The 63304-nt window shown below is 38.0% G+C and overlaps 8 protein-coding genes across 13 annotated transcripts; 5 read left to right on the top strand and 3 right to left on the bottom strand.

Moving 5' to 3' along the window:
• The first annotated feature begins 3653 nt into the window (after positions 1 to 3653).
• Positions 3654 to 17213, top strand: LOC146459916 (uncharacterized). Of its 4 annotated transcripts, none has more exons than XM_085088799.1 (3): positions 3654 to 4256; positions 13123 to 13268; positions 15712 to 17213. In XM_085088799.1, exons 2-3 carry the CDS (start codon positions 13173 to 13175, stop codon positions 16378 to 16380), a joined length of 765 nt encoding a protein of 254 aa, XP_084944925.1. In that variant the 5' UTR covers positions 3654 to 4256; positions 13123 to 13172; the 3' UTR covers positions 16381 to 17213. The 4 variants fall into 4 exon arrangements, with proteins under 4 accessions (XP_084944925.1, XP_084944926.1, XP_084944927.1 ...); XM_085088800.1 differs by lacking the exon at positions 13123 to 13268 and having other exon boundaries at positions 3658 to 3982; positions 4131 to 4256; XM_085088801.1 differs by lacking the exons at positions 3654 to 4256; positions 13123 to 13268 and adding an exon at positions 12867 to 13005.
• Positions 4260 to 9855, bottom strand: LOC146459917 (uncharacterized). Its single transcript, XM_085088804.1, has 6 exons — positions 9445 to 9855; positions 8514 to 8636; positions 6454 to 6546; positions 5810 to 6132; positions 5121 to 5197; positions 4260 to 4618 (listed from the first exon to the last, which is right to left on the bottom strand). The coding sequence occupies exons 2-5, from the start codon at positions 8589 to 8591 to the stop codon at positions 5122 to 5124; spliced, it is 570 nt and encodes a 189-aa protein (XP_084944930.1). The 5' UTR covers positions 8592 to 8636; positions 9445 to 9855; the 3' UTR covers positions 4260 to 4618; position 5121.
• A 1432-nt stretch (positions 17214 to 18645) lies between the features above and the next one.
• LOC146459918 (somatostatin receptor type 5-like) lies at positions 18646 to 20014 on the bottom strand. Its single transcript, XM_085088768.1, has one exon. It carries the CDS (start codon positions 20012 to 20014, stop codon positions 19103 to 19105), a length of 912 nt encoding a protein of 303 aa, XP_084944894.1. The 3' UTR covers positions 18646 to 19102.
• A 9617-nt stretch (positions 20015 to 29631) lies between these two features.
• LOC146459919 (pyroglutamylated RF-amide peptide receptor-like) lies at positions 29632 to 30791 on the top strand. Its single transcript, XM_085088769.1, has one exon. The coding sequence runs from the start codon at positions 29632 to 29634 to the stop codon at positions 30508 to 30510; it is 879 nt and encodes a 292-aa protein (XP_084944895.1). The 3' UTR covers positions 30511 to 30791.
• Positions 30792 to 38788: 7997 nt separating this feature from the next.
• Positions 38789 to 46243, top strand: LOC146459920 (C-type lectin domain family 4 member M-like). 3 transcript variants are annotated; one of them, XM_085088733.1, is made up of 4 exons: positions 38789 to 38911; positions 43097 to 43191; positions 43415 to 43486; positions 45606 to 46243. In XM_085088733.1, the coding sequence occupies exons 2-4, from the start codon at positions 43104 to 43106 to the stop codon at positions 46043 to 46045; spliced, it is 600 nt and encodes a 199-aa protein (XP_084944859.1). In that variant the 5' UTR covers positions 38789 to 38911; positions 43097 to 43103; the 3' UTR covers positions 46046 to 46243. The 3 variants fall into 3 exon arrangements, with proteins under 3 accessions (XP_084944859.1, XP_084944858.1, XP_084944857.1); XM_085088732.1 differs by lacking the exon at positions 38789 to 38911 and adding an exon at positions 41160 to 41241; XM_085088731.1 differs by lacking the exon at positions 38789 to 38911 and adding an exon at positions 41340 to 41398.
• A 4138-nt stretch (positions 46244 to 50381) lies between these two features.
• LOC146459921 (galanin receptor 2a-like) lies at positions 50382 to 51275 on the bottom strand. The gene has a single exon (XM_085088771.1). It carries the CDS (start codon positions 51273 to 51275, stop codon positions 50382 to 50384), a length of 894 nt encoding a protein of 297 aa, XP_084944897.1.
• Positions 51276 to 56767: 5492 nt separating this feature from the next.
• LOC146459922 (somatostatin receptor type 3-like) lies at positions 56768 to 57493 on the top strand. Its single transcript, XM_085088772.1, has one exon. The coding sequence runs from the start codon at positions 56768 to 56770 to the stop codon at positions 57491 to 57493; it is 726 nt and encodes a 241-aa protein (XP_084944898.1).
• Positions 57494 to 58996: 1503 nt separating this feature from the next.
• LOC146459923 (somatostatin receptor type 5-like) lies at positions 58997 to 60115 on the top strand. Its single transcript, XM_085088861.1, has one exon. It carries the CDS (start codon positions 59043 to 59045, stop codon positions 59931 to 59933), a length of 891 nt encoding a protein of 296 aa, XP_084944987.1. The 5' UTR covers positions 58997 to 59042; the 3' UTR covers positions 59934 to 60115.
• The last annotated feature ends 3189 nt before the right edge of the window (positions 60116 to 63304 follow it).

A 63304-nucleotide genomic window follows, 5' to 3' on the forward strand; every position in this document is an offset into this window, starting at 1 on the left:
AGGGGGTCCGTTATTCAAGCGAAGTTCAGACAGGGTTCGAGTAGAATGCGGTCTAAACCGATCTCAATCTGGATAAAGAGGGTTAGATATACTAAACAAACTGTGATGCTGCGTCCTTTGGGGAATGAAAACTTGTGTATATTTTTATCTACTGTGTTTTTAAGGCAAATTGGTCGTCGTAAAGAGATTTTAAAATAGCTGACGCATCGGGTGTCAGCCCTTTGTCAAACCAAATCAAGAAATTTTGGGCTGTGTGTGTTTTATAATATAAGGCAGCGCTTACTTTCAAATGAACTTTGGATTTATGATTCATGTGCGAAGTCCATCGACCAACACAATGTGCTCCGCTCCACTTTTTGATTATAATCCTAGAAAACGCATGACAACACCTGCCATCTTTTAACCTTGTTTTGGTTTAACCGAAATAATCAGGTGAGCGACAAAATGATTTTGCTTGCCTGTTGGTTAATATTATAAACGAAACTGAAATCATTTAAATTATCTAAATCCTTAGTGTACCGTGACAAAATGCAAATATATGAAATATCTACCCTGAAGAAACCGTTCGTTGTGAGTCTGTGTGGTAGTTAAAATGACCAGAGAGGAAATTGCATTAATAGACATTGCGCAGCAAAAAACAATAAATAAAAGGCCTTGAACGTAAAGTGTATCTTAGTAGCTGTAGCAACATAACCAGTCCAAATGCAAGGCGAGTTGACGGATGGAGTCGTATTCAGAACGCTGTTTACTTTTAACATTGTCGACTTTTCTTGTTGCGCAATAATTTGCCATGCTACGTAAAACAAACTTAGTTGACGAGCTAAGCATTTACACATAGACTTTATAATATTGTCAATACATCATGACAAACGGTATAGAAAATAAGGAAAGAAGCAAAACAGCACTCGCTATGAGTCTTGGTTGTCGCTAAAATGACGAGAGAGAAATTGCCTTAGAGATTGGGCAGTGGGAACACTAAAAAGAAGGCATTAAACGGACAAAGAGTGATGACTTGGCAACTAGTCGTGTTTGAGGAGTTGAATAAAGATGAAAATGGTCTGACATACAGCTTACACTGATGGGCGTCAGCACAAAACGGAAGAACTTAAAAATTGTGTTCGTTGCCCAATGAAACTCGAAAGGGACGTCATAGGGTTACTTCATTGATGTCATTTCGTCTTTTTAATCTTCTCGCGACTGACAAATAGCAAGAGGAAGTGATCTTTGTCTATTTACTTAACTGCTTTGAAATGATGTGTTATCACCAACTAAGGAGCAACAGACAGATGCAGTTGTGTAAAATTGCTCCATGTAAATTATAAACATTTGTGAAGCCAGATGATCCAATCGATCAGCCTTCAAACTTTATCCATCGATTGACTTATTGTCTTGCAAACCCTATGGCTGAAGCAGAACTAATCCTTAGTTTGACCACCATTCCATTTCTTGTCGTTGGGTTTATTGGAAATGTGTTGGTTATTCGAATCGTGCACAAAACACGAGACATGCACACGCCGACAAACTACTTGTTAGCAAACATGGCTGTTAGCGATGTCATCACCATCTTTTTGGTTCCAGCATCCAAATTTGCTAATCATCTTGAATATCAAAGTGATGGATTTAGAACTTTCATCTGCAAGACATTTGGGCTTATTGCAATCTGTGTTACAGTTTCTTCCATTACTCTTACTGTGCTGGCAGTAGAAAGATATCACGCGTTACTGAAACCTTTCCGAACAGGCTTGCGACTGAAAGAAGACAACATTACATACGCCATTGTCTTCATTTGGATCTCAAGTGTTATCATAGGTTTCCCAGCGTTTATTTTTAAAGACTGGAGTGAGAGATATTCCACATGTGTTGGTCCATGGACTTTACACATGAATCAGGCGGACAAAGTTTATCTGTTAATAATAGCCACATTTATTTATATCAAGCTCGTGGCGGTGTCTTTTTGTTACGGAGCCTTAATCAGGGGAATTTATTTTACCAAAACAGTTTGCGCAGGAAGAGCTGGAGAAAGGAATGAGGAAAGAACGCAACTTGTTGTCACATTTATTCTAGCGACTGTTGGATTTTTTATTGGTAATGCACCAGTTGTAGTTTTCTTTACAATTTTAGCCTCGCAAAGTGATGAACTCTTGGACTCGAAGTTGAACTCTGTTCTTCTTTCCGTGTTTGTTGTGGTGCTTCATTGTAGTTTATGCTTCAACCCGATTTTGTACGCTTTTCGTAGTACAAACTTTAAGGTAGGTTTCAAACGCATGTTACCGTGTCGTGAGCCGATGCCATCAAATGAGATTGAATTGAGGTAATTATTCATTTTTATTTCTGTTTTAAGTTCATTTGGCTCACGGTTGTTCCAAGAATGTTTATTCTAAAACAAGGTTGGACACCTTACAATGTTTACACAATGCTAAGTTTGAAAAAAAGATTTTTCTGTTGTGTAAACATAATAAGGTGTCCAACCTTTAGCTCACGCAGACATTGTTGACTCCGCCGAATATCCAATATCCACGCTTTATGTAGGCCCCAATGATTTGCGCCTTTAATCTTCTGAGAGAATTAGCTGTTAGCGGCGAGTTATAAGTTGATAATATTGGCTAAATGTTCGAATTAGAGGGTAGGGTGAATTTATGCCGGATAGCCTGGAAAATTAGGAGACGCAAAGAGGAAGGCAAATAAGTCATCATCAGTCACAATAACGAGGTGGTTAGTTTAGCGATTAGTTTTAAATAACAAAATTGTTCGGGCGATAAACAAAAACAAAAACAAAGCAAAAAAATCGCCAGAACAAGAATGAAAATGTAATGCGGGCTACACTTTATGAATCGAGTTTTCGTTACGGATTACCGTACATGGCTATACATCGTTAATCTTTATTGATAACGCATTGTAATGCATGGACTAGATGTCAGCCTTTAAATTTGTCCTGAATAATAATCTCTTTTTTTTTCTCAATAAAATTCCCAATCTAAACGCTCAAAGTGATTGTGAAAGAAGGATAAATTCATGATGTTTCATTAATTATTAACAGGATACTCGAAATTCAGCACTAATCCCTTGTGAGTTCAAGTTAACGGGCTTCTTCTGTATTTCGACGGAACCGGAATCCTAATATGACTAATTCAAAAAGATCACATCCGGTTGTACTGCTACGTAACATAACGACATGACCTATTTTAGACAGGTTAAACTTGTTATGATGTAATTTTCGTCTCCGGACGATTTCATCGTATGGTTGTACAAAAATGAATAAAATAGATACCAGGTAACTGCAGGGCTTCCACTTCTTGCAACAAATTTGTATGTGGGTCATTTTTCCGCGTTCGGTTTTTCGGCTCCTCTTCGTGTAAAAAGCAGACCAGATAAAACACGCGCTGCGAGTTTTTTGAAAGGCTTTAAAAACTGATTTCCTGGAAAAGCGCGTGTCAAGAGAAATCATAACAATGATGCTTTTGTGAGCTTTGGAAATTAGCATACGAGAAAAACATTAAACACCGCATACTGTTAAAGAGGGGGAGGTTTTCTCGGGTTTCAAAACCACTGCACGAGATGTTTTATCGACCATTCGATAGATCAATGTGTTTATGAATTATTAATGAGTTTTTGAAAGTAACATAAAACGAAGAAAAATAAAAAGTATAAACTCCTGTAAAACAATAGTGTGCGGGACAACAAAAGATAAAAACAAAGGAAAATATCACCGACTGAGGAATTTTATCCGGCGAACAAGACTTCTAACACATTTTAGTGTTAATGACCTGTTAAAAGGGCTTTTTAATTTAGATAATGTACATTTGTTTTTCTGCCAAGTTTCTAAGTAACGCATTTCTTCTCGTAGAATTCTATTCTTCAATCATTGCAATAGAATTGCAAAGCAGCTGTTATTTCATACAATTCAGTGAAAACACTGAGTAATATTTTACAATTATAGACAAAAACAGGGAAAAAAGAGCATGGATAGTGTAAAATATTCAAGGTTGGTGTAGCAATGAACGTTACAAATGCAAACGCATCACAATTTTCTTTTCGACAAAAACAGATATAATGTTTCGGCTAATTATTGTGAGTTGGGTTTGTTGTCATGCTCTTCAGTTGATTAATATTTCTCATTCATTATTCTTGAGGTCGTCTTTGTAGACGATAGGCATGGATTACAAGAATAGCTTTGTTGGCGTCTTATAAATCAAAGTATCGGTAAGCTCATGGCGACGGAATTGAAGCAGCGACGGAGGACACAGCGAAGAGTCAAGGTATAAAAGCATTTATAATTTTTATTCACAATGCCTTTATAATTTTAGTGAAATCCTTTAAGCAGATTACAACTGTGAAATTATCCATTTCCAGAACGCAGTCAATTCCTCCGCTATAAAGACTTTTATGATTTAACAATGCCTCATCTCAATTGACACAATGATTTAAAAAATCAGGTAGAGAAAAACGGCGTGATATCAAGTGAAGGCAACCTCCACTGAAAACGTTTCCCGTTTAATCAATTTTAGGTTTGTTCTTTATTCATCCACTGCGGCTGCTGAATGTACTTCATGCCTCTTTTAATGCGTGTCCTAGTATGCGCAGGCTACGAAGAGAACTTGATGAGTCCCTTAATTTACACCTGCCAAGAAAAGAGTTTTATTATAATTTTAACATGCAACTGACAATGTAGACTGAATGCTCAAAACGATGTAGTGATATAAATTGAATGCTGATCGTGGTCAATAAAAAGCTTCACATCAAAAATATAATACATTTTTGACATTGAGAACTTCTGCCAATAGATTAGTTTTGAACTAGACCCAGATGCTTACAAACTAGAGGACGGAGTTGAGGCTTAAAGGTTATTAAACCAAACGAATATGTTATTGCAGTACTTTCTCTCAGCTTTTCCTCTGTCTGTTTGTTTTCTGGCCATCATGGGGCTCTGTCATTAGAATCTAATTTAAAGTGTGGAAAATCGAATAGGACGAGAAACATTTCTTATCATCAAATAAAATAGTGTTGATTTCGTCTGCAAATAATATAATCTATGTATGAGACCATTTTTGTAGCTAGTTGATGTTTCTAAGTATGCGTAGTATAAGATGCATTATGTGGACAAGGTAAATAAAGAGAGCTACCTCATAAGCTTCCAATGCTTCCGTAATCATAGGCCGGGCTGGCAGGACATTTTAACCACGTCTCAAATCCTTTTGATCTTAGAAAAGAGAATTATATTAGTTAAAGCTGATCTAAGTGCAACTTTAAGCCATAGTGATTCATTAATCGATTAAACACAGGCCTGGCGTTTTGCGAGGATGTTTCATGTGATTTGAGAGGGCTTGTGTGTCTGCCATTTGCAATCAACAGCTGGCGGCATATGTGCATGTGTTTTGCGAAAATCCTACTAAGAAATACTTGGAGCTGTGCTGTTCTGTGAGTCATCGCAAGTCTTAATTCGACCTTATATATTGTTTCAACGGGATGGAAGTCCATTGGCTTAAAATTGAAAACTGTGGAGGTATTCTGACCCTTAAAGGCAGTGAAGGTAAAGTCGCAAAAGAGCCACAAATAGCACACACGGCTGAAGATTAACCCGGTTTCGGTAACATGCAGCAACTTGGTGAATTTGTTTCAACCTCAGCTGGATGGGATGCTGGTCGATCCCAGGGTTAACCCCAGCAGTATGTTGACAACGCCCCTAGTCTCACTGTAGGGGGTTTTTTACGTTTCGGTCGTCAATGGAACTCTAATGTCATTTTAAGACAACCATTGAACATCTGCTGTACAGTGTACTGGCTGGGTGTGTGGAATCTAGACAATAACCTACCTTCCGCTTGAGTCGTTAAAGTTCTTACAAATCGTTCTACAGTCTTGAATGTCCTGTCGCACGTGCTCTAGTAAAGCCTCGTGTTGTTTGTTCAACTTCTGAAAGAACGTTAATCTCTTCTTTATTCTGTTTGTTGTGTCCTCGTTGATGCAGTTTCTGAAGGCGTCCAGCCGGAGTTTTTCTTTTTCTATCAACATGTCTTGTTGTCTCTGTGCCTCGCGAAACTTGCTGAGCAAGCCAAGAATTCTTTCGCGGCATTCCGTTCCCTCGTCGCCAGTTTTGGCCACCTTTTTCCAGTTATGTACCTCTGTTCTGATTTGCACCTGAAAAGATTTCATTTCAATGAGTATTTTTAAAAACTTGTTAAACTTTGCTGAACAAAAGTGAGCAAATCTAAGAAGTTTCGGAGGTGGAGGCATCAGTTGTTTTACAATTAGACTGAGAGGTCGGTCGAATCAAGCTTTCTTCTCTCGACGCCAATTCTCGGGGAGAATTACCACGGGTGAATAAGAGCTCTACTCTAAAACTACAAAGAGACTAAATATATACGGAAGAAAGTGCTGGTGAGTTCATCAAATTAAGAGCAAGGATATTTAACGGAGGGGGAAACGTGTGTTGGTAAATGTTGAGCAATAATTTGTAACCTGTAAGATCTTCTTCTGTTCTTGATAATGCTGGCAGAGTTTAGTAAAGTGTTCAAACTTGTAGTCTGGAGGAGACTGAAGGGTTACTTCTACCTGTTAATAAAAGCAACATCACAAAACTTGAAGCTAAACGAGAAGGATGGAAATTTCGCCTCTTCCGTTTCATTTTCTTAGTAGATCCTTTGAACTGGTTCTTTGATATTGCTGTCTCTCATGCTTAACATAAGATATCAATACTAAGATGTACAAACTCGCATGGAATCACCTTTCTTGCGCTGTACACTTCAGTCAAGCCACATGGTAAGCGACTCTTTCGTTACCAAGAATTATGTTTTATTCAGTCTCATGTTTAGAGAAAAGTGGACTGCAAGCAACATGGGCACAATATCATCGTTGGATCTGACCCAGTTCTTATATAAGAACAAGCAATCTATTGGTACGTTTACAATATTCAAATTCTACTGGGTATTCGTGATGAGCTATGCCAAGACATAATGACTAACTTACCTTCAAGAGCGTTATTTAATTACAATGAAACCAACAAAAACATTACGACACACTTGTTGTAAATGTCCACATGACAGTGCTGTCTTCTACCTGTCAAGTTGTCTTTGGACAGTCAGTCAGTAACAGAAAATACACAAACATGTCTGAAACACACAACGTCAATACAGACGGTAAATACATTGAACACGGGCATTAAAGACATAAAGAACTAACAAGATACATCAATGCAAAGACAAAGAATGTTCAAAAATTCTATTTTAAAGGTGACTCACGTCAAGTTTGTTCAAAGTGGACTGAAAGGAAACGGTACAAATGATAAAATTGGTCTGTAATGATTGCGTAAGGGGACGACAAAATATAAGAGCAAACCAGCAAGGCATGTATCAAGGCATGAAAAGAAATTAAACATAAAAAATGCACCACGAAACGCTAAAAAAACGTGCTGCGCAAATACTGAGAAACAGGAAATGCACATAATTGCTAACGTGTATAGCAATGAAATATAATACATTTTGTTTTCTTGGAAGTATATAAAAAAAAAATAAATAAATAAATAAATAAATAAATAAATAATAATAATAATAATAATAATAATAATAATAATAATAATAATAATAATAATAATTATAATAATAAATACAGCAAGACTACCACCCCGTCCACACTAATGCATTTCGTTTGAAAACGCACACTTTTTGATAGTTCTTTTTTTACTTTTGAAAACGGTGACGCAAATAGCGTCACACGACATTGGTTCCAGTCCACATGCTAAAACATGCGTAACCCCAGGTCCCAGTCGTTTACATCTTTTTCGGGCGTTCTGGCGTGGACAGATGAGAACAACACGTGTGGCCGAAAACATTTTGGTGCATTTTCAGACTTTTAAAAACGCATTAGTGTGAACGGGGCCCGGTGTTGAGTTCATAGAAACGTTCAGTTTATATGACAAATTTCGTAAGTGCTTATTATACAAAAGTAAAATAAAGGCGTTCTTTACTGCTTAACAGATAATTAAAAGTAAAATAAAATAAAATAAAAGTTAAATGGAGCTATCAATTTGTAACGGGTGGGAATTAAATTAACATTTTACCGATATAACAAAGTCACCTGATGAATAAAAATATCGTTTTTTAATCTCACAGTTTAAACCATGAGTTCTCAACAGTTTTATTTCAAATGAGTCTTTCAATGCTCAGTTGTCAAAAAAAGCTTTTACGACTTTCTGTGCTAACGTGAAAGAAGGCCTTATTGCTTTTCAATTTGCATGACCCTGAAATACCTTTATTAGGCCATATTCCCGTCGTGTCAGATAAATTCAACTTACAAATAAGAATCGGAACTACACGTCGTTCGAGTTTTTGGTAGTTAAGCTCTCAAGGCATACGATACCACTTGTTTTTAGTGTGGGTTTTACTTTGATAGACGGCGATTATTTCAAGTTTTCTTTGTAATGGGCTATGATAAAAACATCGGACTTGTCTGACGTACGACGTGTATTCTCTTCGCTTTCCTTTTAAAAAGGAATACGTTTATGAAGTTGAAAACATACAAACCGTGTTGTTGTTTTGTTTGGCAGGTGGTAGTGCGGGTGGTTTATTGGCCAAGCCCATGGAGCTCATTGTTGTTCCCATGACAACTGGGCTTGGTGTAAGAAAAGCAATTTCCACGAATTAATTCTGGAAAAGAAAAGGAGAAAAAAAATAGAAATTTTGTGCACAATAATTTTCCAGCAAAGCATATCTTTGCAGTCTTAGATAATACACTGAATTTATTTTCGTTAGAGATTCCAGCTATCTGAAATGTGCCAATAAAGCCAAGAAGATACCTGCGTTCGAATCAATAGATTGTTAATGCTTGCTTGTTAATTCCAAGGATTATTGACTATCTCGTATATCTTGTTTGATGAAAATCCTTAATCTGTTTTCCTATTGGTGTTAAAATTTCTGCCTTTTTCCACTCAAGAAAAATATGTTAAGACCTGTTTGAAACACCGGTAGTTATCATTAGCCTCTAGCCAAAATACGGAATTCAAGATATTTCCGAATTCTTGCGGCCAAAGAGTCCAGATTATAGGAATCATTTAGGGATTTCTCATGTGCTTATTATTCTTCTCGTCACGGAATGTAAATCGGTTGGAGTTTGCAAGATCCATAAAAAAATCCCATTCCTCGGAATTAGAAGATTAAAAATGTAGCTGAATGTCATTTTATATTTGCTTGAAGCAAAACAGGAACAGCTGTTAAGAGTTCGCTTCTATGAATTCGAGTAATGTTTGTTTGTTTTGAGCGTACGCTTGCTATGACATTTGCAAATGTGCAAATTGCTGTAGCTAAATCTTTAGCTGAAAGTACCGCGATGGGTGCAAAACTGGGAGTTATGTTTTCTACTAAGAAGCACTTAAGAGTCTGAATTTGAAAATGCAAGCTATACATATAGCTCAGCCCTACCTGAGCGCGGCTTGGACTAGATTAGATAACGTCTTACCTTGTGATAATGTTTATCGTTGAGGTTATATCTCACTACAAACTCTCTGTGAGCAAAACACCAGAAGTTAGAACTTGAAAGTTGAAGTGAGGGAAGTTGTGCGATGCTAATTGACCAGCAAAATATTTCCTCTGCCCGTCCGGTTTGCGACTAAGTGTGCACTTATTTACCGATGGATTTCAGTTGAGTAACTGTTTTGGTGCGAGGCTTGGAACTGAATTGTATCGACTTGTTAAAGGCCTGATGATGTGAAGTCATCGTGTTCAACGTGCGTGGTGTTGACTGCACGTTTAATACGCCTTACAGTACCAGCCCTATGACACCACATGGGCACAAGTAAATGATGCTCTTTAAGCGCTGAAGTTTATTTGGAAGGGCGCGTCCTCAGTTGTCAGCGGCAACACTTCCTAAGGGTGTGGTTTTTGGCGATCATTCAGCAGTTGTTTCTACTGTGTTTCGTTTAAAAGAAAAAAATTATTGTAAGATTCACACGAAAAGCTTGCATTTGTCGAATCTTTTAAGGTTTTATTTGCATTGCATATCCCTCAACATGCTATCAGGTTCTGACAAACTCCAGCTAAAAGAATTTTCCTCCCATAAGTTAAAACACCCTGCAAAATTCTACTGGGATCAACTTGTAATTTCTCCTTACTTTTTTAATATTAATGTTTTATAAGTAAAAATATTCAGATTAATAAACATACACCGTATGAAGAATGAAGACTTTGATCTTAAAAATGCAGTGAAAGGCTTTAACTTGATTCCTTATAAAATTATTTTGCATGGTATCTTTCCTTTTATCAATGTTAGAAAGTAGTGGTACCTAAGTTCTTGGCAGCTCGAAATGTTGAACAAAATGCAAATATTGCCACCTGTTGACAAGGTACTCTGATGCAAGTCGTCAGAGAAAATCAAAAGGAAAACAGACTTAACGGTGTGGGACGTAATTATGCCAGTCCAATTATTTTAAAGGAATACCTATGTTGCTGTAGAGGTCTTGGTTAATTATTCCAAATATTCGAAATAAACAACATGGCGGTTGAATAAAGGTGGCCGTTAGGGTTTAGGTTCCGTCATGCATATCCGAAGCAACAGTAGATGTGTATCTTTTCTAAACCTCCTCACCCTCACTCCAATGAGCTCTCCGACTCACATTATTGCAAGTTTATGAGTCAATAGACTGTTTGCGCCTAGACTTTCGTGTACATGTTATCATGATAGCCGCATCGTCTTCAATTTTACTGGAGAGGAAACGATGATATAGGAGTTAAAATAAATCTCAGCATTTAACAATTTTTAAATTACTTACAAACAACAAAACTAGTTTTTAGGAATTCTTTTGCGCGTCTTGCACCATTAGTTGAGACCATCTCTCTCACCCATAGCCTGTCTTGTACGCAACCTAAACATCTGACGCAAAACCATAATCTTTCCTGCGCTATAGGGAGGATACAAAATAGGCCATTTCCGAGTTGCTGTGAACCTCACTATGAAAGCGAGGCTAAGTGCGAAACTTCTCAAATGAAAATTAGTTTTGTTTGCATATGAATGAAAACTAATTTTCATAACAAAAACTTTGCACTTAGCCTCGCTTTCATAATGAGGTTCAAAGCAACTCGGAAATGGTCTATTGATCTTTTCGCCGGACTGGAGATACATTGGGAACCCAGTGCGTTTTTATGCATGCTGTTTGTTTGTTTGGGTCAGCTATCACCAGTTCATAAGCGTTTTGGCGCGAAAGGAGTACTGGAAAGACATTTTTAACAGTCAAGTATACACGTTATCTGTTCTCAGCAATCAGCACTACCCTCCCTCCTCACCCAAGAAACACCAAGGATGCGTTTTTTGGGACATATTCCGGAAAAACATATTCGAAAATCAGAACATCTCGAAAAATGTAACATATTTTTTATCTAAAACATTAATGAGAATTCCATTATTTTACTTTGGCTATTCGAATGTTTTTCGTTACTCGGGCAACAGATACAGCATAGATTTTTTCGTGTATTCCTTCTTCAGAATACACAGAATGTTTCCCCTAAAAAACGCGCCCCTAGCCACTAACCTGTGTTAAAAATAACTGGTGGAAACATTTGCGTAAGGAGGCCCGTGAGGATTGTGGCATGATTGTAGTTTTTTTGAAATAAACACAGACTGGACTGAAGAGTCTGTTCACGAATGTGAGGAGACTATAAATATCGTTACAACTCTGGTTTGGGACATTACTTTGAGGCTAATTCTGACGTGATTGCTGTGCAACATCTCAACGAAACTAAAATAACCTCAAAGTTTCATTTTTGGACTATCTGAAAAATTAAGATTGTGATCTACCATTTTTCCAGAATTATTACATAAATTTATCCAGTAGATCTTACCCTCTATCAAATTTGTTGTTGTTGTTTACAGAAATTTTTACTGGATGACTTTCCCCCAAACTTTTCTGCAGACCAAATGTTGCGTTTACACATGCAAAAAGAAAAAAAAATCAGCATGGATTCGAAAAAGTTTCCAAATTGCAGCATTACTGTTTCCTGCAGGAAAATTCGAATGATTTCACTTAGACTTAGTATCTAGCCGCGTGCATCTCCATGCATCCAGGCTGTCCCACCTCATGGCTTGGCGCATGCGCTGGTCTCTTTTTCCACGACTTAATTACAATTATAATGTTAGAAATTGTTAAAAATTGTTAGCGCAGAAAATAAAACCATCATTTGCATACGTAGTTAGACAAAAGACGTTTCTATTTTCTGTGTTTTGATTGTACTGTGTTAAAATCCAAACTAGTCTGTATGAAACAACATTAACCACTTGTCTTTTCTTGGTTATAATGCTCAATTCCAAACTTTTTAAGAGCAAACAAACAAACACCTTTCGATTAAAACTTGCCTGTCCACCATCTTTGGGACTCTTTGAATATAAATATTTATGGTTTTCCGGCAAATTAATACACCAAAATTTCACCGGCTCGTTTCTGATTGGTCAACGCATAACCGCTATTATTATTTTTGGTTAATAAAAGAGAACGTTTTTAGCATTTTGAAAAGTAAATTGAGCAAGTTTTTGAAAATAATTTAAATTTTAAACCTTTGTTAAATTTTAATTTTGTTATGTTTTAGTATTTTATGCAGTTTTAAAATAGCATATATTGATATTATTTTTTCTAGTTCATGCACGGAAAACTCCAGGAGATTCCTTTAACGTTTTTACATAATTAAAACTTGTTGTTGTTATTGAAAGCTCACGCACACTGTTCTTCTCTTGCGTTTGATGTTTGTCGGTCGAATTCACGCTCACTATAAAAAATTCGGGAATCTAATTTCTGTCTTCACATTTGGTTTCACTCTCGGATCCAGTTCACCCTGTTCGATCTCCAAGACGGTAGTGCTCGCTACCCTCCCCTCCCTCTAAAAAAGGGCATTTCACACTGTGAAGCGAATATTGCTTCGCTATGCCTAAACAACGGTTAATCTCATCTTTGTCACCAGAATGAAGTGTAAAAAGGAGCTTATGAAATCAGGATTAGCAATGTGATATATTCTGTATCCGATTCAAAAAAGCATGGTAGGTGAATGGTAGTTTAATATGACTTAGATAATGCGCAGAACTATTTAAAAGCCTTATGCTTTATCAGCTGCGCCGAATGGACGTCAAACTACATTTTCGTTTCCGATCATTCAGGTCCTTTGAGTTGACAAGTTTTGATTGCGGATATTAGAATCAGTTATAAGATGGGAATAGCTCTTTCAGTTCTCCGGAGACTGTCTATACTTGCTCTTTCAACGGAAGTACAATCAGATTCCCTACCGGAGCCAACTGATTCAAAGGTGACAACAAATTTTTGAATCATTGATAACTGAAGGGTATATAATTTCCTCGCACTTACTGGCTTTACCGAGAAAGTTTGATTGAAGCTTTTCCTAACAGTTCACTACAAATATTGAGTCATGGAATGCGCGGCTTACATGAAATCCAAACATGTGATCAATGGAAACTAAGCTACAGTGTATATTACCCACGGCGTTATTGGTTTTTCATTTTTGCTATGGGTAATTTACAAAAAGAATTGAAATATTAGGATCTTCTTATCTGAAAACGATGGTAAGAATTTCAACTGAAAACCATAATTTCAAAAGTCGATCACGACGGCTTAGTTCGGAGATAAAATCATTTCGCTTGAATTTCTTGGGCCTCTTACTTCTATTAACTGATCCTTCAAGTGAATTTTTCATGAAGGCATTTCAGCATTTTAGCATAGAATTAACATGGATAGCTCGTGTAAGCAGTTGTTCCGTGTTGGGGCCATAATCGACAGTAAAACTCTCCTCTCGCACAAAGACATTTTAACTCATAAGTGAGAAAAGTAAGCTGTGAAATGAGTTTGTTAGCAGTAAAATATATGAGAAAATGTTTTGTTATAATTAAATATCTCTAAACCATTTCTTTATTGCAGTGAAAAACTGAAAAACAGAGCCCTCACTTCGGATCACATTGAACATTCTTTGCAGTGATCTTCGTTTTATCATTATATGTCAAATCCTCATGCCAGATTTCACTTCCACATCCTACAATGTACAATCTTATAATTCTTTACAAAAATACAGTACGTTTCTAAAGCCCGACTTCGATATTTTATTATTGTTTGAAATATTTATTATTTTACCTCAAATTTACGAAGTCAAAACGTAGATAATTTTCTTATTACCTAGTTTGCACGTCCAATCGAAAAACTTAACTTAATTGGTACTTAGATTTAGTAATTAAATTTCTCGGTTTTCGCATAATCAATTAACATAAGATCGGATCGGAAACGTTTGAGTGCTTAAAAAAAATTCTATAACCGATTGAATAAAGGATTTAGATCCTACGAGTCCCGCTAATATGTTTTATTTATTGTTTTTAGTGCGCCGGTAAGTCATGATACTGGCCGAATGTTTAGTTTTTCTTTGAGACATCACTGGCTTTTTTCTTTGAGACATCAGTGCTTTATGATTGTAGTTTAAAACGCCAGATATCACCTGCAATATAGACAATATTTAAGCGATAAGAGTTTTACATTGCACTGAACAAGCTAAGCTTCTTTCTTTGTAAAGATAAGAGAGGATTTCTTAGCATCTTACAATTAACCCAACGATGTGAATCAAAAGAGATTGAGTTTCGTCGGACTGCCATGAAAAAGATTTTGATTTTTTTCAGCGATCCGTTTTTTAAACACTGTTCTATTTTGACTACTGTGTACACTCAACGACATTCTCAATTCGGATTGGTCGAGAGCGGTACAATTAATCCCAAATAGTACTTCGTCGGAGTACCTATTACGTTGCCTTGACATCGGTGCACAAGCACGTCAAGAAAGATGGCCGACAGTCGATTTGCAGTTTGCAAGGAATCGAAATGTAGAACAACTAAGCAACGATGACACAAAAAAAGAACACAAACCTTTGTTCAACGATTGGTGTAGCTGGGATGAAGAGCGCAATATCAATGGTAACCTTGAAAAAAAAAAAAAAAAAATCGGCCGCAGCTTTCGTAATTTTGTTGAATGGCAAGATCTTCTCGTACAATTCGTAAACAAAGAATTTAACGTATTAAAATTGGTACTCGTTATGTTTTGAAAGTTCTCAAAATTCTCAAAGTTTTCAAAACATTACTCGGAAGCCTGGAGTGTCAATTGATTGCATATCTTGGACAATTTGTCCTATCCTACCAAAGTTTTCGTTGCTTCTGCAACCAGTGATGCATTGAAACTCTTGGGTTATTATGAGCCAGGGGGATAATGCATTTGAAGCTATAGTAAATAAAGTCCATCTAATTGCTTTTTGTTGAACTGTCTTAACTACATTACTTTATCACAGTAATTGAAAACTTAATTCAGTATTTAAGTCAGGTAAGGCAAAACAGCTGACACCGATAGAAAGGGTATCTTGAAATTGAAAAAAAATGCCAAATTTGAGAGTCCTGTGTTTAGAAATAGCGAATATTTAGTTTCGTCAAGTCTGACAATTTTTTTTGACATTTGTATGGAATCGGGCAAGTTTTGCCCGTCATCATGCAAACTTTTGCAAAATATCATTGAATTTATGGAACTATATCTTTACTATATTAAAAGACAAGACTCAAATTTGTTCATTTAAGAGTTAAGATTTAAGATGCGTTTCCGAAAGTGTCAATGGTGTTTCGTTTCCTGGCCTACATCAAAATTAAATTTTAAATTACTGTGATGAGAACAATTTCACTAGTTCGTTGAATTTAGTAATTTCTTTCCTACAGGATGTGGATGCTCCCCGCTGTTGTAATGACGTCAAGTGCACGAGCGCTGCAAAAACTGCGAAAGAGCTGTTAACTAACATGGAGCAAATTGAAACACAACTCCACAATGAAGTCATTCTGTGGAAATTACGGTTCATACGGGGAATCTGCACCGAGGAAAGCCGACGCAACTTCTATGAGCTTTTGGGACAGTTTACAACCTTTAATGGAATGCTTGACACAGTTATTGAATGCGAAACAAAGTATTGCAATGCGACTGGAGCAAAACACAACGAAGATGAAGTAACCGCAACAACAAGTGAAGCTAGCGAGCCCAGGAACGTATCTCTGAGTCAAGGAAAAGCAAAACAACAGGGTGAAACGGCAGACATCGAAGCTGGACAGTTCAAGAGTACGGCAAATGCCGAGGCAAAAGCTTTAGCAAAAAGAAAAAGATTTTTTGCCAAAGTTCAAGAACGGAACGTGAAACTGTTGTCAGTTGTTCTAAGCAAGGTAGATGAGTGTCGTTCGATGGTTGAAATCACCTGCAATGGACAGGAATTGTCAGAAAACTTTACGGGAACGTTGGAAGGCAATGGGGTTAAATCTTTGAGTATTTTGGAGGAGTCGATAGAGGAACAACAACCCGAATTCCGGAAGAAGGAGACAGTAGTATTGTTAACTGAATGAATTGATTAACTTGGGCCATCGCGCAGAATGCCCGTCGTTCGCGGGCAGTCGAGTAAAAATTATAGGTCTGTGACTGTGTGCATTCAGCCTGAACAAGGCGCCTATGACTGATCAACGAAAACACGGCTTTTATCCACAACGGAACAGGAGCGGAACAAAAATAAATAGCTGCCTCGCGAGGTCTATGTATTGTTGATCCTTTTATGTCACAATTTCGCTCGTTTAAGTTCTAAATAGGAGCTTAATCGCTTTTCATTTTTGCTTAGCGTAAGATTTAACATGCTGAGGTTTTCGAGAAGTGCTTTTGAGTATTGTGGTAATTCACTGCTGGCAAAAGAAACCATTGGCGATAGGGGAAATGCATTTCGATTAAATAAAGTTCAACATCTTGCTCTCGAAACATTCCTGATTCATGCAAGCATTTTCTTGAGCCCTGGTACCTAGTGTTTTCTTTGAATCCGATGTGTAGACGGTAAGCGCGTTGGGGTATATCCTCAAACGAGGCCTAGTGACAAACCTTTGATCTAAACTTGTCGAACTACATTTTTCTTATATACGTCACGCATAACATTTCAGAGAAACTCAAACAACTAAATTAATTTTGCTCGGTCTTTAAACATTGGAGTGAATTAGCAGCTGTTCTTAAAGCCAGAATAAATATTCAAAAGATAAGACAATTTGGATATGATGAAATTAAAAGTTCAACATTACTGATCCGGCTGATGAAAGTTTTGCACTGCTGTAAACTTATCTAAAAACAATAATCACAAAACTGTGTACTGAGGATGGCACTGGGTTAACAAGACTAGCTCAATAAATATAAAATTTTCAAACGCATAGGTCTGGTTAATTTTTGAGTTTATTATGCTTATGCTAATCCAATGAACTGATCTTCTTTTTCCCTTTTATTATGAATCGAAGCAGATTTATTGTGCTGCGTGTCTGAACTCAAGTGGATTTACCTCGGTGTGAAAACCTGTGAAGTTTTTCTTTGTTTTATTACTATTATGTTTGTTCTACTGTTGTTTTTACTTTTTTGTTTTCTTTGTTCCACGTCACTCGTGAACGTAAGAGGTTTTTACACTGAGGGTGAGCCGCTCAAGTTTACAACGGTATTACGAGATTCCTTAAGCTTATTTCCCCTTCGTAACTGTGGAAAGTTGCTAGTTGCGGGTGGGGAGGGGAGTGACATTTTTGAGAGGTTTTGAGAGACATTTTTCAGTCCACATTGCAAATATCACGTTAAAAGTGGGTAGTATATATTTGAATTTGTCACTAACTAACGAGAAAAAGATGAGTCTGGCTTGGTGGCGACATCATACCATATCAGTGGTAAGAGCATTTGAACGTGGCTTTTCATTGGCTGAATAACACAATCATTTAAAGTTGTTTTGTGAACTGAAACCAAACATAAGTACTGAGGTCTAGACATTTATCCGAAGCAATAAGCAAGGCCCTTGCTTCGAAACGTTTCGAACGATAAATAACATTTCATTGCATCTCAGACTATGTGCGTGCTTACGCAGTAACACACAAAGTATAGTTTTTACTCAACTCTTACCTCGATTTGTCGCTTGTATATTGCAGCTGACGATGTAGATCGCTTTCTTCGCCACTCGACATGCCATTATTGCTATCATCTTTTTGTTCTAACAGCTCAAGAACCCTCTCTCCGCTAAGGGCAACCGTTCGCGACCGCTTCACGGCCGACGCTATCTTGAGTCGAAAGAACAGTGACTTGGAGAATACGGCGTGTAGGCCACATTCAAGTGTTTTACGCTTTCTACCAAATCTTGTGGCGATCGCATGTAACGCAAATTTTGGCAAATGTTTTCGTTATCAGTCTTCAAGTCCAGATGTAAGGTCTGGACAGAAATAAGTTAAAAGTAATAATTAAGACTTTCCGAGATACTTTTCTTCATCTGAATGTCAAAGTCTTATTTTTAGTCATTTGTCTTTCATCCGCCATCTTGTATTTGGCACGTCATTTGGTCATATACTAATTGTTTGGACAATCGCGACACATATAAATGATACAAACAAAAAAGACAAAAAACGCGACTGAAAACTTAATTCCGAGTAATTATTTTAGTTCATAACTGTTAAAAAGACAAAGATCAAATCTGATTGGTTTAAAGTAATGGCACTTATAAACAATTTATTGAAAACAGGGAGAGAATAATAGTAAGAATACATTAATAGCAATCTTAATCAGGCTTTCAGCTGAAAGAAATTTGAGATGTACGCTTTTCCATGGGCCTGGCTCAAATCAGCATCTCAAAGATCAATATTTGAAAAACAATTATTTCCTCCTGGCAAAGTGTGTGGAAGCCCACGCCACATGCCCATATGGCTAAAATCTTTATTTCTCTTTTTTTTTCTTTACAGGTGACATAGACTGAAGCAATGCTGTGACCTCATTCGGGGTCAAAATGGACTTAATAATAAAAACTGTACATATGTATATGATTCTGTGACATACTACAATTCTTGCAAAGACAAGCACTTCATGTAGCTTCAGTTCAAGGAATAACAATATTATATGATTGCATTCTTTATCATTCAGTTTCACTAATTTAAATGAATTGCACGAAAAAAAAAAACACACCATTTTCGAGGTGTTTGGAGATATGATGAAACTCTTTCTTGAATGTTTGATATTTCTTCTTCTAAAGTGTCTTCGTGAGCTACATTATTATAAAACCAAGAAAACAAAGAATAGTTATCTCAACTGAATCTCATTAGACGGTGTAGGTTCACGACATAACATGCGTTTGAAACCTAACCGAAAGTTTGTACTACGAAAAGCGTATAAAATCGGGTTGAAGCATAAACTACAACGAAACGCTACAACAAACACGGAGTGAAGAACAGAAGTCAACTTCAAATTCAAGTGTTTATCACTTCGTGAGGCTAACACTGTGTAGAAAACTAAACCCGGTGCATTACCAATAAAAAAGCCGACACTCGCCATGATAAATGTGACAACAAGTTGCGTTCTTTCCGCATTTCTTTCTCCAGCTCTCCCTGCGCAAACTGTTTTGGTAAAATAAATTCCCCTGATCAAGGCTCCGTAACAATAAAACAAGACCACTAGCTTAGAATAATTAAGTATAGCTATTATTAACAGATAAACTTTGTCCGCCTGATTCATGTGTAAAGTCCATGGACCAACACATGTGGAATATCTCTCACTCCAGTCTTTGAAAATAAACTCTGGAAAACATATGATAACACTTGAGATCCAAATGAAGACAATGGCGTATGTAATGTTGTCTTCTTTCAGTCGCAATCCTGTTCGGAAAGGTTTCATTAAGGCGTGATATCTTTCTACTGCCAGCACAGTAAGAGTAATGGAAGAAACCGTAACACAGATTGCAATAAGCCCAAACGACTTGCAGATGAAAGTTCTAAATCCATCACTTTGAAGTTCAAGGTGATCAGCAAATTTGTATATTGGAACCAAAAGAATAGTGATGACATCGCTAACAGCCATGTTTGCTAACAGGTAGTTTGTTGGAGTGTGCATGTCTCGTGTTTTGTGAACGATTTGAATAACCAACACATTTCCAATAAATCCAACGACAAGAAATGGAATGGTCGTCAAACTAAGGACTAATTCTGGTTCAGCCATGTTGTTCGCGAGCCAATAAATATATTTGCAGTTCCTAGCTTTTCAATCGATGGATAAAGTTTAAAGACTGATCGCTTGGACCATCTGTTTTCACAAATTTGCATGGAGCAACTGCGCATCTGTTGTTTATACACCGTACATTAATTAAGGTTGTAAGTTGTTCCTTACTGGGTGAAAGCGCGTCATTTTAAGGCAATTTAGTCAACAAAGAAAGCTCACTTGCTGTTTCTCAATCGAAAGGAGATTTTGAAAAAAGAAGATGAAAATGACTTAAAAATAAGCTGGAGTGCATCATGTGTAGAAGGCATAGATGGGTTTTACTGATAAGTGTTATGGGCCGTATATGTTTACTGTTAAGTGTTATAAATTCTGAAATTTAAATGTTGAGTGTTTTACATGAAATTACAGTTAACTGTTATAATGCATTCTAGATACTAAATAAAATAAATTAAAAAAATTAAAAATACAGAAGTGATGTTACTGATGAAATTTACGTTAACATGCGAAAATGGGCCAATTTTTCTTAATGAGAAAAAAAAAATCGTTGAGATATCTCATCGATGTCGACGGAGTGTCGACCGAGTGTCGAGTGATGCGCGACCGTCACTTGGTCGGCACTTTATCGAACTTCTGTGAGTATCGATCATCACGACGGTGGAGAGTATAGGTTGGAAGTGGACCGATATGTCGGTCGATACTGCACCGAAACTTTACCGACGCCTTGTTGTACTTAGTCGTCAATTTGCCAATACTAAGCCGGTGGTTGGTTGCTAGTTGGCCAACACTCGGCAGATACTCCAAAATGTTGGTTATGAGTGCAATTGGGAATATTTGAGAGCAAGACAAGAAAATATAAAGATGTGGTAATACCTGACGTGTGTTCCTTAAAGAATTAATGGCGTATAAATAGCCTTTAATGACCCTCTAGAACAAACGAATGAAATAAAATAAAGTAAAAGAGAAATGAACTGTTCTCCTCCTGGGTCTCGTTTAAAAATACGGATGTTTCCACTAAAAAAAAAAAAAATAAAAAAATAAAAAAAAAATTTCCACTATGATTTTAACCGAGACTTAGCTGAAACATTGCACACAGTTACCTAGTAAGGCATACTTCATCAACAATTTCATCGCTACTTTACCGATATTCTAACAATATTCTGCTGATACTTTACCGATGCTGTGGCGAACGAACACTAGGCCGATGTCTCGACCGACAGTCGACCGACAATTTGACCGCTTATAGGTCAATGCTCGACCAAGTCTCGACCGAGTCGCAGTCGAGACTCGGTCGCATGTCGGTCGACTCTCGCCCGAGTATCGATCGAGAGACGACCGACACTTTACCGTCAATCGACGACATGTGTCGGTCGACATGTCGACCGAAGGAGCTTATTGCACGTTTGATCCAATAACCCTATGACCCGCTGATCCAAGGATCATCATTTCTCATCTCTTCATGAACCCAGGAGCTTTCCTGCTCGTTTCCTAAAGGTCTTCCATGTTGACTATTTCTGAGTTTGTTGGTTGCTCTGTCTGTGCAAGACTTAAGATTGTGTTTTTATTGTTTTGGTGCTCATTTTGAGGTGCAGCAGTCGAAATCAAGTTTTCAGAACTTATTTCCCTGTCAGAACTCAACGGAGGATATATGCGAACTGCAAACGCTTTCAAACTATACTGAATTCTTTCCGAGGACTGAGATGCTTTTCAGGTATTTTATTGTATCATCTACAAGGATACGGATATCCTTACCACTATCACGGGGAATGAATTTTTTCGTCCACAAAATAGGTGACATGCGTTCTCTTATTCTTCCAACACAGCGCGTGTTTATATTCCAGAAAAGTCTTAATATCGCGGACTTTGCCGGTGCCCCGTCTACGTTTCATCGTTCAATTTCGCTGAGGAACGTCTGAGGGCACTATTTGTTCCTGACCATGATGAGGTAGAGTTAGGTACGTCCATTCAGCGTCCATACATCTAATGTAGAGTTTAGTTCTCTAAAAATATCTCAAAAGTATACTGACAAAGGGGCTGGTACCTTGGGGATATATTCTCCGTATTTGACTTATAAGACCGTTGAGGCTTAGACTGATTATGCCTGCATTGTTTTACAAAAATTTAACTTAACGAAGTACGTTTTCAACCTCAAATTGCTTAGTCTCTGGTCAAAATTTCGAGTTTCAAGGGAAAAAAAGAGTGTATATTTTTATCATGTTTAGAACGGCAGGTGCCACTCCTCACACGATCTGGTGTAACATAAAAAACGCTGATGCAGTAGTCCAGCGCTCAATTTTGTATCTATTGAAACGGCGGGTGAGACGCCTCACACGGTCTTGTGTGAATATAAACGCTAATACAGCCAGCCAGCGCTTAACTTTGCTCGTAATGCCTGATGTGAATTCTTAATTTAGATCAAATTCTTTCGGCATACATTAAAACAGATTATCACACCTTTGTGGTTTTGAAAAGGAATAATCACGTGCACGGTGCGCCCTCGATTAAGCTATTTCAGGAATGCTAGTAAAATCTACTTGCATTCAGTTCCTTCGCGGGGTGTTCTCTCATGTGCAAACTGAAGGGAAGCAATTCCTCAGTGGCTACAAATCTTTAAGCCGGCATTGTTAACTCAGCTTCCTTCGTAAGCCCTTCAGCGTTTAAGTCAAGTGTTCTAGCCACACTTTTCCCTCTGGACATTTTTAGCATTACATAGACCCATGGCGAGTGCTTTGTTCGTCTCATAAATTGTTTTTTGCCCTTTGTTTTCATTACAAAGACAAGAACGAACACGTTCGTTCTTCTGATGCTTATGCTTATGTCGCAGTTTTCACCGAATGAGAGCGGGGACACAAGCACAAGGCAGTCAACCGTTTCGTCCGCCATCTTGCTTAACATCGAGGGGAGCTGGTATGGAGAACTCAGTCAAGAAATGGTTTTCTGCGCGTGCGTCTGTCCTTATGCTTCTGTACGTAGTGTTCTCATTTGCTTATCTTTATGCTTAAGCTTATGCTTATGTTCTAGTGAAAACCAGCCTTAACTTTCATCGAATTGCTGGAGAAAGAGACTGGTCTACTGATAGAAGAACCACTGAAGGTGATCGACTGTACCTAAAGAACTGATTATGTTTACTTGGCAGTACTTCTGCTCGGTACTAGTGAATGTGTGCCGCTAGCACTAAAGACACAAATGATAGAACAGAGAATTAACTTTGAAGAGTACTGTATTAAAGTGCTAAGTGTATCCATGTAATTCCTACTGGGCGTTAGCCCTAGTAAGGAAATAAGAGAACGCGCGCGCGAGGTACAGAAACTTGAATCTTTGACCTGGTCGTCCTTAGCTTAATCGACTAAGGGGCTGTTTACATGGAGGGAGGAAGATCCTGGCACTAGGAAAATCCGAGAAGGTGGAAAAACATTTCGTTTGATTTACATGCAGAAATTTCGGCCCAAGTGGTCACCAAGTGGAGAAGGAAAAGAAGAATAACTGTCGGCCTTGAGCAATTGAACGCCGGGTTGCCGCCATGTTTGTTCTTTTTGCCCCTAGTACTAGGATCTTCCGAGCGAAAGTAGTTTACATGGTGCTAGGATCTTCCTAGTGCTAGGATCTTCCTATCTCTCAGCTAGGAAGTTCCTATCTCTAGGAAGATCCTAGGGCCAAGTACAACTTTTTGCATGTAAACTGAATAGAGAAAACATATGGCGCTAGGATGATCCGCCCTCTGGGTCTTCTGGTGCTAGGATCTTCCTCCTTTCATTTAAACAGTCCCTAACCCAAGACTTGCTCCCGTCTTGCCTCGTAGCTGATAATGGTGGTAATTGCAACAATGTGAGCGTTAGACTTGCCTCAAGTCTTCTTCTTATGCGCCGAAAGATTGACCGGCGAGCGACGCCGGGAAAACGGACTATGAGCAAGTCTATATGAATGTGAAAGGGACTAAATGTTGTGCTGCCAGCACTAATTGAGGACACAAATGATGGATCGGAGAATAACCCCTGTAGTGCATGTTAAAGTGCTAAAGTGAACAAATGAAATTCATACTCCTTGAGCATTAACCCTAGTAAGGAAATGGGAGACGAGTGTGTTCGACTTGATTGTAATTGCGCAGTCAAGGGAGTTCGAAAATTTGACAATAACAATAACACTAAAAAAAAAAAAAAAATAGAATAAGCAAAAAAGAAACGAAAAAACATGAAGGAAAACTTACAAAATGTTGATTTCATATTGCTCAGTCAAAGTGACAAAGCTATATTCTTATCTTGTAACGAACAGGACTTCTCACCGTAAATAATATTGGTGCCTTAAGGCTAGTTTACAAGTACAGATTAATAGCACTGATTTGGTCCAATTTGACAAAGAAAATGAGTTAACGGACCAAAATGATCCCCATATACAAAAAGCTGTGGTAGTGCTACAGATGGTGTTGGTGTTGTGCCGGATGAAAGTCGGTAACTTTCATCCGGCACTCCACCAACAGAATCAGAAATTGGTCGATAAAATTGTCACGGGTAGATTGGCCCACACGATTATATTGATCCTAGTCGGGCCGATAAATAGGTAAGTGAAAAACCCTTTAGAGTTTGCTCTTTTTTATTTTATTAATTTTCTAAAGGACTCCTGTGAAACAGCATTGTGAAGGGGCTTCAATAAAATGGAATTCAGGTTAATAACTTAAAAAGTATGTTGAAGCTATGACTGATCAAAAATAGAGGCTGTATAGTACGTCAAAGGTTGTCTCCTCAAATGCCAATAATGACTTGATTACGTCACATGACGTGAATTAAGTAATGATTTCTGAAAAGAATGATACAAAATGTTAAAAGTACGGCGAAAAACTTGTCAAAACCAAACAAGTTTTGTGAAGGTTAATTTCAAAACAGTATGGACACTAAATTTGGTGAACAACGATACTCAGACCAAAATGATGCTAAACAAATTTTAGACAGGTGGTCTTGTTTTCTTTTTTTGGAAATGCTTTCTTACGTTGGAAATAAGAACACCCTAACCTCCCAGGTTAAAACATATTAAGACATTTTTAACATCATCAGTTCATCAGCACCCTAACCGACCTACACTACTGCATGCATATGTGACTCGTTTCGCTGTCAAGTAAAATAATAGGCCCGGTTCAAACGTTGCATTTCTGCTTTGTCGCATTGAATTCATTCGAGCTCGCCCAGTAAGTTCGCCAAACGTTCGACTGTTGATTCAGAAATCAAATTTCTCCCTCGCCAAAAAGGCATATTGAAGAGCGGCGATTTAAAATCAATGATCTACATTAGTTTAATGTCTGCATTCACTGCGGACTCCATGTTTGTATCGGTGCGACACGACAACTAGAAATAGCGGCAAAGGTTCGCCAACTGATTCAGAGGTCGATCTTCTGTTATCTGGAAATCATTTGAATTAAATTCGACACGGTAGAAGTGCAATGTTTGAACCGGGCCTAATTGTCATCATTAGTGAATCTGTTCGACACGTTTGCGGTTTGTGAATGCTTATAACATTTTGTTACACTTTGGCACACAAAATTGTCAAAACGAATTTGAAATAAATGAAATTTAATAATCTTTCAAAATAATGTAATTTTCGACGTCATTGTGTCGCTAGATGAATGCCCCATTTATCGTATTGGTGTTACGCTGTAAGAGTTAATAGTAAATATTTCAAAAGTCACGTGACTTGTGCCAACATCACTTCGGAGACTCTTTGGAGCACATATACTTCGCCGATAAAGTCCGATGAAAGGTAGAATACAATATTGTATTACATTTAGGTTTAAAATTTATGGTGAATCATTTATTACATTTAAGGTTAATTTTAACTGCATTTAGGGTTGCTACTACATTTTGCGGTGATACAAATTATTGTCATTTGCCATTCAAAATATTAAAATTTAATTTTGGTAAGTGGAGTCCATCTGCAGTGCAAATAAGATTGCGTAGTAATTTGAGTGTGTGCTTTAACTTGGATGGACGGACGAGGAATTGCTACAGATAATGTCATGAAATATTATTGACACCAAGAAAAACAAGAAGAACGGGGAAGAAAACCGGCCTGGGATGGCAAGGAAGCCTTAAAAAATATCACCGTTTTAAGAAGGTAATTTTGCTGTCACATAAATAATATAGAAGAAAAACATTCACCAATGGTATTGCAAATTGTGGTTGTGATCGCTGTCCCATAGCTATGCACCTGTAAGCGGAATTTGCGACGTCATAAATGAACGTGTTTTACGTCTTTGACGCTGATTGCCTCTAATAATAATAATAATAATAATAATAATAATAATAATGATAATGATAATAATAATAATAATAATAATAATGATAATAATAATAATAATGATAATGATCATGATCATGATCATGATAATGATAATGATCATAATAATGATAATGATAATGATAATGATAATGATAATGATAATGATAATGATAATGATAATGATAATGATAATGATAATAATAATAATAATAATAATTATAATAATAATAATAATCGAATATTTATACAGGATAACCCTTCTGTATAGATTACTGTTATCAACGGGGTCCTGTTGATTAAGAATTAGAAACTTACAAATAAGAGTAACTAAAATATGTAAAAGCAACTTATTTCTATATGCAATGTATGCATATAGAAAATGCGGTATATAAATACCATTAGCATTACCATCACTAAGTTAGAATTACAGTAAAAATTTACAGGTAATAATCGTCCAAGGCTTTCCTAAATAATACTCTGCTGATTGATTAAAAAAGGCAGACTGATGTATTTTCCAGAATTAAGTTAATTTACCATGTCATTGATATAAATTTAAAAGAAGCGGAATATTCCTCGCTCATTTTTAACACCTCGTAAAGCTATTTCTATCCACTGACATTGTCATCTGTTTTTAGTGTCACTTTGAATAGCGAAAAAACATATTTCTATCGATAGGGACATTAAAATAATGGTTCAATTTTGTTAGAAATAACCCTACTAGGGCACAGAAACTAGAATCAATCATTTTTGCCTGTGGATGACTAGGATGGAAACGGATTGCAACTTAAAAAAGTTGGCCATTTTTTTCAGGTTCCTCCTACGAATTTTGGAGAAATTGCCAGAAAGTGATTCTAGTTTGTTCAGTCCCCGGAGAAACCATTTCATATTTTCCTCCCGCTGCTCTAAGAGCGACTTCACGTTAAAGAAGGGATTCTTTGTGAAATATTTGAGCTGTTTTGGCCAACATACAGAATTATCTCCGTGGTAGTGCTTCTTTAACATGATGATTAACGCTTCAAGCCTTTGGCCAACCACTGCATATATTTTTAATCGGATTCATAGGAAATGTGTTGGTTGTTCGAGTTTTGAACAAAACAGGAGACATGAATACTCCAACTAATTATCTGTTAGGAAACATGGCTGTCAGCGTTGTCATTGCAAGTTTGATGTTGGCATTGTACGTCTGTGGTAAATTTGCTTGCAAGTTATGATCCGGCAGTCATTACGGAAATATGTATAATGTTTTCTTCTATTACTCTAACTATATTGGCACGCTTTACTGAAACCTTTAAGAACAGGATTGCGGCTGACAGAAGCCACTGTTGGTAAGGAAATCGCTTTCATTTTGGATGTCAAGTGTTATCGTGTGTCTTCCAGAATTCTTACCGTTAATTGTTTTAAAAACCTCTTGCTGATAAGTAAATATGAATACAGACTTCAACCACATGAATATAAGACAACCAATCATCCACGTTGCAGGTGCACTGGGTAGCGAAAACAACCAGTTTGTTTTTTTTCATACATAGCACTCATACATAGCACTCTGCTAGAGTATCTTTTTATCCTATAATGACAGCAATTTTTCAAGCGATGATATCTTTGCAACCCTTGTCTTTTTTTTGTCCCATTTTATCCTTTTATTCTTCTTGGCAAAAATCTCTCAGGCAACCCCTCAGGGGCGCCCAAAGGATCAATTTCGATGAATATATGATCAGATCGTCTCAGAAATTCGGATTCAGTGGTGAACAAAATGTACAGTTTTCATCGGAAAATTGCTAGCTGAATATTCGTACCAATGAAAAACAATTTCTTTGTTTTGTTTTATTAACGGGAAAATATGTCGTCAAAAACGCGGAAAACGCCAGCTACCATTTTGGTAAAACCAGCAACAGCTGGTAAATTCGGGGAATAAATTCCTGTTTCCTAAAACTCACTGTAACTAACTGTTTTTTAGTTAAAGCATCCAAATAGGTCAATTTGTATTAGCTTACACAGTTTTCGGCTTCAAAAGGGCACAAAACGATCTGGGAACAAAGGGGACAACATTTCAAATATTTTGCTTCAATTTTCTGACTCGGTGCCCTTGATTCTTCAATCGCACATTCTAGCTAATCCACGAACTCCAAGTAGGCGTTAGTTTACGCCTTTCCTTGCTTCCGCTATAGTTTATGTCATTGCTTAGATCTTGAAAGCGAGATACAGATCTACATGTAAATGCAGTGCTTAATTAAATCCTTTTAATGTGACAGCCTAATTACCCTACACCTGTTACTCTTTGGTTGGTGACAGTGCATGTTGTTTTAATGTTATTCTACCGGAGGCGTTCAAATGTTATTTTTAGCCAGTAAAGTGTTTCTGACTACACTCACATAAATTGAAGGAAGCTGGATATTGCACTAAACAGCAAGCTAGACAGATAATTGCCACCTTTCATGTCGCAAACAAGAAAACGTGTTTGGGAGAATTCGAAAGTTCATGTAAACCGGAATGTCTTTGACCCCTTCAAAATGTCATTGAGGTCCTTGAAATTTGATTACGGGAGTACGAGAAAATAGGAAGAGGTTTTAAGCCCAAAAAGAACAAAATCATCGACCAATTTCTCAAGCCAAAGTTAAATTTTAACTGTTGTCTTTTGTTTAGAACGAGAATGAAAAAATCAATCAAGAAGGTTATTAATTGTCAGGAAACGATGAAAGCACCTCAGATGCCAAATATCTGAATTAATCGAGAAACAACAGGCTAAAGTCAGGCAGTCTGTTCTTTACCGGCATAATTGACCGTGAAATTTCAAAAAGATCACCCAAGGGTACAGGATATAATTATAAGTTCTTTGATTGGTCGCCAAATAATAAAAGCTAATAAAGATATCGTCATCATCATAATTTGACATTACACAAAAAAGACTATAAAAGAAAGTTATTGGACTTAACACGAAAGATTGCGCCATCGATGCTAACTTTGCAGGCCCTAAAATGTTCCATCATTGCAGCAAATTTATTTATTCTCTCGTTTAAGTGTGTATGTAAAATAACCCGAAAACAAAATAAGTTGAAAGTTGCCGTTGTGATCGCATCCACCTGCTTAGAAATAGGATAGTATTAATTTATGTAAATATATATTTGAGACCTTTGTTAGTTACTAGTGCTGTGCACGAAGCATTTAATCGGTTGAAGATTCACCAATGTCAATATCAATGCGTTTTCAACAACCTAAATTAATGCAGTGTGTTGCTCAGTGAGGTATAAACGGTACGGAACGCCTCCTCTCTGAATTTGTTACAACTTGTGACAGGTCATCGCGACTTGTCTTCTACGATAGATAAAGTGCACTGTTGAATTATTCAGTCCCAATTATCGATGGATGAAGCTGATAGTCTCGAGTTTATCCTATTTTGGACCACTATTCCATTTCTTGTCGTTGGATTTATCGGAAATGTGTTGGTTATTCGAATCGTTCACAAAACAAGAGACATGCATACGCCAACTAATTACCTGTTAGCTAACATGGCTTTCAGCGATGTCATCACTATTTTACTCTGGCCATTTTACTTCTTTGAGTTCACTAAATTCATTTGCAAGTTTTTTGCTCTCATTGAAATCTGTATAGTGGTTTCTTCCATTACTCTTACTGTGTTAGCAGTTGAAAGATATCACGCCTTGCTGAAACCTTTAACAACAGGATTACGGCTGACAGAAGACACTATTGGGAGGGCCATCGCTTTCATTTGGATGGCAAGTCTTATCATATGCTTTCCAGAATTTTTCTTAAAAGAATGGAGCGACGAAGAAGCCACTTGTATTGGTCCATGGACTTTGTACACGAATCAGGCAATCAAAATTTATGTGATAGTCCACATCACCATAACCTTTATTTTACTGGCGGTGACATTGTATTGCCATGGATCCTTGATCAGAGGACTTTACTTTACCAACACAGTTTGTCCAGAAACAACTAAAGAAAGGAGTTCGGAGAAAAAGAAACTTGTTATCACACTTATCATGGCGTCTGCTGCATTTTTTATTGGTTTTACACCAACCTTAGTTTTTTACACAGTTGTAGCATCAGCAGGAGAGGATGACAACATTGACGATAACTTGTACTATATATTTTCTAATAGCGTTGATTTTGTTTTCGCTTGTAGCTTATGTTTTAACCCTATTTTATACGCTTTTCGCAGCACAAACTTTAAAGAAGGGTTTAAACGTATTATGTTGTGTCGTGGACCGATTCATTAAGCAAGGGGTAGCAAATGAATTTATAACATAGCGCGCTGGCTTCCCTACCTAATTCCTATCGGCGTCATCATGGTACATTTCTCAACATACGCACGGCCGTGCGTCCATAAAATGACGTGTGCAACTTGCAGACAAACTCGGGTTTCCAACGCTTAGTTTTAGTTTGTACAAACTCATTTAGAGAAGCAAATTTTCGTTGACAATTTCAGATGAAAAGTTCTTGTTCAGACCATACCATTGTGGCGTGTTTGTAAACAGCTGATAAGAACCTTTGTTTTTCGGTACAGCCCATTGAGAGAATTTTTAAACAATCACAAAAACCCCTGTTTTCCGCGTACGATACTTTATTGTCACCATGTTATAAAAGAATTGGTTCATGCTTTAAGCCGTGCGTATATCAAATTATGGATGCATTTGGGAAGTTTGGAGAGTACTCAAGAAGCTCTTGCGCTTCTTCCGTACTCTCCAAACTTCCCGCGTGTATCCATGGCGCGATATACGCACGCTAAGCATGAACCAATTCTTTATTTGTATTCGTGGAAGGTTCAAGTGTAGTGAACTTTGGAGGGAAGTCCTGATATATGTTTATTCCTTGTGCTAGGTTAGGTTAATATTGCGCCGTTTTTAGGTATACGTAATCGCACGAGGCCGAATAGAATTAAGGATTAATATTCACTTGTATTTTCAAAATTTTCGCATATTGTCCTCCTAGTGCGGAAAACTCTGAAAGGACGCGTGTAGGAAAATTAATCCTTTACTATTTCTACTAGGCATCATATACATATCGAATATATGTATAATCTGTGATAAAATTGGCTCAAAACTAGAGCAAAGGTGGTCAAATTTGTCTGATTCACTTAGCCAAGACGAGAGATACACCTCAATCAGTTTCCTAAACGCCCACCAACTTACCTTATCATCTTCACTTTGTAACTTTTATCTGCTTAAGCATGGGTTTAACCTTATTATTCCTTATTTTATTCAGGAACAGATTAGAACAGCGCTCTATTATTATTGTGAAGACTTCAGGCATAATGGACATTTTCTGTAAATTTTATGTAGTTGTGAACACTAATTTAATGTACAATAGGTTTTGTTTATGTTTTTTCACATGAAAGTTCAGGTATTCGATAAAACGAATAGAATAAGCATGTCTTTTCTTTTCTTTTTTTTTTTTTTTCTGTATGAACATTTTAGCAGGTCATCTTGTACATGTAAATCAATAGTTTCTGTGGCCAGAATAAACGTCTAATAAAGGATGGCTGTGAAGTCAGACTGCGTCTCTACTGTCTGAAAAATTCATCATAGCTAAATCACTTCCTTTCCTCGCAGTTGTTGAAGTACTTGTAAGTCAATATAATGAGTACCGGTGAAGTTGCATTTTCCTGTTTAGTCGTATAAATACATACATATGATATTTTTAAACTGGTCAGCAGGGAGTCACTGGCGATTCGGATGGATTCACTTGATACAGGGTATGGAAAAAAACACAATGGACCAAAGAGAACGCGATCAAATAATACAATACAATAGCGCGAAATTGAACCTGGTTCAAGTTGGTGGAAAGTGCTTGCTTTGCATGTTCAGGTGCTTTTTCTTACTCAAATAACAAATATTTTCTGTTCGGTTAGTTTCACAAGTATCTCACCGTTAATTGGTAGATGATGGCAACGTCTTTACTAAAATTCAAAGTTAAGAAATTAAAATATGTCCCGTTTGTATTTGTTTAGTCTTCGAACATGAAGTGGGGCAAGTATCTCAATAATCATTAATTTTCCACTTACTAAGCGCGTATAACAGGGCTGAACAACGTCTGCGCTTGTACAAAGGCTGTGGAGGTCTAGGTTCTAAAATGGTATTAATTTCTGTGGGATATTGTGAGAGAGATGAACATTTTGTCGATTTCCGTCGCGGGTCCTGCGTATCTAACGTCAACATTAACACAACAACTAGATCTTATGTAATTCTGTAGATCCTATGTTATCTTTATTTAATTCTTGTTTCTACCTTCGCACTTTTGCTTCTACGCTTTTCTACAGCATTCAAAATTGGTACGTAGTTCACGACATGAGCGAATTGATCTTTTTGTCGAAATCTGGGCTCTAAGATGGTACCAAATTTGTATAGGATTTGTGAGAGAGTGAACATTTTGGCCATTTCTGACGCGGTTCCTGCATATCTAATGTTAACATTAAAACCACAAGTACATCTCTTTATTTTTTATCTTATTTTCGTTTTTACCTTCGCACTACCGCTTCTACTTTTTTCAACTAGCTTTCAAAGTTGGTACGTGGTGCGGACAATTGCTCTACGCATGAAAGTCTTCTCACGTCAATCGTCAACAGTTAGCTTCAGCCATTTTTAAGAATATCCATCGGAAATCTTTAGTCAATTTCATCAAGACAGTTAGGCATTGACCTGATTAATCGACATGCTACATAAATGAATGGAACCAGTAGCTCGATAAATTTCTGTTGAGTTCAAGTTGTGTCAGAAATTGCCGGCTGTATCGTACGCAACAAGTTGGCTGTAAAGCCAGGTTCCACTCACTTCTCATCTAAAATTTTTATCACAAGACGGGAAACAGCTTGTCACAGACCATGAGGTGCAGGGCCTTCAGTTCGTCGATCAAAAGCTTAACTTCAGCTCCAGCTCCCTTCCTTTACTCAGTTCTTTTCATCTCTTGATTCTCATTTTAAGCTAAAAAGAAACGTTACCTACCTTGGAAGCAGCTCAATCCTTAGTTAAATGTCTTTTCTATTAAATCGTGTAATATTGAAACCAGCAAGGCAAATTAAACTTAGATAAGTAAATTCGGAAATCCCTTCAAGCACCTCACATGTCGCCATACCTGCAGCACAAAATTCATATAACCGTGACGTCATGACATACGCATTGTTGTTCAACCCAGTCAGCGCACGTATGCAGTGTGGTGTGTGTTTGTATATGTTTTTAGTTTATTTTATGTAATTATACATTTGCATGTCAATTTCCTAATTTATGTATTCGCAATGTATTAAAAATGTAAAAAATCAATAAAATACAAAAAAGGTGCCTAGCAAGACTACAAATATTTGTATTGAGAGCACTCAAGAGTAATGTCACCGTCATATATGTCACAGGTGCTGAAGTATCAATTGCAGACGCCTTTTTGACAGTCTCGCCGCAGCAAGTACCAAGTAACCGCCAGCTACCACAGCCCGACACCCATCAAGTCATAAAAATACTTCCAACATCACTAGGAAGACTGCTGAAGATCCAGGAGGAGCCCTCTTATAACCCCACCTTGAATAAATTGAAAACAAAAAGTGATTTACGAGGGGTGGCAAGACAGGGAAGAGAAATGCGCAGAAGTACTGCATGGCGTCTGGAACTTCGAATTCAGTGACAAGTTAACTATTGAAGATGGTTTGACACTAAAGGGAGATTGCATTGTTGTCCCACCAACCCTTAGAGAGGAGGTGTTAAGCGTCCTCCATCAAGAACACCTGGGGAAAGAGAATTGCAGGCGAAGAGCCGGGACCTCTACTTTCTGGCCTGGCATCACCAAAGATGTCATCAATCTCGTAAAAGAGTGAGATTCCTGTCAAAGGCATTAAAGCAAGCAACAAAAGGAACCAATCATCCAGTTATCCTTGGTAGAGATTACCTAGCTCTGACTCGTTCAAATTCAAAGGTCACCAGTACCTCCTGATTTTTAGATCAGTACAGCAAGTTCCCAATCATGATCAGTAAACTTACCAGCACCAACTCGCCAGCCGCCATCTCTCATCTCAAAAGCATATTTGCACAACATGGCATCCCTGCCCAGCTAGTTACTTATTGACAATGGGCTACAGTATGATGCAAAGGAATTCAAAGACTTAACCGCCTCGTATGGAGTGGAACCGATTACCACTTTCCCAATTTATCCGCAAGGCAACGGAACGGAACGGAACATTGAGAGCAAGCTGTAAAGAACATACTGAAAAAGTGTGACGAGGAAGGTGAAGACCCTTACCTGGGCCTGTTATCGTACAGCGCCAGTACCGGTCAGCGGTACTTTAGTTAAACGCGTGCTCCTCGACTCGCCTCCTCGTGCATGTAAATTGTGCTTGTAGTGTCTGCTAACTATATTAAATACAGTTTTTGCGTTACCAATCGTGTTGCTGGCTTCCGCCGTTTTCCTTTACTGGCGCAGGGCAACACCTCTTGACCACCACCAAGTATCACCAGCGAAATTGTTAACCAAGAGAAAATTCAAGACGCTGTTACCAATGTCTCACCGTGCAAGCCTTTTTAGATGATTCAGTGCACATTAAGGAGCAGTTACAGCGTCAACAAGCACAGCAGGGTCATTACTACAACCGCACGGTAGGGCCCACCCTTGAACCACTGCATTCAGGCCAACCAGTAATATAATAATAATTGACCATCAAACCAAGACCTGAGAACTAGACACTGTTGTGAGAGCAGGAAAAGAACATAATCAAGAACAACAAAACAGAAGGTGTGTACCTAAGCACAAGATTACACCCCAGATCGGTTCGTGTGACAGCTGACACACAAAGCTCGTTTTCAGTGCCAGTACCTAAGATGGCCACAACTCAGATATCCGGAAATAAAACTGGTCAGCCATCAGGATACAGCATAGACCCTAGATCCTCTGCAAAGAACACCCCGGAACTAGCAGCAGATGTGCTACCAGATCGGGCCGCGTAATGAAACCCCTTAGACAAGCTGAACATTTAGGCGTAGAGAAAGTTAGGAACGTTGGTTGTTGCTTTTTACAGGAATCATTTGTTGTGCAATAATTCCAAGCTAGGATTTGATAAACGATTCAAGGACGCCTAACGGCATAAAGGCCCAACCAAACGGATACAACATGTTGATGCAACATCGAAAACATTTGTTAATCGAACATGTTGCACTCGTTTGGCCATCATGTCGCACGATGTTGCATGATGTTGGATGATGTTTAACGAAGTTTGGTTGACATGAAAGATCGTCTTCAACATCGTCCAACATTTATTTTGTTCTTAGCTGTGAACAACAATGCTGCATCGATTGGCCACCGTGTTCAATATTATTGAACGCGCGCACTGTGCCGACTAAGCTGAGTTGCGGGTATCTGTATCCATGGCGATGATTTATTGTTTATATTTGCATCGAGCGTTACCGCGTGAGTGTTCAAGCTCAAGTATGCCGAACGAACAAAGTTCTGAATCTGCCAAGCTTTAAAAGCTTAAACACAAGCGCTCCCTCTTCATATAGAAACAGAAAAGGCAAAGGAGTAGATGAAACTGTAAGACCAAGAAAAGCGAGAAGATGGTCCGACGCCTAGGTTGATCGGTTTCGCGCCATTTTTTGGGCAAACCAATATGGCGCGGGTTTGTTTTCTTAGCCGATTCTGGGTAGAATTTGGTCCCAGGCCCTTGAGTCCAAGTATTGCATCAAACATGTTGCATTCGTTTGGCCAACTCGCTCAAGCAATTATCATTTCGTTTCCTTTACATCAAAAGAAGGATGTCACAGTCAGTGACATGGTCGCCATGCGCCGCGTGTTATGTTAAACCGCCATGTTGTAACACGTTGAATAATGGTTGAAAGCAAGACAGCTGTCCCGAAATAAGTTGAGTTACCCGTCAAAAAATGCCGCATGAAACAACCAGCTCGGAAGCGTTAATTTTAAAACTTTATAGATGCATCAGAAGTTCTTAATTTGTAAGTCAAAATTTCTACTACATGCGTAAGTACTAAAACTCCGAAACAGAACCATGGAATCAAATAGTTATTAGAAACACAAAAGATGTTTTCAAGGAATATTTCACGTATCGCTGGAATTAGTCGTCGGGCTCTTTAAATAAATACATACATAACGAGCAAGGGTCCGACGCGACCTTACCCAAATTATTCAGCGTGTGGCTGCACTGCGTTCAGTTTGCTGCCTTGATCTTTATGACAACGCTTGGGAATTTGTGCGAATATTTCTAGAGAACTTTAGATTGTACAAATACGACTACGAATACGACATTTGAGGTTTCAGCGAAGTAATAAAAAAAGACATATCCTAAAAATTTTGATTTTACCCTTCGCGAGCAACAAACTTGATGCAGTTGTTTTGACTGATGATAGCTAAACCCTTTTTCGTGATTGAAAGAAAGAAAAGGGCGAGATCGCCTACATTTCGATTAATTGTTTTCACCACCACGCCATTCTCATAAGAACTCGTAGTAAAATGACGACGGCTGTCTCGTTCTCCCGCCAAAATAGAACTGGTTCACGGGCGCGCACTATTTCTCTGTTGGAAAAACTCGTAATAGAATCTGCAGGTCTCTTCTTCCCCTTTCTGGGCCGCTCATATTATCACGCATACATTTGAAAACGCATTAGCGCACAAAGGGCTTTATTGGACTCGCAGCCATTGTTCACATTGTGTGTTTACCTTCTCCACAAAACCTTGAAGGGTCATTACACGTGCAGAGCATTTGCTTTTGTTTTTTAGAACTAATCTCTTTTAGCGTTTTCGTTGCCGTCGTCGTTGGAGTGTGGAAAATGTATATATTCGGTAATTAAGAGACTGTAGGAGAACCGTGATCGATGATCAAGGCAGTCCTATAACAATTTAAAAGGAATGATTGTTACAAAGAAACCTTTCAGTATTTCGAACCGCCTGGTTTCTGCATATTTTCTGCTGTCGTTAAGGAGCGTTCGGTCTGTAATTGGCCGAACCTGAACAGTTCTTGCTTTCTTGAAGAAAGGAATAATAAAAGACAGAATTTTAGTAAACACGATTTAAATTAGTTGGATATCACTTAAAAAGAAGTTACTTTGGTAAGTCCATAATCCTCAGTTGAATACCAAGTAGCACCAATTTATTTATGTTGCGTGAGGGACCAGAAGTATCGGTTACATATACCGTTAAAGCCATTATCTTTGATATCATTTTTTTTATGAAACGATACAGCTTAAATGGCTGTTTCATTGCTCAAATTGGTGCTTGTTGGATAAAAAAGTTAAACAAGAGAATATAAATCAGTTGTTTTGACTTGGACAAAATTTAAATTAGTAAATAACAGCAGATGAAGAAACACCATTTTTGAAAGACTTCTTCTTTTAGAAATGAATTATCAGGAACTTAAATTAAAAATGTTGATTCCGTGAGACATGGAATAACGTAACTACTACTAACAATAAAACATTTCCTTTGGTCTCAACTGTGTAAATTAACATTAATAAGTTGTCATTTGCAAATGACCCCTTCCATAGATAATCCCTAAATGCATCCTTGTGTTTACAAGCTGGCGAAGAACAGTTTGAAAATATAGTAACTAAAAAATTTTTCTACATTCACGTTCGCGCAAATCAACTCACAAAGGAGTTTGAAATTAAGAAAAAATATCATGAACTTTCATTAGACTGACGCGCCAGAAAGATAAACATTTCTCGCAACATTACTGGTCTCTTAGAAATACAGGCCAATTTTGCTTAAGGGGATCACGTATTAAAGCTTGTTTTCCTTCTTTAAACAAAATAGTGTTTGACTAAAGCTTACTATGGGGTATTTTTCGAAAGAAGGTGACAGTTTTTTATTGAATGAAGAATCGATTGTGTAAATTGATTTGTATTTCGAACTAGTAAAGTTTTTGTGAATTGACGGAGCTGCAAAAGAAATGCAGGGTTTTCGTTTGAGGCGTCCGGTTGCTTGCTCTTTGATGTCCGGTACATTGGTGTGACGCTGACAATTCAGCCTTTGGTTCTGATGAGGACCTGATTGAATTGACTGGTTTAATATTTGAAAATTTTGAAACATAAAGTCCCAGGATACCAGATTTACAGTATTCGCATCTATATGCTAACTATATGCTAATTTGAAATATGGCTAACAAATTAAGGATTTCTTCATATCATAAAGTATTTCAGGAAATGACCAGAGCTATAATCCAGGGATAGAAAACTGCCTCTCTGGTCTTAGGAACGCCCGAAAAGAACATTACCGAGGGTACCCCCGCACCTCCGTCTTTCACGTGACGGCGTGAGTATTCCTGTCCGGTGCTTTTCTGAATCTAATGGCATGCAAGCATACCGATGAGCCGCTTTCCATTGATATTTCATTACTATATTGAAATTTTGTTATTTCATCAACTTAAAGGAATTATGAAAGGTCTAACTTTTTGTGCATGTAGTATAATGAGTGTCATTCAATACTGTCAGCAGAAAATTTGAAAACGTGGCGGTGATTCGATAAAAGTTGCTGATAATAGACAATACACTGAAACTGCGGGTGATTTGCAAAAGATGAGCGGCTTTGGCCACTCCTATGCTAATCTGACAGTCATCATTATTACGTTAATCAGGAACAAAGTTGTCGATTTGGACTAGCGGGCCATCAGTTTGTTTTGAAGAGCTGAGTTGGCTGAAGGTGAGTAGTACAGCTGGAAAATTTCTCTCGATATATCTTCGGAAATAGTAAGATAAATAATCTTACTGGGTCCCGATTTGCTCCTTTTTAGAGCAGAAAATAGCAGTCTAGCAAACGACGGGCACCCAACGATAAAATTTAGACAAAAAAATTATTTAAAATATTGTGTCCTGTGTTTTTTGATAGATTTGTGCCCTTTTAAAGACATCTTTATGTAAGATAAAGCAGCTTGATCTTTTCGGATGCTTAAACTGTAAATTTAAACTGTAGATAGTTTTACGAAACGGAAGTTTATTCTCCCAATTTACCACGGTTGCTCAGTGGTTCCATGAAAATGCCAGCTGACCTTTTTGCACATTTTTAAAAACGTATTTTCTCCTCCAAAAACAAATTAAGAAGTTAGTTTTTTGAGCTGACAATGTGAAGAAACCTGTGCATACGAATTTCTGAAGCGATTAAGGTTATCCGAACAGATGTTCACGAAAATGAATTTTTGGGTCCCGGCCTAGCGAATGCGTTTCCTTGTAAAGAGGGATTGTCTTGCAAAATTGTAGTCAAATTGTATGCATTTCGCAGGGCCCCCTTTTTCAGGGATTCCGTAAGTTGGTCTCAGAGTCTCGATCGGTTCTTTTGGAAGTCTCGAAGTCTTCAAAGAAGTGGCAATAAAAAAAATCTGGTGTTCCGTAGTCCGTAATTAAAGTGGGTAACGGCGACGGCGAAGGCAACGCGAGAACGCCACAAGACACGCAGTAGGTCTTATGAATGACCAAACGCAACCGCTCTGCACGTGTAATGACCAAATCAAGGTTTTGTCGACTGAGAACGTGAACACATAATGGTGAACTTTTTTTATTTACCTTCTTAACTTGAATGATGTTCGTATAAGTTTAGTTTCAGGATGGATGGGCAGTATTGTGTTGGACGAGTGAGAATAATTGTAAAGTAACTAAAATTAATATTTAACTTTTTAATTAGCCTTCTCGGCGCTGTAATTGCTTAAGTGCAAAATGTCGAATTTACCAACCACTCCTCTCTGATAACTCTGACCATACTTCATCACTGCGAAAAAGGACCACAACTGTTTTAGAAAGGCGAAAAGGAAACCTTTGGTCATGCATTTTTCATCTCTCGACGTATTACAGGTGATTAATTATGAAAGGACGTCTTGCGTAGGTGGGTAGAGCAGGCTTTTAATAAAACAATTGTTTTCCGCTCTCCATGAGCTCAATTCATAGTTATCTGGTAAAGCCAATTAACTCATATGGCATAGAACACCAGAAAGGCAGTCTCAGTGTGCCAAGCCAGCTTAAAATTCATCGCACGTGTCTAATTATCTCTATGCACACGGTCGGCTTTTGAAAAATTTGCGTTAATTTATGCGAGCGTCCCAGTCTGCGTCGTCGAAGAATGCACTCTTTATAAAATTATTTGATGTTCTAGGAAAAAGCATGAGAGTTGTGCGACCACATGGGAAAATAGTTCGGTTGAACTAAGCACTTCTTAAACAGTATGCTACCCTTTGTCATTCAGATTGCATTGGAACCGGCCTAACAAGTTTACAGAACTGATCTTTTTATTCAAAATGAATGAAATTAGCTCCTTAACTCTGAAAATATTTTTCTTCGGCAAAAACCTACGGTTCACGATCGCGCAAATCAATTCACCCAAAGAGTTTGAAAATAAGAAAAATATCAGTATCAACTTTCATCACATGTCATCAGCCTGAGCCGCCAGAAAGATACACGTATAAAAATTTCTAGGAACATTACTGGTCTCTTAGAAATACGCTAAGTTTGCCTGAGGTGATCATGTATTAAAACTTGTTTTTAGACCTCACAGTAAACAATGTTTTACTAAAATTCACTTTGGGGTATTTTTCGAAAGAAGCCGGATGAATTGATTTGGTTTACTAAATTTTAGAAACGGTGATATTTTAAGTGTTTGGCAGACCGACATACAATACTAGCTACCCTTTGACATTTCATGGAAACATTTAAATAGCTCCCCAATGACATTTCATGGAAACATTTCAATTTTATTTCGTCGAATTTGAAGGAATTTAGAATTATTTCATAGAGCATAATGCGTATATTTGTAAGCTATTTCATTCATTGTTACCAGACATTTTGAAATGGTGACGACGATTCGATCAAGAGTGGATTGAAACTACAATGAAATGGGTGATTTGCAAAACATGAGCGCCTTTGGCCATTCCTATATGCTAATCTCGGACAGTGATTTTATTCAGTTGATCTGCAATAAAGTTATCATTTCGTCCAAGCGGCCCATCAGTTTGTGTTGAAGAGGAAGAGCGACTTTGCTGAGTGAAGGTAAGTGTTGGAACCGGAAAAAACTATCTCGATATATCTTCGGAAATAATGAGGATAATAATCTTATTCTGGATCAACTCTTCTTAAGAGCAGATAAAGGAAATCTGGCGAACGCTGTTTCTTCCAAAGGGCGAGAGTCTCGGATGTCATGGATTTGGTAGGTTCGCTTTTTTGAGCGGCCCTAGATCTCAATACGCCCTGCTTGGTGTTTCGATTCTCGAGTCTCGGTCACTGGCAGTATTTTTTGGTTCTTAGAGAATTGATCATAGATGGTATTCTCTAGTTTCGTGGTCTCCAGTATTCCTGTGTCACTGAATAAAATGTGGATGTACTTATTCACCGGGCTTCAAACATAGCATTGCATTTATTTCACAAGACCATTCAAATCCCCATTCCTTTTTTTGGGGGGGTTATGTGACTTTGAAGAAGAAATGATGTTGGAATATCGGCTATACTCCGGCATGAACGACTTAATTTCGGGACGTAATAAGAGTAGACAAAACGTTTTTATTGATTTTAGCCTCCCAGTGACTTGTTTTCCTCCCACTCATACATAGCCCAAGTCATAATTATCTCGTAAAGCTAGTTAAATTAAACGAAATATATAGAATTACAACAGATAGTTACAGCAAGCCAGATTGATTCCGCGATCAAGCGTTTTCCACACTGATGCGTTTTCAAATGTTTGCGTGGTAATACGAGCGTCTCGGAGTGATAGAAGAGACCTTTATTTTGTAATATCAATACAAGCTTTTCCAACAGAAATAGAGTGCCAGAGTCATTTTACTACAAGCCTGTTTTTGCGAGAATGGCGTAGTGGTGAAAAAATCCTTTAAATGAAGGTGATTTCGTCTTTTTTGAATCACGAAAGCCCTTGGCTATCATCATTCAAGACACACAAGATGAAGAGGAAGATGAAGATTCGTTGGATGGATATATATACAGGACTGATCTATTTATTCAAAATGAACGAAATGCAGTCGATGTTTAATTATCCAACTGATCAACTAAATATTGCTCATCAGCGATTTTTAACGTTTATTTAGAGACTATAATTATTTATGTAGGAGGAATATCTATAGAGTTAAGAATTTTTCATCATTTTGTGTTGGACTTGTGTAATTCATTCGCAGCGCACAATGACCATGAGCTTGTATACACGCACAAAGTTTAAAGGCACGTGTATTTTTGACCACAGCCAAACATTATTTTAGAGTATTCTGCTTTTCTCAGCGTTTTTTCTTAGAAACTAGAAATTATTTCTGTAGGAGGAATATTCACGGAGTCATTTTCTGTTGGATTATCTTATAACTTAGAACTTTAGCTGTCCTGACGTTGGAAGCAAACTTTGTGAGTCTCAGTCGGCTAATTTTTTTTTAAAAAGATTTGAAAACAGGTTAAAATTTTCCTTGTAAATTTTCTTTAACAGTTAAGGACGCCTGATAACTTTGAGTGAGTATGTTAATCAAGTGATGTTGAAATGTATTGCATTGGTAACAGGTAAAAGAACAGTTTCTCTCATCCGGAGCACGTTGCCTCTGGATTTTTTTTGTTAGTACACTTGTGGTAACCCTGAAATTCTGCTTGCAAGTCGCCAAGTAAAGAATGTAATGAAAAAGAAAAGCGTTTAACATATTCCCTTTCGTCTGTCGGTGTTGTCCGATCTGTCTCAGCTGAGCCTCTGAGCTGCGTCAACAAGCGCGAGTACTTCCAGACGTGGCAAAATTTCTCAGTTGTTTTTTAATTCCTTGCCGGTCTTTTATGTGTATTCATACGTACAGCTTGCTCTTCTTTACTTCAAGAAAATATCATTTTGTCAAAGCAAACTAATTTTATTTTAACTTTAACTCTATAGGATCAATATGGCTAAGATGAAAACAGTGTCAGTTTTTCTGCTGCTTATCCTTTCCCAGATGGCTATGGGAGTGAAGAAGCGTGCAAAGTCCAGTGGTAAGTATATCAGTATACAACAATAGGCGGGTCATTTTTGGTGCTTCAAAAAACTCTATCAATTCTGCATAGTTCTCGTCGAAGCGTCACACAGGCAACCGATGTTTTTAAGTTTGCGGTTTTTCTTTGCGGTTTACCAGCGGAATAATTCCGCATAACTGATTTAACTTGTATTTTGAAATATCAGTTATCAAAATGGATATTCTTATGAATTTTCCCACAGAGCTAGTCAAGAAGTTGCTGGGAGACGCTTCTAAGCGGAATCACATGAAGGCAGCGGATGATTCTTGCCATTGTGAGTTGAGAAAAAGAACTGTTAACAGTGGTTAAAATTTAAGCAGTCCATTTTGGCCTGATAACTTACCGGAGATACAAAGATACTTCCGATTTGCATTCACAGGCCTTGATTCATCTGGGTACGATTACCATATAAGCAGGATTGGATCACAGACTATGCGATTTCATGTTATAAATCTATAAATTACAGTGGGTAAAAAAGAAAAAAAATTCTGCTCATCTCTTTTCTGGGAGTTCAATAGTGAAGTGTTTAAAAAATTGGCGGTTTGTGGCTCGAGGTCTGGTCCCTGACATGATATTACTTCCTTGGACAAGAAAATTTGTTCCATATTGTATCTTTCCATACAGGTGTTTAAAGGATCATTTGCGACGAAATGCTGGAGGTAACCTAACGATAGGTTAGCATACTATCCAGCATTGCCCTCAGTTGCTCCATGCTACAAAACCGTGTTTGGGCCTCCTGTGAGGGTCGGGTGTGAATTGCCACATTGTTTTATTCTAGATAAACCGATTTTGAAGAGTCCTCCCCTTTTCACTACAGTGGAGTGGTTTTAAGCTGTAGTTCGTCATTAGATGTGCCTATCCGAGCTGCCAAATGCCTAGTTAACTTCATCCTCATTTCTTCTCATCAAGTGAAATGAAGAAATTTTTACACACGGCAGTCATGAAAAGCAGGCTTTTTGTTTTGTCATTAGTATTTTAGTTGTGATACTTCGTGATTTGTTAGAGTAAGCAAAGTAATTCTAGTATTTGTAGTTTTAGTTTGTAATATTTCTAGTATATTCTGATGATTTTACTGTGTAAATTAAGTTATTCAATTCAGTCCTCCGAGACACACTACTAACCTGTGTAGCTGAGAACATTGTCCACGCATGGATATAAAGCTTTGGGGGCGAAGCCGCTAATCTTCACTTTTCCCAAAATCCTGCCATCTACCTACGCAGGCTAGAAGATAGCTTGAAAGGTTGGGCCTCATTGGATGAAAGCGCGATCTTTCGTCGGTGTGCTACAACCACGAATTGAATTTTCTGTCTTCCTGCACAATGTCAAGCCGAAGTATTGAAGAGTATTTTGGGAAATGCAAGAGTTGGCAGAACCCAAAATTTGTACCTTTAAGAAACATTTGAAATTAACTTTTACATTTTTAGGGTTTTAAAGGATATGGCATCTTTTTAACGATTTTCGTTGTCCTTTCTAAGATGTAAATTTTCACGACCTTTTATTAAGCATCTTGTTTATTTTGTGGCTGCCCTATTACGATTAAAAAGGAGTTCTGTCACGAAGATCTGTAGCTTTCGGCAGGTCAAATTGATTAGTTTATTGTGAATTTGACCTGTAGCTGTGTCTGTTTCACAACTGTGGATTTTTATGCCATTTAGAGCATTTTGGCTAGGTTTGGCTTGCCTCGATTGTTGACCTCCATGTAATAATAACAAGTGAATCATAGTTATTTTATTTTATTTATTTATTCACCACGACATACAAACATAGAAAGTTACAATGAATAATAGACTAGGATTACAAGTACATAAGTTTAGAGTAAATAATAATAGTAAAAGAAGTAAGAAGTGGCGAGGAGACCTCAAGAACTCCTCGGAGATATGTTGGGACTTTAAGACCAGTAAAGACATTGTATTGAGATTTTTTAACATACGGTGGTGGTAAGACTATAAAGTTGGACTGTACACAAATTAGCTTCATCTTGCAGTGTCTGCAACGTTGTGGATATGTTGATTTTTCAATTGCTGTCGCTTTGCTGCAATACGCCCTTTTTAGGATCTCAGTAGCATTAAGTTAAGTAATCTTCTATTGAAGAAATGGCGATACCACTTCTTCTTCTTCTTTTTAATAAAGTGTTGGAGTACGCTGTATGTATATTTTGCTTCTTTGTTCGAGACATCGCCACCCTTTCAAATTTCAAGGTCCCTCTCCATGGCTCAGCAAGTACTTGAGAAGCGTTTACTTGCCTATTTATCTCTAAAATAAGCTTTAAACAAACAAACAAACATAAAAACTAACATAACAAAAGCATTGACTACGACGGGGATAAAAAAAAAAGCTCTGTGCCATAAGTTATGATAAATCTCATGGGGATTTTTTTCTATTTTTTGGCTTAGCTTGTCCAAACGGTTGGACTTTTCATGGAGGCTCATGTTTCCTTATTCATGATGAACCAACCCAGAAGTGGGAAGATGCTCGAGGTTATTGCAAGGATTTGGGAGCGGACCTTGCCATTGTCAGATCAGCCGATGACGACGATTTTATATTTAATTTCATCAAGGAGCAGCCGAGGGTAACACAGTATGGTGCTTGGCTTGGGTTTATGCGATTACCTGACGGCAACCTCTACTGGCTTGACGGCTCTCCAGTTGGGGGAAAATACATGTATAAGGCATGGTCACGAGGCAACCCGGATAACAGTGGAGGTCATGAGGATTGTGGTCACATGCTTGGGACCATTCATGATCCTGGGAAATGGAATGACCTCGGCTGTGATGTGTCATCTTGGGCTAGATCTAACGCACCTGTCATTCTTTGCCAAAAAGCCTTGTCGTAGGACGGCCAGTTCTCTGTTAAACGTCACTTCGTTAACCTGGCTCGTAGTTAGACAATACTATAGTTTAAAATAAGGGCAGTGACTGTACAAAAAACAGCCTATCAATTCCAGGAGTTGTAATGGCTCTATTTACGGTCAATTTATGTTAAATGTATTTGCTGAGTCAGTGTTAAAATAAAAGAGGTGTTGGAAACGCAATGTCTTAGTGGTTGAATTTATGAGGTTCAATGGCTATATTAGTCGCTTTAATTTCCTTCATTTCTGTTCACAATTTCGATCGCTGATAGAGATCTTTACCCACTATGCAAAGGGGCTGCAGATGAATGTTTCCATTGCTCAAAGCGAGGCTCAGACGACCTCATTAGGTTGACTGATGCAGTGCTATGCACAGAACAGAAAACATTTTTGAGGGAGGGAGAGGAGAAGATAAAGCTACGGTACAAACAAAAGCGTTTGAGGAACTGAATCTACAGTTTTTAGGCTTAAATGATATAGGAGATGAAAACCATTGGATTCCTATTTGAATGGTCCTCCAAGAATTGCGTTTTCTTTTTTGAATATCTTCTCTTCGTTCCAGAGATATTTATATTTTTGTTCAAAAACTGATGACGTCATAAATTGTCTTAGAACAAAGATAAATCGCAAAATCAAGAATATCTCGGGAAATATTGGATCGACGTTGCTCAAACTTGGCGCCAATAATGCACGCCGGGTAAGAAACAAAATTACACCCATTTTGACGTTGCCATGGCATTGTTCTCGGCCCCATTCCCTTTCTGCTATGAACCAAAGGAATTATTTTAATAAAGGATCTCCTACAGGAGAACGGACAATTTCTTACCTATGAAGAGTTCCAAAGAAAGTATAGTTGCAAAACCAACTTCCTGAATTTTTCCAAGGTTTTGGCGCTATTCCTCATTACGTTCTGTCAAAGGCAAGAAATCTGGACGACGTTTTAAAAAACTCCTATTTGGAGAGATCTCCACTATTCCAGCTGATAAATGGACACGAGCTAACTTTAGACAAAGCTAAAGCTAAGGAGTTTCATTGGATCTCAAACGAACGGAATCTAACATCACTGCCAACTGGGCTAGAAAAATGGAGAAAAAAACCCTTAACACAGTATTAAATGAATGGCAAACATTCATCAAGTCTGCGAGAAAGATCTGCAAAGAGAATAAAGTAGGAGAATTTTAATTTAAGTTTTTACATAGGATAGTTATCACCAAAAAAGAACTGTTTCGTTTTGGAATCAAGCAGGACAGCGATTGTTTATTTTGCGGTGAAGAAGATTCCATAGACCACACCTTCACTGACTGTCAATTCAAACAATCCTTCAGGGAAAGTGTATTCAGGCGGTTCAACTCTATGAATAACTCCTACTGTCTTCCTTCATTGAAAAAAATGCTTTATTTGGTTTATCTGAAAATTCACCTAACAATATCCGCCTTGCGGCAAAATTAAACTACACTCTGTTATTTATGAGATTCTACATTTGTTCTTGTAAACTTCACAACAAAGTTCTTAATCTCTCCGACTTTACCAACCAAATAGAAATTAAATACCAGCTAGGAAAACTGTTAAACATTATTTAGAAGCCTTTGTAATGATTAAGATGCTGTTAATTAAATTTAGTCAGTAATATAATCAGGCAGTTTAGTGTACATGATGTAAGATGCAATTCGTCTGATTCCCTCTTTCCTAATTCCCTGTTGCAATTAATATGCGCTTTCTGCAACTTATATCAGTGTGGTTGAATAAATAAAATAAATTTAAAAAAATGAACCAAATATCTCCATATGTGAGCAGATAAGGAGAGGCAGACAGTCCTACTTGAAACACACGAGAGTGCCCATATTTCCCTACGTCTGCTCATCAGATAATTAGGATTAAATAATGTCTGATGAGGCGATTTGTGACGTCATGGATTTTTGAATAAAAACATCAATATCTCTGGAACGTCACAAGCGAAAAACGCCATTATTTTGAAAGGCCTTTCAAAGAAGCTTTACTTTTTGATTGTAAGAAGGCTTTTGACCATATAGATGATAGGATTCTTGTAGAGAAGCTATGCAAGTTGAATTTGCCTACAAAAATTATTAATTGGATCATAGATTTTCTATCTGACAGCTTTCAGAGAATCAAACTCTCCGAGGGCTACTACTCTGAGTGGGGCTCAGTCCCCCTGCGGGGTCCCTCAGGGAACTAACCTGGGCCTATGGTTGTTTCTTGTACTTATAAATTACTTAACAGTTAATAATGTTGCTCAAATATGGAAGTACGTTGATGACACCACCGTTTCTGAGGTAATTGCTAAGGGCAACGAAAGTTGTGCCCAACACATTGCAGGTAGTGTAGCCCAGTGGTCTTCACAGAACAGAGTTCTGCTGAATATCGATAAGTGTATGGAGCTGCGAATATCCTTTTCAAAGGGTGGGCCTCAATTTGCCCCTATTGTGGTTGACAATCAAGAACTAGAGAAGGTAAGTAGCGCTAAACTGCTTGGTGTAACCATTTCCTACAATCTCACATGGAACGATCATGTCAGCGAAATCACTTAGAAATTTAAAACGGCCAAGCGTTTGTATTTTCTAGTAGAGCTCAAAAGAGCAAGAGTTCCTAGGCAAGACATGGTGTTGTTTTACACGGCTTGTATATGGCTAGTATTAACGTGCGCGTCACCTGTCTTTTTCTACGTATTGCCAAAGTATTTAATAAACGAACTGGAGCGTGTAGAGAAGCGGGCCTTGTCCATTATTTTCCCGGGACTGGCAAATAGGTAACGTTTTTAGAATCACCAGGTAATTCTGACTGTATTTTTGCCAATTTGAAAACTGAGGAGAGACTTAGACTCGACAAAGAATGTTTATAGAGAACATATCTACTTCTTTTGCGTAAAGCTCTCGTTTTGATTGGTCCAGAAGAGTTGTGGTCAGCGCACAGACGCGCGAATGACGTTATTGAGTATAGTGTGACCAGCGCAAGTGAACAGAGTACAGTAAAGTTGGACAGTAAAGTTTTGCAAACCGTTTTGATGAGTGGAAAAACACAAGCAAACATTTTGCGGTAGAACTGAAAAACCCAACAACGGCCTTTACAAGTAACCAAAAAGTTTAAATTTTGTCGTGATACGAAAAAGAAGGAGATGTCTGCCCAAATAAGTCGCCAATAGAAATCCAGTAAAGGCCGCGGGTAATCGATCACAAATCGCAGTGAATCGACGGAAATATCTTTAGACAGAAATTCCTACTCGAATAAAGGATAGTTCTGAAAATATTGTTTGTTGGCTTCTTTCGGATTATACTCTAATTTAGAGGATCACAAACGCCTGTGTGCAGTCGTTCTGAGCGTAAAAGTCTTGGCTTCAAAGTTATTGACTCGGTTCAGTCAACTTTATGCTCTTTTACGAAATGTCTTGGTTATTGTACAAAACAAATAGATTCCATTTTATCGTGGGTCTGTTATTCTGTTAATGGAAAGATGACGTCAAAACGTAGTAAGAACATCACCCACGCATTCGGCTTCCTTGTTCTTCGCCACGTTTTGACGTCATCTATTTCCTTTTCATGAATTTCACGCAAGCCTCTCCATCGTCATCATTAAATACTTCTACTCTTCCAATGAACCCTTGGCTGTCCGAAAATGCTAGCTGGCCTTTTTTTTTCGTACTTTTAACGTCGTGTTTGCCCCTCTGAAAACAAAGGGTTTTATTTTTGAGCGTTACGAAAGTTTGAGATGACCTTTCGCTAAAGAAAAGGCGGTGTTTCTTCGCCCGCCGAGAATTAGTCCCGATTTCTGAGGTGGGTTATGTCTTTCCGATCAGATATTCTACTGGAGCGGGCTATGGGGTGTCCTTGCCTAGTTTTCATCAAATTTTATTGCTGCTTATATTATGCGCGGTTTTTTTTAACACTACCCGATGTTGGATTACATCACGCAATAAATATAAATACAACAGTATTCCACAGAAGAGCTCACTACGCTTGGAACTTCCACGAGTTAAGGCTATGTCTACATTATGCTGGATAGCATTTTATGCCGTTGTGAAAAATACTCCGGCCTGGTGTGAACGGAAGTGGCCCAACACCGCCGCCTCCTTTCCACTAGAATCCAATCTTCGCTCCTCGTTGTTGACTTCCGTTTCAGTTCGATTCTCTTTTCACACTATTCGATATGTGACGATTCACTTTCGAGACCGAAGCAGCGCAGCATCGCCCCGGCACAAAAACCGATCCGAAATCGGCGTTTTGTGTGTGAACGAAAGCTCTGTTCTGGTGCTGACACAAGAGCTATCCGGTATAGTGTAGACATAGCCCAAAACCTGATATAAAGTATCTTAATGAATCGCATTCACTGCTGTCGGCTCACGACACAACATAATGCGTTTAAACCCTTTTTTAAAGTTTGTGCTGCGAAAAGCGTACAAAATAGGGTTAAAACATAGGCTACAAGCGAACACAAAATCAACGCTATTAGAAAATGTATAGTACAAGTTATCACCACTGTTGTCATCGTCTCCTGCTGATGCTACAACTGTGTAAAAAACTAAGGTTGGTGTAAAACCAATAAAAAATGCAGCAGACGCCACGATAAGTGTGATAACAAGTTTCTTTTTCTCCGAACTCCTTTCTTCAGTTGTTTCTGGACAAACTGTGTTGGTAAAGTAAAGTCCTCTGATCAAGGATCCATGGCAATAAAATGTCACCGCCAGTAAAATAAAGGTTATGGTGACGTGGACTATCACATAAATTTTGATCGCCTGATTCGTGTACAAAGTCCATGGACCAATACAGGTTGCTTCTTTGTCGCTCCATTCTTTTAAGCAAAATTCTGGAAAGCATATGATAAGACTTGCGATCCAAATCAAAGCGATGGCCCTCCCAATAGTGTCTTCTGTCAGCCGCAATCCTGTTCTTAAAGGTTTCAGTAAGGCGTGATATCTTTCAACTGTTAACACAGTAAGAGTAATGCAAGAAACCACTATACAGATTTCAATGAGAGCAAAAAACTTACAAATGAATTCAACGAACTCAAAGAAGTAAAATGGCCAGAGTAAAATAGTGATGACATCGCTGAACGCCATGTTTGCTAACAGGTAATTAGTTGGCGTGTGCATGTCACTTGTTTTGTGAACGATTCGAATAACCAACACATTTCCAATAAATCCAACGACAAGAAATGGAATAGTGGTCCAAAATAGGATAAACTCGAGACTATTAGCTTCATCCATAGTTTATGACTAATAGTAAACTTTAACTATCGTCAAAGGAGCAAGTTTGAAGATAAATCGCCAAGACCTTTCACAACTGAGTTTTAATAAATTTCGCTAGTAATATCTCACTGGGTGACACTGCAATAATTCAGTGAAGCTGTCGAAATTAAACACACCACTCTACCATGAGATTCGTGAATCGTCAACAGATTAAATTCTTAGTGTACGGCAGCGTTACCAAACATTTTCCTCAAATATATGCACAAATAATGCCATCGTATCTGTTAGCAGGTGCATACGATCAGAAACACAATTTTCAAACACTTTGAATTGTTTACAGGTACACTTACTGTGAGCGGATCAAATTAATTTTCGGCAAAGATGGAACAGACTTTGTAGGGCCTGGAAAGGTACCATCGATGCTGCAGTCTTTCGTGTAATGTTAAATGATGATGACGATATCTTTACTATGTGGTGATTAATCAAATAGATGACAACGATTTCTGTGCCATAAGTTGATCTTTCCGAAATTTCACGGTCGCGGGAATAACCTTTTTACTCCGATACGAAGCCTCGCTTCTTCTGCTTCCTGACTTAAGGTTGTTGTTTCTCGATTGGTTCAAACATTTAACTTCTGAGTCCTTCAATCATGAGATTTCCTGACAATTCATGACCTTGCAAGCGGTCTAAACCATCGAGTGTCAGACTCGTTATCTTTCTTCGAAACTCGAAACAATGTGGAAGCTTCTTCTTTTGTCGTAATCTTGTAATCCAGCTTCAAAAACCTCGAGGGAATCCGGAAGAAATTTTTTCTATCAATTTTCGAATTCTTTAATCTCTCTCTTGCATGTTCAGGCAACACGCAAGTTTAAACACGCACTCGATTTTCTTTATAGTTTTTATACATACAACACTGAAGGACGCCCGAATACATTATCATTCTAATGTGTATTTAGGCATAATATCCATCATCTTCCATCAATTACCAGAGCCAACGGATCATGGCAGCTGTTAAATTGGTCACGACACGATTTCGCAATCCGAACCGATAGCTATTGGTTATCAGTTAAAGCTCGGTTTCGACGCCACCGTAAGGGAGAAGTCAGAAATTAAATAATTTTAAGTCTGAGAATAAAGTTCAAATGGCAAATTATTATATTAATTCGTGTATTTTGGTTTTTGAACGTCTCCTGCGTTGGAGTAACAACATGCACCTCCCTCCAGCAAAAAGCATCAGATAATTAGGCTGTCACATTTAAAAGGTTTAGTTAAGTAGCATTTCAATATATGTGGAGCCGTATCCTGGTGTCAATATCTAGGCAGTGAAGAAAAGTATAAGGAAACGAGCAAAACGATGTCATGTTTGCTGCACGCGAGTTTATTAGTATATTAGCTAGAATGTACGGCAGGGGAATTGCCAGAGAGATTACTGGAAACTGAGGAACGCCTCCTGCGTTGGAGCAATATTAAGAGAACTTGCACCGTCATCTAATAAACAGTAACAGGTGCTGGATAATTAGGCTGTCAATGGGGTTATTACAGTATAGTTCGATGTATGAGGAGCCGTATCTAGGTGTCCATACCTAAGCCTTGACGTAACATATATAAGAAGCAAAGGAAAGAAGTAGCGCCTACTACATGTGAGGGGTCGGTGTCAAAGATAGAATGTAGGGATGACGAATTACCAGAGATTACTGACAAGAAGAGTAAAGAGATAAACCGTGACAACAAAGTAGTGAAAGCCTGAAAAATTGCATTGCCATTAGACAAAGTAAAGATTTTTGATTATGTGTACGAAATCGTTATTCATATTCGCCGATGGCAAAGTGCAGGGTGATCTGTTCATTATAACCTAACTATCTCCACTTGATGTGCACTGTTGCGAAATAGGAAAAGCAGAAGTTGCGTAGTAATTCTCCACGCTGTAGTTTATTTATCAAGGGCAACCAACGAGAACATTTCAGGAAAACAGTTAAAACGTTCGCCCTTGTGCTTTTAGATCGTTTGGTGTCTTTTTAAAGTCATATTTGCTTAAGGACGGTGCCTACTTTTGTTACTGCGCTTACGTTCTGCGCATCTTAAAATACTCGGGTTTTCTATGGGTGGTGCCTACTAATACAGGGATATTTTTGTTCGGTTCAAAACTATGTGGAGAAAGGAGAACTCAGCAATTGCTCTTGGTATTTAAAAAGAAAATTGGAGTTAACCACGCATTTTTCAGAAAATAAGAAAGCTTCAATTTGATAAAAAAAAAAAATGCCATACATTGCTTTGTGTTTTAGCACTTTTTAGAATTATTCTTTCTTAATTATCGTTAAAAAAAATGCGTGGTTACCCCAAATTTTCTTTTTGGATTCCAATAGCCATGCTAAGATCTGCTTTCCCCGCATAGTAATAAACTGCGCAAAGATACCTCTTTATTAGTAGGCACCGTCCTTAAGCTAATACAGTCTGATATGTAAGGATCCTTTAATAGCTGAAAATTAAAGTCGCAAACGTTTTTAGAAACAGAATCGTATTTTCCAAATTTACGAGCTGTTGTTGGCTTTACGAGAATGCTAGCTGGCCTTATGTTGCCGTGATTTTGATGGAAAGGAATTAGTTTGTCAGTGTTAAGAGATTTTCAGCTCACGTTTTGCTGAAGAAGACTACAGATTCTCTTTAAGCTAAATCCGAATTTCTGACGTGATTAAGGCCCTCCGGACACAACTTTTATCCACCGAAACGAACCATTGTGTGCCCTGGGTTTATTGGAGTAAAACCAAATTATTTTAAAGATAAGTTTTTTAAAAATCAATCTGTTAGTTTTTGTTGCAACGAGGACTGAGTTTATTTGGAGCTATTACACATGAACTGAGAAATGCGACAGAAAGTAGTTGCAAAATCGCAGTTGCTTTAGTCATCAAAACCTGCCCGGCTTTTATTTTCGAATTGCTCACGTTTGGTTTATTTCGCTACTGCAGCTCTTTATCCGATATCTAAAAGTGTACCAAGCATTTCTGTAGAGAGTAAAAGTCATTTCTTATGCACGCTTTAGTTTGGTGGCGCCATGCGAGTCTCTAGATTTAATTGATGATTTTAACATTAACCTCCCGAACGTGAAAATCGATTTCCTTGTTTTTCCCTAAATGACAGCGCTTCTGACGAAAGTGAATGATATCTTTTCTTGTTAATGGCTATTCATGATCAGGAAAATTACATAAACCGATTTCTGTCACCCAATGCTTCATGCTACGAAAAATTCACCCTTAACCTGTGAATACGGCGTGTGATCAGTTAGCGAAATCTCTTGAAATTTTCTCCATCGATAAGTTGTGGGAAGCTATACGTTCCGCTAACCACTATGGTTGAAGCTTACAGCTTAGGCATATGCACTGTTGTTGGTGACCTTCATTCGTTTGACCGGAAATGTGTTGGTTATTTCCATTTTTCACAAAGTACGAGATTTGCATGCGCCAGCTGATTACCTGTCAGCGAACATGACTGCTAATACGGCGATAACACCTGTCTAACTGCCGTTTTGTCGATAAACGTGGATATTTGAAACTTCATTTGCCCGATTTTCTTATTTTTTTTCCTTTTTGGTCTCTTAACGGTTCTTCCAAAAGTCTTACTGTTCTTGGGCCGTTGAAAGACACAACGCTTTATTGAGGCAAAAAATAAAAACAACAGCAACAACAACCAAGCAAACAAATAATTCCGAATTGCGAAAAACATGTCGGTCAAAGTATTGTTTCCATGCAAACGAGTAACGTTAAAATTTAAAACGGAATAACAAATTTAAAATTGATGCGAGATGAATTTTTAGAAAATGTGGAAAATTTTAGTGACGTTTGCGTAAGTAATCTAAAGTTTTGACCGTTCAGCTTGGCACTTCAGTTGTGCTTCTCTTCCCGAATATTAAATGTGGATGTGGTCGAAAGTGGACGCACTGTACGACTTAAGATTAAACTATGTGGGGACCTGATCCGTTATCTAAGCTATATATGTTTAGGACATCATGGTCTCTTTCCTTTTCGCAGGACTTAGAATTCGAGAAAATCGGTTATAGTTATCCCAAGAATTATAGGGGCAAAAGTTTCCTGGTGTTCAATAAACGCGGCACAAAAGTTAACAGAGGTACAAAGCTACCGCTCCAAAAACTATACTTGTTTTTATTTCACCTGCGCGCCCTGCGCGATTTTAGGAACCGGAAACAGCAGAAGATAAATAGAGGCAAGAAAGCGACGCCTGTGCAGACCTCTCTGTGGAGGAACATTCAGAGTCTTAATTTTGGCGTCCTTCATCCATACTTGAAAATAACGAGGTCAAAATAATAAAAGCGATGATGACGATAACTACGTTGACTCTCAGTTTTATTAAAATGATATTTTCTTGTGCATTTTATATACTGTGTAAAGAAGTTGCTTTGCTCATCAACTCGTAGGTTACGCTGGCCGCCTATAAAGTTGTTTTACACAAATGCATTTTTGTGTTTTATACTGCATAATAATAACAATACGGTTTAATGTGATTCAGTTTCCACACTTATTTACTGTCCAAAAAAAAAAAAAAAAAATGGGACTTGGACTTGTGGGAATGCAGACTATCTAAGTGAGTGGTAAGGTCGTTGGACTTGACATGATTTGAAATCAGACACTCACACTCTAAACGATAAGATATTAAATACATTTACTTTCATGAAAAACAACATGAAAGCAGAAAAGGGAAGAAGGTGTAGAATCTGCAGCAAGGTTTGATCAATTGCTGTAATTAAAGAAGGTACTTTAGCAATATACAATGGGCATGTGTTGCTGTCCGCTACAGCTATAAGGGGTTGTTAGGGGCAGTTTGCAAAGAAGTGGAGGTTTATTCATTTAACGAAAGCTGATGGTAATCATCCAATCCGCTGGCGATTGACAAATAACAAGGTTGTGTGACTGAAGCGCTTTTACGTGACGTACTCTCGCCAAATAAGGAGTAGCAGGTGCGGCATATTTTCCCACGCAGCTTATTGTTAACATCTTGCGTAAAGAGATCGTCTACGTGGGCTGTATTAGGACGTTGAGGCAGATATCCTGAAAAATAATTACACTTTCCTGGAAAGGGTGTAATTGGTTATTTCTGCATTAAGTTGGAGTGTTTATTTGTAATCGCCCATGGCTGTTAATTAATCATCAGTAGAATCCGCTGTCGATTGACAGATAACAAAGTTGAGTGATCGAGTTGCCGTCAGTTATCTGGTTTCATATCATGCGTTTTCGCCAAATAAGGAGTGTCAGGTGCAGAATGTTTTTTTTTTTTTCTGGTCTTAGTAATTTGACTGCAAACTTGCTCCATTATCGATAGAGTGTTGGAAGATAAATTCATATATATAAGCATTATGGTTGAGGCTGGTGTTCTGGAAGTTATTCAGTTTATGGACGACAATTCCATTTTTTATCATTGGATTTATCGGAAATGTGATGGTTATTCGAATTGTTCATAAAACACGGAACATGCATACTCCAACTAATTTTCTTTTGGCAAACATGGCTGTTAGTGATGTCCTCAGCATTTTGTTGGCGTCGATGTTTATCCTTGGATTTGGGAAAGTCGGTTGCAAGTTAACAGTTTTTATTGAAATCTCTACAACTGTTTCTTCGATTACTCTTACCGTGCTGGCGGTTGAAAGATATCACGCGTTATTGAAACCCTTCAGAACAGGATTGTGGCTGACAGAAGACAACATCACGAAGGCCATCGCTCTCATTTGGATCGCAAGTGTTATCATGTGTTTTCCAGGATTTATATTCGCAAAGTGGAGCGAGACACATTCTGCTTGTGTTGGTCCATGGACTTTGCGCATGAATCAGAAAGCCAAAGTTTATGTGATTGTGAACGCTTCCCTTACTTCTATGTTAATGTTAGTCATGTTTTATTGCCATGGGTCCTTGATTAGGGGACTGTATTTTACCAAAACAGTTTGTCCAAAAACAGCTGGAGAAAGGAGTTCGGAAAAAAAGAAACTTGCTGTCACATTTATCCTGGCAAGCATTGGATTTTTCATTGCTTATACACCTCTCGTAGTATTCTACATAGTTGTAGCGTCAAAAGACGACGAGGAGATGAACGTTAACTTGTACAACGTAATTTCTACTGTGGTCGGTTTTGTCTTTGCTGGTAGTTCATGTTTCAACCCGATTTTATACGCTTTTCGCAGTAGAAACTTTCAAGAAGGTTTTAAGCGCATGTTATGTCGTGAAGGGACGGGATAGAATGAGATTCAGTTAAGATAGCTATTCCGCATTTGTCTATTTGCTTAGTTCATTTAGCTCATTGAGGAACTGTTCTGGACTAATTATATCCCTTATCTAGCTTATATTCACGTGCTAGATATTACGGTGTCTGTTATTGTCGCTTGGCCTAGCTATAGTAGACAAAAGCTGTGCAAAATCACCTTTCAAACCGGATTCCATCAAAAAATTTCCAAGCCTCCCAGAAAGGTGTCAAGTGGCACACAGCATTAACATATATTGAAAGACACCTTTGATGCATGCCCGTTGTACATACTAAAGTGGCTATTTTAGTTGTGTAAATAAAGTTTATTGTTACGTTAATTTAAACTACCTCACCGCATAAAGAACAACTTTGAGACATTCGTGACAATTTTAACATATTGGCGGGAGAGTTTGAATCAATCTTAGTAATGAACTCGATTTAAAAAGCCAGCAGTGAACATCAGTTTTGAATTATGTTCACAAATTCATAGACTTACTTAAAAGCGAAGCTAAAATGAAAGTGATACCTATTATGGGGGAGATGGCAATGTTTCATGACATTAAAGGCTTCTATCTAACGCAGCAACCACTAAACGATTTATTCTCCCTCCCAACATCGGATATGGCAATACTTACATTCAAACATCAAGCAATTATATCATGTTGTTACGTTAGAGCGTTTCTGCATGGTCATAGGAACAGCTTTCTCTAAGTTTGGAAAACGCCGAAGTATAAATTAACTTGAACAATAAAAAAAAGCAGGTGTTCTTTGAATTTAATGATTTTTATTGCCAACGAAACTCCGTAAACAAGTGTTTTATTTTTAACCCTAATTTTGCCTAAATGTGCATCAATTTGAAGTACTGTCGTCTCTCGATGTCACTTTTTCCGTGCTTTCTCATAAATTTAAGGCGGGAGCAGAAGGTCAGGTCGATAGCATTTAAAAACAAACAGAACAAGATACGACGACGCTATTGTGATCTTGTCTGCGTTAAAACGTCTCGCGTGGCCTATGAGAGAAACGCCGTCGTTTTGAATATAGCAAAGTAATTTTCGCTGAAGTCAAAAATGTAAATTTCATTTTACAAGCTGATAAGTCTCGACATCACACATTAAACAAGCTGACTTAAAAAATGCATTTATTTCTAGATCCATTGTTGACAATGCAATGAGCAAACAATACCTACCCTCTAACGGAAGTCAAAGTATTGCCTATAGAGATAACAAAATATTATTCTGTACTTTGTGCATTGGTAGTATATGCAGATAATGTATGCGAAATGGTGATTTAAACTATTTCTGCATTTAGATGAGGTCTTTATTCCTAACCGCTGATGGGAACTTCTAAATAATCAGTTATACCATTTGGCGATTGGCAAATAAACAAATTGAGTGATCTTTTCCCATCACCCATCTGCCTTCATATCATGCACTGTTACCAAATAAGGAGTGTTGGGTGCAGAATATTTCGCCAGGTGTAATCAGTCTATCTGCAAACTTGCTCAATCAATAGACAAAGTGCTAGGGAAAATTTATTTTAAACATAATGGTTGACGCTGATACCCTAACGATAATCCTTTCATGGATGGCTATTCCATTTTTTGTCATTGGATTTATTGGAAACGTGTTGGTTATCCGAATCGTGCACAAAACACGAGATATGCACACGCCAACTAACTACCTCCTAGTGAGTATGGCTGTTAGCGATGCCGTCGCTATTTTGTTGTGGCCAATGTACTGGTTTGCAACCGGAAGATTTGTTTGCAAGGTAACAGTTTTCATTGAAATCGCTGTAACAGTGTCTTCCATTACTCTTACCGTGCTTGCAGTGGAAAGATACCACGCCTTACTGAAACCTTTCCGAACAGGATTGCGACTACGAGAAGACAACATAAGGAAAGCCATCGCGATCGTTTGGAGCGTAAGTGTTGTCGGATGCTGTCCACAGTTTATTCTCGCCAAGTGGAGCGAGACTTATTCCACATGTATTGGTCCATGGACTTTACACAAAACACCGACAACCAAAGTTTATGTGATCGTAAGCGCTAGCTTTGTTTTCATTGATCTGGCGATCTTGTGTTATTGCTATGGGTCTATAATCAGGGGACTTTACTTTACCAACACAGTTTGCTCAGAAACAACTGAAGAAAGGAGTCCAGAGAAAAAGAAACTTGTTATCACATTTCTCCTGGCAACTATCGGAGTTTTCATTAGCTATGCACCTTCTGTAACTTTTTACACAGTTGTAGCGTTAGGAGATGACAAGCTGGTGAACTCCGAGTTGTACCGCACACTTTCTTTAGTGGTCGATTTTGTACTAGCCTGCAGTTTATGTTTTAACCCGATCTTATACGCCTTTCGCAGTACAAACTTTCAAGAAGGTTTCAAACGAATGCTACGTGGTGAACCTGCGACATCACAGAACGAGATTGAGTAGTTGACGTAAGAGTATATTCCTAATTATGCAATTTGTACAAGGAAAATCCACAATGAAGGGAAGTGTGTACTGACTTTGAGCATTCATACCCTCTAAAATATTAGAGCTAAAGCAAACAACGGCAAACTTTGAGACTTTTCCTAGATAGATAGTTTATGGATACAACTTCGCAACCCAAGGATTGAATTACGTTATAGTTACAGTAAAAGGATTACAAAATATATAAATTAAAGAAATAAAAAACGCGCCGCGTGCATTGTTGAGTTATATAAGCACGCGGGAATTTTTAAGAACACGAGGGAAGTGCAGAGAGCAGTGCCTCCCTGCACTTCTCGAGTGTTCTTAAAAATTCCCAAGTGCTTATATAACTCAACAATGCACGAGGAACAAGTTTTTTATTTCTTTTATAAAATATAAACAATCGCAACCCCTCAGACAAGTGCGAATTTTAATTAATCAACATCAAGTTTCTCCTTACACGAGATAACGCATAATTTAATAGCACGCGCTCTTGCCGATCACGACACGATCACGACAGGGCACGCAACAGCGCAATCAAGTAAAAAGTCAACCTGTTTTAGTTTTTCGTCACGTTGTAAGCAAGTTCAAGAAGTTAACTCCGAGTCAAGTTTAAGTTTTAAGGTGTTGAGAGGCAAGTTGAAGTTAATTAAAAGTCTGGAAACATCAGTACAAGAGACTGTTCTTTGCGAATGGTTGGAGTGACAGCGCATTCTGTCTCTGAATTTCTCAAATTTTTCACAGGCAAAAAATCTGACGTGTGCTCCGTGCATATGTACAATTATAATGCACGCACCATACGTATGCTTCGTGCATTGTGGAGTTATACAGAACTCAGTTTGACCAATCACAGTGCTTGCTTGACCCTGGCTATTTTATAAAATAATATAAAAAAACACCTTAGATCACTACATAATGACTAAGTAAGTTACTTAAAAGTCATAATTCTTTAAAAATGATAAAAGGGTTTACATCATGTAACCTTAAGTGCGCTAAAAACAATAAAACTATTTCGAAATTTGTTTGTCTTGAAAACCGGATTGAGCTGGCGTCCCTGTCTGAGATTATATGTCTGATAGCAATTTCGTACGACAATCAGTTGTTTACATGGCATGTTGTTTCTACGGCAACAAGATTTTGACAGCCATGTTTTTCCCAATTTGGACGTTTTTTTTGCCTTTTTCGTAAGAAAGAAATAGATTTTCTACGGGAATTATTCACGGAACACCAGTGCATTTTAAGCACCTTGTTCGCTATGTTATATACCTTATTTGCATTACTGTTACATAACATATGCGAGCTATGCATGATTTTTCAACCTTGTGGGAGGGACGTAAGGTGTCATATTATGTTCTTGCACAAAGTTCGATCGAAGTACGCAACTTTCACTTCTCACGTCGTCAGGAGAGCTTTACTACGGTTTAATTCCGTCGTTTGTTTTTGTTAAGTTATGCATGGCAGATGTCTGAGGAAATTCACCACAAGTCAGCTACTGAAGGATGTTCACGCGACAGGCCGGCGTAATGTGATTCTCCTTTTCCCTTTTCATCTCTTTGCTATTATAATATTAATGATAATAAAAATGACATTAAATTTACTTTAATTTTGTTGCATAGCCTTATCTAAATCTGCGTTATTATGTGAAGTTAAGTTTCTTTTTTTTTTCTTTTCCGTTTTTCCAACATGTTTTGTAATTTACTGTAATTTTTATTTTCCATTATGCTCTCGTGCTCGTCTTATCCGCCTCGACTAGCTTTGTGGCTATTTGCGGGACAAGCAACTTATATCAGAATTTGTAAAATAAAATGGTTTTGTTGTTGTCTACACGATTCGATATCCAGTCCTTCCATTTCACAAGGAGTCGACGAAATATTTCCGCTCTTAAGGGCATGTCTTGAGAACCGTTTAGAACAAGGAAAAGAAATTGAGGGGAAACAAAACATCGATCATCAGGCGGAAAAGTTTAAGTAAGCCGAATAAAATGAGGGGAATCATTGTAAATTGGTTTAAGTTTAATGGTAATCAGAAACAATTCGTATTTAACGCTGAGCTTAAGGAATTAGTCGATTAAATCAAGGCGGCAAACGCCGCGAAGGACCACAAAGTTGCAGAATTAACAGAGCAGGCCAAGTCCATTTTGCACAAGAGACAGAAGCTTATCAAGTTCTCAGATTCGTGATGAGCTGACTGGGACGCTGTTCAAGAGTATGAATCTCAAGACTACTGCCTCGGATGATGAAGGCGACAAGAAAATTCGAAACGCTAGAGCAAAAGAAAGCAGAAAGAAAGGGAGCATCAGTAGCAAATGAATAAGAGGCGGCATGCAGCACCTCAAGCGGGCACACTTGATCATCAGCTTTTTCGTGGTATTTTTATCTGTTAATTTTTTTTGTTAGGTTTTTCATTTCCTTAAATTATTATATAGGTGCTTTGTTTGTCCTCATATTGGCTCCACGTAGGTTATCAACCAATTTGATCTTCATTTGGCCAAGCACAATCAGTTCATATGAAATGTGAGCGTATGCCCTTAATGTTACATTTTTACACCATATTAGCATTTCTTTGTGGGAGTTGATTATTTTGGGGTCGATTTGAACCGGGTTTTCGAGAAATCCAAGATGGCGGCTATGAAGTCTTACGACGCAATTAGCTCATTATAGACGTCATGGTCTCATTTTTAGGACGCCAAAGGAGACAGGTGAGGACGTACCATTTACCGTACACGTTTTATTATATTGTCGTACCTTTAATCTTCTCAGAGTTACGGGGGTGGGGAGGTCACTGCTCCCTCCCCAGGCTTGGGAACTGAAAAGCCCAGGATGACCAGGGTTAAAAGAAGAGAACGAGATCGTGTTTAGTTACAAGTTGACGGAAATGTTGGACAAAGGAAGAAATCACTATTCAGTAACAATACGCGAGGGAAGAGTTTAGTTTTTATGTTCCCGTCTTCCCAGTTGCATTTTATTATCATTTAAAGGACGATGCCTTCTTTTGCTACTGCGCATTCGTTTCCTACGGGTAGTGCCTACTATTAAAGGGATATTTTTGCGCGGTTTCGAACTATGCGGAGAAAGCAGGACTTTGCAAGTGCTCTTGGCATTAAAAAAAGAAAATTTGGGGCAACCACGTATTTTTCAGAGATAAAAAAAAAGCTTCAGTTTGGAAAAAAACACCATACATTGCTTTGTATGTTACTGGTTTTTGAATAAATTGTTGCTTAATTATCTCTAAAAAAATGCGTGGTTACCCCCAATTTTCTTTTTGGATTTCAATAACCCTTGTTGGGATCTGCTTTCCCCGCATAGTCATAAACCACACGAAAATACTTTTTTGTTAGTAGGCACCGTCCTTAA

Source organism: Pavona decussata, unplaced genomic scaffold, assembly GCF_977016875.1.
Source record: "Pavona decussata unplaced genomic scaffold, jaPavDecu1.1 SCAFFOLD_215, whole genome shotgun sequence".
Classification (NCBI taxonomy): Eukaryota; Metazoa; Cnidaria; class Anthozoa; order Scleractinia; family Agariciidae; genus Pavona; species Pavona decussata.

Bases quoted from the DNA above. Each gene is read 5' to 3' on its own strand.
- LOC146459917 (XM_085088804.1), bottom strand. From the start codon at position 8,591: ATGGGAACAACAATGAGCTCCATGGGCTTGGCCAATAAACCACCCGCA. The intron at 6,547-8,513 runs GTTTGTATGTTT...TTTTATTAACAG, and splicing joins CCAAACAAAACAACAACACG to GTAGAAGTAACCCTTCAGTC. The intron at 5,198-5,809 runs GTAGGTTATTGT...CTCTTTTCTAAG, and splicing joins TTTAACGACTCAAGCGGAAG to ATCAAAAGGATTTGAGACGT.
- LOC146459916 (XM_085088799.1), top strand. From the start codon at position 13,173: ATGGGAATAGCTCTTTCAGTTCTCCGGAGACTGTCTATACTTGCTCTT. The intron at 13,269-15,711 runs GTGACAACAAAT...TCTTTCCTACAG, and splicing joins CGGAGCCAACTGATTCAAAG to GATGTGGATGCTCCCCGCTG.
- LOC146459918 (XM_085088768.1), bottom strand. From the start codon at position 20,014: ATGGCTGAACCAGAATTAGTCCTTAGTTTGACGACCATTCCATTTCTT.
- LOC146459919 (XM_085088769.1), top strand. From the start codon at position 29,632: ATGGATGAAGCTGATAGTCTCGAGTTTATCCTATTTTGGACCACTATT.
- LOC146459920 (XM_085088731.1), top strand. The intron at 43,192-43,414 runs GTAAGTATATCA...ATTTTCCCACAG, and splicing joins GAAGCGTGCAAAGTCCAGTG to AGCTAGTCAAGAAGTTGCTG. The intron at 43,487-45,605 runs GTGAGTTGAGAA...TTTTTGGCTTAG, and splicing joins AGCGGATGATTCTTGCCATT to CTTGTCCAAACGGTTGGACT.
- LOC146459921 (XM_085088771.1), bottom strand. From the start codon at position 51,275: ATGGATGAAGCTAATAGTCTCGAGTTTATCCTATTTTGGACCACTATT.
- LOC146459922 (XM_085088772.1), top strand. From the start codon at position 56,768: ATGGCTGTTAGTGATGTCCTCAGCATTTTGTTGGCGTCGATGTTTATC.
- LOC146459923 (XM_085088861.1), top strand. From the start codon at position 59,043: ATGGTTGACGCTGATACCCTAACGATAATCCTTTCATGGATGGCTATT.